The sequence below is a fragment of the Cimex lectularius genome, unplaced genomic scaffold (genome assembly GCF_000648675.2).
Source record: "Cimex lectularius strain Harlan isolate CLEC.00 unplaced genomic scaffold, Clec_2.1 scaffold211, whole genome shotgun sequence".
NCBI lineage: Eukaryota > Metazoa > Arthropoda > Insecta > Hemiptera > Cimicidae > Cimex > Cimex lectularius.
In genome coordinates, this window is record NW_019392909.1 from 456,811 (window position 1) to 528,899 (window position 72,089).

At 34.1% G+C, this 72,089-nt stretch overlaps 1 protein-coding gene across 1 annotated transcript; it reads right to left on the bottom strand.

Moving 5' to 3' along the window:
* Positions 1–16,263: 16,263 nt before the first annotated feature.
* LOC112127813 lies at positions 16,264–42,511 on the bottom strand. Its single transcript, XM_024229264.1, has 3 exons — positions 42,296–42,511; positions 37,403–37,602; positions 16,264–16,423 (listed from the first exon to the last, which is right to left on the bottom strand). Exons 1-3 carry the CDS (start codon positions 42,425–42,427, stop codon positions 16,264–16,266), a joined length of 492 nt encoding a protein of 163 aa, XP_024085032.1. The 5' UTR covers positions 42,428–42,511.
* Between the last annotated feature and the right edge of the window lie 29,578 nt (positions 42,512–72,089).

Consider the following 72,089-nt stretch of genomic DNA (forward strand, 5'->3'; position numbering starts at 1 on the left):
TGTAGGTGTATTTAACTGGACCATGCAAGGGTACGAGTAGCCTACGTTTTTAATCGGACACCAACCACTGCATCGCTAAGGGCCGCTGTAATTTCCACCGGGGGCTGGACAATGAAATATTACAGCTGTAAAAAGAAAGGGTGGTAATGAGGAGGCACCGCCTTTAATTACAGAACAACCACTTGGAATTTTACCAGCGGATCGACAAATTATCAAGGGAGGACCGCGCCCAAGGTATAAAGAACCCCTGTCGAGAGTTGTGGTGGGCCTTTTTTAAAAAGGGTTTGTTTGGGCAATTTTCATTCCACTCCTCCTCCTTAGCACTCTCCTTTTAGAAAAATCAATATTTCTATGCAAACCAATGTTCTACATGGAGGGTTTGTTTTAAAATGAGCTAATGATTACAGCTCATTACTATAAAATAAAATTACAGTTATTTTTAAAATTAATAACCAAAAATAGCAAGCTTTGATTCCTAATGTTATCAGTTGCTAAATTAAAAATTTATGTCATATATGAACAGTATGTTAATAAAATCACAGCTTATTACATTCGAACACAATAAATAGTGCTGAATAAAAATGTTTACTTTATATAAATCAAATCTGTACATTATCAATGTCATTATGATGATAAGCTTGAAAAGAAACCGTGTATTTTTCTTTTTTTTATGTGGCTATTCTTTTTCAAAAGGCAATCATCTAAACAACTCCAGTCGAGCGCGATGGATGAAGGATCGACAATGACAATAAGCGGCCTCACAGTTAGTAAAGATCTTTGTTGACTTTGTTAAAACGAATTTTTTCCTCGTTCGACTCATTTCCACTCTATCTCTCTCTTCTCTCCTCCTTCTCCATTTCTAAATCGTCTTTACATATACGTTCGTCGTTAATGGTGTGTCGAAATAATATTGTTAAAAGTGCTTATACTAAACCTGTAATAATCTTTTGCCTTGCTGAAGTGTTCTACCTCCGCCGTGGAATTTGGTGAATATTTTGCTTTCGAATACAATCAGCTACCATTCTCTCTCTCTCTCTCTCTCACTTTCTCTCTCTCTCTCTCTCTCTCTCACTAACTCAAACGCTCTCTTTCTCTATCCATTTTACTTTATATTAATCTTTCTCCCGCACTCCCACTGTTGCTATCCATCTCTCTCTCCCTCTCTCTCACTCACACACACACACACACACACACACACACACACACACTATTTGTCTCGCTATCTTCTTTTTAGTTTTTCTATCACTATTCTACAATTTCTATTTCTCTTATTTTTGTAATATCTTTTTCCTTATCTATTTCAATCTTTTCTTCAATCAGTTTATAATTCTCTTCCTCTTTTCAGGTGTTTCCCTCCCGTTCTTTCTTCTCCTCCTCTTTCTGCTCTCTCTCACTTTCTCCCTCTCTCTCTCTCCATCTATCTATCTATCTATCTATATTTCTCTTACTATAATTCTTCTCCCTCTCGTGTTTTGTTTCAATCTTTCTTGCTGTTTTTCTCGTTAAATTTCACTCTTCTTTCTCCTCCTATTTCTAAAACTCATCCTCATATACACCCTCGCTTCGCTCTTTTCTTCACTTCCTCTTCATCTTTTTCACCCTCTCTCTTTGAGTCACATTCTCCCTTTTTACCTATTCTTCACTTTAGTTTTCTTTTTCTAACTTGCTCTCAATGTTACCATTTTTTACTCGCTCTCATTCTTTCTCTGTCTGTACCTCCCTTTTCTGTTAAGACTTTTCTCTACCTGTCTCGCAAAGCATCCACTTTAAAATATGTACAAACACATACAATGAGCAACATCAAAAATGTTTTTAGTTGAGCTAAACAAGTCAGGGTCACGAGCGGGATTCGAACCAACGATCTTCGGCCGCTGCTCTACCACTTGAGCTATCGTGACCTCGATCCACTCGGACACTAACTTCCCATCTCAACCCTACATTTTTAATTTTCCCTCCTTTTTGCCATTTTCATAATCTATCTCAACTAAAAATCTTAATTAATTGAAAGATATTAATTGGTCAAGCAGACCACGAAAACTGATCTTTATATATATTATATTTAACGCTTAGTGAATGTTCTACCATTCATGTTGATCTTTATTGCTACGGTTGTGATGGGTTATGGTTTTGAACGTGCCAGTTAGATATTGTAAAAAGTGTGCAAGTACGTTGAGATTGAAATGATTTAAGGCCTAAATTTGGGGTTGAACCGTTGAGAACTGGTTTCAAGCCACGTGACATCCTTAGCAGGCACAAATCACATCCCAATGGGTGGCTTTGCCATGTCGTGATGAACGAGGGGCCGCATTGTTTTTAACGTCAACCCCTTTGGAGACAGATGTGCGAATACAATGCACTTCATTTTTGCAAGGTTGTTTTTTGAATCGACTGTTTGTTTTTATCTTTCAGCCACACCCGCAAGTCATTTCCTGAAAGTGGCCGTTTCCATGGGGGAGGAAACACGTTCGACGGCATCGATAAAAGATGCTGCCGTGCAGTTTCCACAGGTAGCAACTCTCGGGAGATCGATCCTGTTATGCGGCGAGATAAATAATAATCAGCTCACGCAATCCGCCCCCTGGCACCGGCCGAAACTTGTGATTTAGCACCGGTGAAAAAACCGGTTCTCCTCCACCATTTTCCGCATCAAAAAACTACCACCCCGTCTTAAATTAAAACCAGGCCTAGCATAATCGATCAGTCCGAAATCACCAAGTCAGGCAACTAATTTACGTGTATAAAGGCCGTCGAAAACTACTATCAACACCTCCATACACCTCGACTCTGGTTAGTAAACAAAATATACGACAAAATCTTGTAAACACTTTTTTTGCACGATTAATGTTTCATTGTTATCAAGTCAAAAAGTAATTGGCATACATTAAAAAAAGTGTGTCAGTTTTCTTGCCTATTTTAAAATTTCAGACATTCGGAAATTATAAATAACGTGAACTACTAATTTACGCTTTGAATGCAAATATTAATAATTCTGAAGTTTTCTAAAAGAAAAGTGAATAAAAAGGCAGGTTTTACATCACTAAGAAAAATTTTTTTTGTGATGTTCCCTAGGAAAAGCTGTTATTTACATTAAATTCTTAAATTTCAATTTCAATTCTTCTCACGCACGCACCCCTAAAATACAGGTCAATACAAGGATCCACTACTCGTATGACGAAAATCGTCAATTGCTACTACAACAAAATATACGAAAAATCTTCGTTCTTCGGAAGCATGCAAATGAGAGACGGAAAATTTAAGCACTACACCTCAAATGAAAAAAAAGATTTCTATGAACTATGGTCCGATTCTCATCTTTTCGTAGGCATTCATTTTTTTCCAACTATCTATGGTTTTCGCCATAAATCTACTCGTAGCTTTGAACTTTTTCCTTTAAGAAGGCACTTTCAATTTAATTTTTCGTAAAAAAACACAAAATCTATCAAAACTTTACAATTTGTAAAAAGAACTTAATTTCTTTCAGTGTGAAACGGTAAACCTCAAAATTTGAAAACTGAAAATAAAAATCTCGAGCAAAGCTAATGTTAAAAAAAAGTACAGTTTTCTAATTTGGAGGTTTAACATTTACAACTGAATTGTCAAGTAGGCAAATGATAAATCTGCTACTAACTCACAAGTGTTACAGTTCTTGACAGTGTTAGTACTGAGTCGACTTCAAAGAAATTTGAAACCATCTATTAAAAAACTTAGTTGTATCGATTTGTACACATCTTTAAGATTGTTTTGTTAACAGGTAAATTTGGGACGATACAGAAAATGTTTGGCCATGAGAAAGAATTCATTTTTATTGTTAATCTTCTGTTAATTTAATCGGGATTCTTTGTGGGTTACCAATGACTAGATTTTAATCACATATTTTTTTTAATATTTTTGAAATTATGTAATGTCTTTCAATTAATTAAGGTTTTTAGTTGAGATAAAAAAGCAAGTGTCACGAGCGGGATTCGAACCCACGACCTTCGGCTAGATACGCCGCTACTCTACCACTTGAGCTATCGTGACTTCGAAAGGTGTGGTTGAGATGGGAAGTTGGAGTCCGAGTGGATCGAAGTCACGATAGCTCAAGTGGTAGAGTAGGAGCGTATTTAGCCGAAGGTCGTGGGTTCGAATCCCGCTCGTGACACTTGCTTTTTTATCTCAACTAAAAACTTTAATTAACTGAAAGATATTAACTGGACAAGTGGACCACGAAAACTGGTGAATTATTTGATGTGTTGTACCATTTTTTTGGAAGGCATATTGTTGCCTGTTGTCGACCAATCCAGTTATTTTTAATTTATTCGTTTGTATCGCGGCATGAATACCAAATTCGAATCTCTGTTTGGCATAAGTACTATAAACCAAGGTACTAGATGTTTGTACATTTTCTCGAGTACTTTCGCTTCTCGGTTTATTTTTGGGTCCTTTGCTTACTTCCGTTGAGTGAATTGTGTCGCTGCGTTATTTCGGCAAGACTATGTACATATTATTATTATTTTCAAGAAAATTCAAGGTATTTTTGTTGTCTATCGTTTCCTGTTTTGCATGCTTTAAACTGAATTGTCAATTTCAATTAGGCTTGTTTTGTTTGTGGTTAGTTTTTGGGTTTGATGTGCTGACGGCTTTACTACTTTTACAGTAGTCCCTCTGTTGTGAACAATCTTGGTTTGATAAAGAGTTCTGATTTTGTCTATTATGTTGGGAAATGACGTGGATTAGTTTGTCTGTTTTATGTCGATTCAAAAATTATGTGAAGGCGTCGTCGCGTAACTTTTAGTGGAAACTTCCAAACGTTCCACTTGCTGTACTAAATCGTCAAGTTCACCTATGTTGTTTGGCGTTCCAAACATTGAAATATGGACCTACTGCCCAGATTGACGCCTGAAAGAATAATCTCCAATATTTAGTCCTCGTTATATTCATTTTACTGTTTTTACCAGTTTTGGTGATTTTGGGTGGATTCACTGACTGATATGGTTGTGATTTTTTAAAATGCTTAATAGCTGATTTACTGTACTATCGTATAAGGATTTTTACCAGTGTAAACTCTTTTAAGAATTGCTAGAGCACAAGCACGATGGCATATATTTCAGCCTGAACTTGACCCTACTGAGTACTTCCTTAATGAGTTTGATTGCTTATGTTTTGGGATTGCACAAAAAACGCCACCACCCCATTTAAAACACATGAAACCAGTTAATTAGTTTGATTAAAAATGGTAAGTCACTACATTAATTTTTTTACGAAGTATTTAGGTTATCTAACCTGGCAGAGAAGGGAAGTTACTTGTTGAAGATTGATCATTTTAAATCAATTTGGGTATTATCCCACACAATTTCTCTCAGTGAGTGATTGCGTTTCTACTGATATGACCGCCATAGAAATGAATTTGAAAAATTTTTCTTCCGTGTTAAAGACAGCGGCAGTGCTTTTGCTCCGTATAATAGCAAGTGAAAAGAAGCTCTCTTTGATGGTGAGGCCATTGTCTCGCCTTCATACAGCACACGGGCTCACGAGGGATTGAAAAGAGATCCCATTGTTCTTGGAATGAAGTCAGCGGCGTGTGTACTTCCCCGGTAAAGAATTATTTTTGCTGAGGGACGACAAAAGGGCGCAAGGGATCCACGTTTCAGACGCACGTCAGACCCATTCGCTCGGCGCATTATCGTCGGTGAACCGTTGAAAGGGTAATTTTTCTGTATACAAATGCTTTCTAAAACAATTGTTAATTGTAAAATACGACCATTTTTCCATGTTGATTCAGTTAAAGTAATACAGCAATACTGTCCAATCCCAGGACCCAATTACGCCAATTACAAAAGTAAATCAACAGCGTCCAAAAATTATATTATTAACTTTTTTCTCAACCTTTTCTAAACTCTTGTTGAATTATGAGGAACGCTGATTTATTTTCTAATAGTAATTATTCCAATAATAGTATCACTGTAATTGTTCCACCCAATTAAATGCGTAGACTAATAATTCTCTTTATGTGGGAGTTTCCTCGAAATTTACCAATAATCAAGTTTATCAGTTTTCTGATATAATATGAAATAAATATAAACTTAAATTAAAATCTCCACGGGTACTGTTATTCACGTCTGTGTTCTTTTAATAATATAACATAATTGATGAAATATGTAAACCAATAGTTACGATATAAAAAGAAACGTAGAGATAGAAGATGGACGTGTCTGTTGATAAATAAATAGACAGATAAATGGGTCGCTAGACAAAGAAAAAATGAAGAAATAGATAGACAGATAAATGGATAGAAAAATAGATAGAGATAGAAAGAGAGATAGGGATAGAGATAGATAGATAGATAAATAGAGAGAGAAAAAGAAAGAGAGATAAAGAGGTGAGAGGAAAAGAGAGCGAGTGGGAGAGAGAGATAAAGAGAAAGAGATAAGATAAAGAAGGAATGAATTTGAGAAAGAAAAAAAGAACGATAGAGAAAGAGAATGAGAAAGAGAGAGAGAGAGAGAGAGAGAGAGAGAGAGAGAGACAAAGGAAAAGAAAGCTAGAGATAGAGATTGAAAGTTAGTTAGGTATATATAGAGAGAGAAAAAAGAGAGAGAGAGAGAGAGAGAGAGAGAGAGAGAATTATGCGGAAGTGAATAATAGAAATAAAATGCTGGGATAAATAGTGAGAAATAAGAAGGAAAGAAATAAAGAGTGACAGAGGAAGAGAGAGAGAGAGAGAGAGAGAGAAAAGGAAGTAAGAAGAGGGAGAGAGAGAGGAGAAAGGAGGGACGGAGAGAAAGCGAGAGAGAAAGAGAGAAAATCATGTTGAATGCAATTTTTGAGAAAAAGAGGTATATGAAGAAGGAATGAATTTGAGAAAGAAAAAAAAGAACGATAGAGAAAGAGAATGAGAAAGAGAGATAGATAGATAGATAGATAGATAGATAGATAGATAGAGAGAGAGAGAGAGAGAGAGAGAGAGATAGAGATTGATAGTTAGTTATATATATATTGAGAGATGGAAAGAGAGAGAGAGAGCAAGAGAGAGAGTGAAAAATAGAGAAATAGAGAGAGTGAGAGAGAGAGAATTATTCAGAATAAAAGTTTTGTGAATAATGGAAATAAAATGCTGGGATAAATTGTGGGAAATAAGAAGGAAAGAATTAAAGAGTGAGAGAGAAAAAGAGAGAGCCAGAGTGAGAAAAAAGGGAGTGAGAGGAGGGAGAGAGAAAGAGGAGAAAGGAGAAAAGGAGAGAGAGTGAGAGAGAGACAGAGAGAGAGAGAGAGAGAGAGAGAGAGTCAAATAGTATAAAAGTATTATGAAAATGAGGGATAAATACAAGTTATAAAGTTATGTGATCAAGTAAGAACAAAAAGATGAGCAAAAAGAGAGTAGGAGTGAGAAAGATTGACTGAATGAGAGACAGTGAGAGAGAGAGAGTGAGAGAGAGAGAGAGAAAGAGAAAGAGAGAGAGAGAGAGAGAGAGAGAGAGAGAGATATTATCAAAGAGTCATTCAGTTTATATTTACAAGTATATCTGTGTTTATAATATAATCCGATTCAGCTGTTGGATTATAACAAAACATAAACATAATCTTTTTTATATAAACGACCCTCTATTAAAATAACATTAATTTTGATTATCTAATAATCCTGGGACCAACATTTATCTTATTATTGATAAACAGCCAGCTGTTTTTTTTCCTACGAAAGTGTAATACACGCATTAACGAGTGTTCACCGAATTAAACTTTTTGTCTAACAATAACATTAAGTTTTTTGATCGCACAACACGGATAAGCCGGTGGAAGCGGAGACGTGTGAGTTCTGAACTCAACGTGCAGTAGGGGGTTATATTCGTCCAAGAATTATCACCACTACGAGAGGGAGACCATAAATCAATGTATTATCTCACAAAGCTATTTACTCACGTAGGTCGTAGGGGTTAAGGAGCAATAAAACTTAATAAAGTGACAACCCTTTCAAACGTTGACACCGAATGAGAATTGTGGCCACTTTTCTCCTGGGCGTTAATGAAAAACTCTCCGGCTCCCGCTGACTGACAAGTCCAGTCGATTTTTATATTATTAATTTGACGTTAGGAAAATATTTAGGTTTGACATCCGATGCGTTGTTTTTCCCGTTCCTCCCTAAGAAAAAGGCATTATCGACGAAAGAAAGCGTCCAAGGGTAACCGACTATTGATATTTCTTGAACTTGTGCCGTGTTATGATGCCATTAGACATGTTTTACACCCCGCGATCAAAACGAACATATCGAAAGAAAAAACTTCATGACCCGGCATGAATGTTTCAAATAAATTTCATATCATTGTGTTAATTTATTTGAATCAACATGGAAAACATAATTAATCGAATCATTAACAATAATTAGATTCACTACTTTTTTTAGCTAGGCTTTAACGTTAACACAACTTATAATGTAAATAATGTAAAATCATATTAATACCATAGATAATAAAAACAACAAATATTTTTTCTAAGCTAAAAACCCAAAGGAAGACCCTTATTTTGTTTTCATCTGAACTATATTATCTACAGTTATTTCTTATGCCAAAAACTAAACTATTCAAAATATTGCTTTGCTACACAAATTTTCTATTGAACAAACCACTTGATTGGATGAAAACGTATAATAAATTAACTTAAATTAAAATTAAATTAATTAAGGTTTTAAGTTGAGATAAAAAAGTCAGTGTCACGAGCGGGATTCGAACCCACGACCTTCTGCTTGATACGCCGCTCTCTACCACTTGAGCCATCGTGACTTCGACCCACTCGGGCACTAACTTCCCATCTCAACCCCACCTTTTGAATATTCAGTGATCAGCGCTGACATTTTTATCTCAACTTAAAACTTTAATTAATTTAATGCGGACCAGGAAAAATAGTGAATTAAATGAATTGAAATGAAGTACACTTCACTAAAGCTTTCCGTGGCCATTTCATTTGTCGCCGAGAATCCAATCCGATTACACGATATTTTAAAAATGGCAAATAGGAGGGAAAATTCAAAAGGTGGGGTTGGGATGGGAAGTTAGTGCCCGAGGGGATCGAAGTCACGATAGCTCAAGTGGTAGAGTAGCGGCGTATCAAGCCAAAGGTCGTGGGTTCGAATCCCGCTCGTGACACTGACTTTTTTATCTCAACTTAAAACCATAATTAATTTAATGTTATTAATTGGTCAGCCGGACCACGACAAATTGGGAATTAAATTAAAATCTTAAAATTCATATTATTATAATTCGTAGTATAATTAAATCATAAAATTCATTCAAAATATTGATCACAAATGACTATTTATGTTGATAATCGTTGCTCAAATGTATCATTAAATCCATTACATTTCGTGGTCCGATTGACTAAATAATTTCTTTCAATTAATTAATCTTTATGTGGTTGAAATAAAAAAGCTAATGTCACGAGCGGGATTCGGCTCATTATTATCATTAAATTCACTAGTTTTCGTGGTCCGCTTGACCAATTAATATCTTTCAATTAATTAAGGTTTTTAGTTGAGATAAAAATTCCTCACTATAATGATCAATGCATTTTATTAAAAAATGTTCATAAACAAATAGAAAAATGTAGATTTGCATTTCACCGTGTAATTAATTGAAAGGTGTAAGCTTGAAAGAAGTTTGTAAAATAGGATTTTTTTTTCAATTCATTCATAATCTTTGAGTTCAGTCCACCCTTAGAAAAGGTTAATGGAGCTTCATTAGGCTTTCCCCATGATCAGTATCGGACTCTATTTTGATAGAAGATTCATTTTTCACCGCTCTTAAATAATATACAACAAAAATAAACAGCACATTAAAATTATAAATATAAATAAATAAGCTTAAAATCTTTATTAAAATATTGTTCATATTTTTGGGTCTATTTCAAAAGCAATGCTACAGAAACAGGATATTCCAATAAATTATAAATTGTATACGGTAAATGGAATTTGTCTTAAGCGTTCTTCGCGTTCCAGGGGAAAAACTGTCTTCTCTCAACGAAGAAAACCACCCACTAACGGTATTTTACTAACATACTGCAGATTGTTTAGCATTGAAAATAAATAAATCCTCTTTGTTCAAACTTTTACCGGAAGAAAAGAAACATATACAAATTAATTAAGTCCAAGTTCTTGATGTCAAAAGACGACAAACGTCTGAGATAAATTCATTCTCATTACTATTTTATGATAAAACCCATTTATAATAAATACCGTGATTTTAAATATAATTTATCCACCATACCGTTATGGTGGAAATTATGCTTTATTTTAGTGTATCTATAAAACTTGTGAAAGAGTTGAAACCCTGACAAAAAAAACACCTATAATCTAAGAAATTATACTGAATGTATTTTTCATCCCCTGTGGTATATTTAAAAAAATAGTTTTTTTTAAATTGTTGTTGAGGTTATTTTTGTATATGGCTTATAATTTAAACTGTCACGACGCTCGTGAAAAGTATGGATGCTGTTTCCCATCTTATTGGCGCTTTTTTTAAGCAACCGCTTAAAACATCTTAACATTTAGATTTTAAAAGCATTTAATATTTTTATGATGACAGCGCGCAACAGATTGTTTTTGAGAGTATCCAATAGAAAATATGTAAATGATAAATTGTTGATTTATTGGCGATTTGGTGGTCACCGAAACATCCTCCATGCCAATTCTTATCGTCATAACAATAGTATCATCAAAATAGACAAAATGGTCAAAACATTTATTATTTTGAAGAAAAAAAATAATTTTGAGCTTTCTGAAATTTGGGTAGTAGGCACACATTTGATCGGAACGAATCGGCCAATATTTGAACTTTTCCCACTAAGCTTCATGAAAACTAAGCTAAAATTTTTGTAACCTCTCAAATCAACCAACGCTAGGAGGAAATCATAATCTTTTTTTTAGGGATATTTTTTTGTTCTAACACTAGTACGTTAGAATTCTGCCCTCAAGCCAGCAAAATCCATGTCTTTTAATTCTTTAGTTTGGGTTGTGTCTCTCCACTGTGTAGGTATTTTTTAGAAGAAGACCGAAAATTTTTCCGGTTTAAACTTTATTTACAAATCATTTTCTAGCCTACAATGATGAGAACAGATTGTTTAAGAGTATAAATTTTAGTTAACTTGAATACAAACCTTAATTAACATAAATAAACTTTACTTTTATGTTAATTTTTGAAAAAAAAAGTCTTTTATATTCTTGTATACACATGGATCTGGAGAGGCTCTGTTTTTAATTTTGACGGCAGATGGCAATCCACACAACCAAAAACCGGGAATAAATCCATCGTCCAAAGAAAAAGACAAACACGCACTGCCACAAACAAACCCAAACGAACACACGGAAACAAAGATATTCTGACAGATAAAAACAGCAAGGATTGGAAGACAGTAATGATCAGAAACTACCAAGCTACAAAATATTTTCAACGCACCGGCCATTTTGTGAGATTTGCCTAATTTTTTTTAAATTGCTTTATGATCATTTTAATATTTTAATTAATAAATTTCAATTAATTAAGGCTTTGGTTGAGATAAAAAAGTCAGTGTCACAAGCGGGATTCGAACCCACGACCTTCGGCTAAATACGCCTCTGCTCTATCACTGGAGCTCTCGCGACTTCGATCCACTCGGACACCAACATCCCGTCTCAACCCCACCTTTTGAATTTTCTCTCCTTTTTGGCATTTTTCAATTAATTAATTAATTTATAAGCATTATTAAAATTCCACAATCGTATATTTCATTGTCACTGGGAGAATAGATATGGGTTTTTCGTTATCAACGGTCTAGATTCTTTGATAAATTGTTATCTAAAATGTTGTAAAAGGCTCTTACACGAATTGAAGATATATTCTGAGAGATGTTCCCGAAGAAGTGCTGATTCTTCAGGTCATTGTGTTGCCGTGACAGTAGTTAACAGGGGGGTGAATCAGCCGCCCCCCTGGCAATTAGCCGCCTTACAAGCGTGCCGACTAACAATACCTTCAACCTGGCAAAAGACGGCTTTATCACTTCATCTTCCTATCTCGGTATCTGTACACCTGTAAATCATAGCGCAGGGTTTTCAGTTCCGTTTCGCTACAGGCTGGAACAAAAGCGTCATTCAATCAATTGGGCCTTTTGTCCGCAGAATTAACACGGCTACTTTTCCGAACGGAGAGAGAAAAATAATAGAGCGAATCTGGAATTTCCAATTAATCACAACAGCACGCTAAGGTAAACGCAAATCGGCAATAAATTCTGATCAGATGGTTAGAAAAAAGACAAAACGGCGAATGTTTCAATAATTCCGTCGCTCATACCCAAAGCTCGGATTTTTGTGTTATTGCACAGTTTGTTTGCTTGAGTTTGGCGCCTTCTAAACCCAGTATCTTTTCTATTCATGACCTTAGAACGCGGAAAGCGGACTCCAGAGACCTGGAGAGATGTATCAGGAGGGCGAAGAGTGGCTGGAGCAGAGAGCATCTGATGGGCAAACTGGGTGAAGTGTCAAGTTTCTAACAGATGTAAGACAAAATTCAAAATTAAGCGGAAAAGTTGGTCGCGGATTGATGAGGATATGAAACCTACCGGAACCTCACCAATAATTATGTAAAGAGCTTTACTAGAATCCCCACCACAGTGTTTTGGCAGTCCGAATCGGGCTTAGAAATTTATGCTCCAGGGGCTGTCAACATCTAGTAATTTAACCCCTCACCGCATGCTGTGTTTAAACCTTTGAACAATCATACTTTCATCCATTCTTAGAAACATTCTTTCCACTTTACATATCATTTAGTCAAGAAGGATGGTAGGGATTAGGGATAAGAGAGGCGGCCAAAAGGCCTACTGCACCTCGAACTAAACAAATCCTCTGTTAATTATAACTCATTGGCCAGCTTCAGGCTATTAACCAGCCTTCACAGCTTTGCCAGCGGTTCCTTGGTGTAGGATCTTGCTTGTGGTTTTTCTTGTTCTAGTTTTAAGAATCTGCAACCACATAGACCTTCACAGAAGCATAAAACGTGTTCTGCGGTCTCCTCCTCTTCCTGGCAGTATCTGCACAGTGTTTCTTCTGTCTTTACTCCTATCCAGTGCATGTGCTTTCTTAACTTGCAGTGCCCCGTCGGGAGTCCAACCAGAATCCTGGTTCGGTTGCGGTTGCCTTCCTGTAATTCTTTTGTAAGTTTTGCGGATGTTCCTTCTATGAATCTCTTCGCGTGCCTCATACCTGTGGTTTTGATCCACCAGTTTTTCGACATATTAAGCATCTATTTTAAGATGTATCCTCTTCTGTGTCAGGCTGTTAGGCCGCAGTAAGGTACTGGCCCTATAGTGTCCATGTTGGCTCCCTTTTCGGCTAACATGTCAACCTTTTCGTTGCATCTATGCCCCGAATGTCCAGGGACCCATGCCAGGGTAAGAAGAATGATGGAGTACTCGATATGTGTTTATAACTTTTTACACATACTATCTATAATGAATGTAATCGTGGGTCGAGGGGGTATTCAATGATCCACCATAAGCCATCTCACACTAAATATTCACACCAATACATTCATGTTCAATATTCACCAAATGAAATACCAATGGAGATATCACAAGTGATATACGTCGAAAAATAATAAAATCTGGATTATTTATTTATTAATTTTTTATTTTAATATTCTGGTGTGTGATGCTACAGGCAAAATGTCACAACTGTAGATGGACTTTTAGCTTCCAGGCCGCTATGTGTGACTTTTGAATTGGCGGGAACAAACTGTTACCATTCACGAAAAGTTTCACATCTTGGTTCTGAGTCGAGCTTTAAAGCATCGGTGTATGAAATATTTGTAAAAATGACTTTTACATCACGTGGACTAACTGAATCTCAATTTGTTGACAGCCAACAAGAAGGCAACATTCATCAATAATGGTAATGAAGTCTGTCAGTCAAATTCCACCTCTTTGGCAATCACTTTGGGGCAAAGTGTTATGAATATTGGATCTTCTCGTTGCTCTTTGATAACGGTTAATGATAAGAACAGTATGATCTATAATGCTGGCAGTTCTGGCTCTTCGGATTTTACTTTTAAATCTGGGAAGCATGAATGCTTAGCTTCAAATTTGCAGGAGAAAAAGTTACATAAAGTCAAAATAGTGTAAATACTGAATCACCACAATTATATTTTATCCGAAAATAGATTACATGACCATAATTTCAATTAATTGATTAAGGTGCCTATACTGATTAATTTAGGTGAAATTAATACTGGCCGTGATGATGACCTTAAAATAGGTCGAAAGCTTGGCAGTAACAACTGAAATTTCTTCATTCTTCAAGACCATACATTGATTTAGAGTAGAAATGATGAATGATGGAGTGAGTGTGGTGGTCAATCCTTTTTAAAAAAAAGATAGTTCCTACTCACAGTATGTTGTTTTCCAACGATCCGGATTTCGAGCCCTTAGCTCATCATCAGATTGAAGGATTTCTACAACGGTTTTACAAATCCTTCGACCTGATGATGAGCTAAGGGCTCGAAATCCGGACGTTGGAAAACACCTTACTGTTAGTAGGAATTAACTTAAAAAAAAAAGGATTGATTTAGAGTGTTCGTCTATTATTTCTGTTTCATTTCTTTTATTTTAATAACATTCTTAATTATAGTATTGTTTTTCTAATTTTTTAACTATGTTGTCTTTTAACTTTTACATTATTTTATAGTTTCAATTTTTAATTTTTATTTGTAATAATCAATAAAACCTATATTTTTATAATTAATTTTGTATTTTAAATAAATAATTAACCTTGACTCTAGGGTGAAAGCAAATTTGAGTCAAAAATAATCTTAGCAAAATTGCTATATGGATATTTATGCTCATTTGATGGGTTTGTATGTTGTCTGTTACTGTTACAAAAAATTAATATCCTTAGTCATTCATTGACCGCCATTATCTTTGGCTCAGTAACTTAAGTTAGTAATCTCAGTAATTTAAGTTAGTTTGTCAGCCAATATCTGCAAGAAAAATTGTTACACAAAAAAGGTACAGTTTTTTAAGGGTAGTACAGCTGGATTGTTAAAGTTTTGTATTTTCATTTAAGTCTTGGAGAAACGAAGCACAATATTGATTGATCATGACAGTTTTTATTGCCAACAACCGTAATTGCGTGTACTTAATACATAAGTTAAAAAAGTAAACTTCCATTTGTCTCTTCTGTGAAATTTTTTTTAGTTGTGTCACTATTCTTGTGAGTTTGCAATATGTGCCAAGCTCAACAATAAAACATCCCTGAATTCTCCAAAAATGTCGGTTTTTGATGTATTTTTTTATTTTCTACTAATAAAATTTAAATTTTTTCTGAACAATTTGAAACTGTGTACTTAAACAATTTCTAAAACGCAAAACGAAGAAAGTTGACAATTAAAAATCTCATAAAATTCTAAACATTAATTAATTAGTGTTAGCAAAGTTTATTAAACAAAATTACGGATTTTTCGATGTTTATATCGCCGTCGGTAGGGTTTAAAAATGTTCAATTAAAATATTAAATTTATTATTTAATTAAATTTCTTTGTTTTGATTAAGAATTGCAAAAATGATACAAATTTTCTTTACTGTTTATGTTAAAACAGAACACAATGAGGATGTGGATGGTTCACCAATGTTTCATTTTTACACAGCGACTGAATTTTTTATAAACTTGTGTAATCCTTAAGCAACACATTACTCCTCATCAAAAATCACCGGTTGTTTTGTTTGGGTCTTCGAAGAGGGTACAGGAACTTTTTTCTCTACTTTATCACCACGGTTATAGTAAACATTTACCCTTGAGATCAATGGAACCGTATTTATAAAAGAAGAAAAAACTCTTTGAAGTTAAAATAAATAAAATAAACGGAATATTTTAAGGGAAAATATGAAATATTTTCTAGCCGGACAGGAAAAAAGAAAACTGGAATCATGACAGGTTTTATTCATGTGAATTATTTACAAAAATAATAATCTTTGGTAAAATTGGAAAAAGGTAGTTTATTTTAATACATTTATTATTTATTTGGGACGTTTTGGTTAATGTTAGTTATAAATAGAGAATTTTCTTCTAAAATTGAGAGACATACTCTTGTGTTATGCTGGATGATGAACGTGGTTTGGACGTTTCTAATAATTTTGGTTTACCTATTCTCGATGTTGATCTAGCACTGAACATGGCGAGAAGCCGAAATGCTTCTCTCAGACCAAAAGAGGGAGATTAGAGATTAAAATTTGTTGAAATGCGTAGTATATAAAAGCATTATCTGTTTTTAATAGTTATCTTGTTGGCTTAAGATTCATAAGAAGGCCGACCAAGGAAATAGGGCAACTCGGATAAAGGTCGGGGCAGTTGTAGTTGAGTATGCCAGATTTGTACGCCCCTGCATACACCCACTGATCTTTTGGTTCGTCCTCCTGCGGCCTGTTTTCCGGAAACCTGAAAAAAAAACTACCAATCAATTAAAGTGGTCTCGCCCCTTCATCTGAATTCGTGGTTCGTCTAAAAATGAATGCGCTCGGGAAGATGGTGTTGGAGATAAACAGCCGGAAAACGGCAGCAGTTCCTGATCGCCGACCTGGCTCACGTCAGCCCCCAATCGTTTATTTTCCGAACGATCTCCCTGACTGATGGAGCCTTGATGCATATTTACAAACTTCATAACACTTAAGTTTATTAGAAAACTGGTCAAAGCGCCCCCGTCGGGCTTATAAACTTAAGAATTCCTGTCTGAAAACTCGTAAACCTTTTGGCTATGGAAGTTTAACAAGGAGTACCATATTTATCTTCTTTTGGTCGCGAATCCTGACCAACATCACTTTTTAAATGAGATCTAAAGAAAAAACCTCTAGAAATTAAATTTATATTGTTCATTTTCTTTAATTTGGCAATTTTTTTAACGAACTAATTTTGGTGCGTAAATAGAACACAGTTATATTTTCACAGGTTTAGTATTATTTACAAAAACAATATTGTCTGTACTTATCGGTTTTTTTTATTATCCCATTTATTTTTTCTCCACCAAGATGAAAAGTTTCGACTATCGGAATAGATAACAAGCAGTACCATATTTATCTTATTTTGAACGCGAAATCTGACCGACACCACTTTTTAAATGAGATCCAAAGAAAAAACCTCTAGAAATTAAATTTATATTGTTCATTTTCTTTAATTTGGCAATTTTTTTTTAACGAACTATGTCGAATTTTGGTCCGTAAATAGATCACAGTTATAATTTTTTCGCAGGTTTAGTATTATTTACAAAAACAATAATGACCGTACTTATCGTTTTTTTTTATTAACCCATTTATTTTTTCTTCACAAAGATAAAAAGTTTCGACTACCAGAATAGATAACAAGCAGTACCATATTTATATTTTTTGGACGCGAATTCTGACCGAAAACACTTTTTAAAAGAGATCTTGAGAAAAAACAGTCTGGAAATTAAATTGATATTGTTCATTTTCTCTAATTAGGCAATATTTTTAACGAACTTGGAATTTTGGTTCGTAAATAGAACACAGTTATAATAATTTCTCAGGTTTTGTATTATTTACAAAAGCAATAATGACCGTACTTTCGTTGTTTTATTATCCCATTTATTTTTTTCATAAAGCCAAAATGTTTCGACTATCAGAATAGATAATAAGCAGTACCAAATTTATCTTTTTTTTGGGCGCGAAATCTGACCGACGCCACTTTTTAAATGAGATCTTGAGAAAAAAACATGTGGAAATTAAATTGATATTTTTTCTTTTTTCTTTCTTTCATTCTTTTCTTCTTTCAAAATTTTCTTTAATTTGGCAAATTCTGTTAGAGAACTATGTTGAATTTTGGTCCGTAAATCGATCACAGTTATAATATTTTGGCGGGTTTAGTATTATTTATAAAAACAATAATGACTGTTCTTCTTCGTTTTTTTATTATTCCATTTATTTTTCTCCATAAAGATGAAAAGTTTCGACTATCGGAAAAAAAAGGCAGTACTATATTTATCTTCTTTTGGGTACGAAATCTGACTGACACCACTTTTTAAACGAGATCTTGAGAAAAAACCTCTAGAAATTAAAAATTAAATTAATATTTCCATTTTCTTTAATTTGGCAAGTTTTCTTTTTACAGTTGAACTTTTAGGGCCAACAATTATCTCATTCAATATTTTAACAATATTTAAAATTGTATTTATGTCAAATTAAATATACTTTTTAAGCCAAAAGACATCGAAAAGTTAATACTGTCCTACAGGAAGGCTTTAATCCTAAGTTGGTGTCGCGAAAAAGAAGTCGAACGACATTACAATACTATTGAATATTGAAGGTGATTCAACTGTTAATTGGCTGAAATCAATTGGATTTTGTTTAGGAAAATCGAAGCTATTGCCGAGTTTAACTTTTAGGCTACTTTAATGAGACGAAAACCAATTAAGGAAATTTCCCTTAATGGACAAACGAAGTGAGAGGGTGGAGCTTTGTACCTGATTCCCACAACAGGGCTAAGTAGGTAAACATTCAACAAGTGCAAAGGCAAAGAGGAAACGTTTTACGTGCAAACACATACGATGATGTAAATACAGTTATCACCCTAATTCCGTCATCCTAAACAGGAGTAATATGATCAAAAATACCACATGGGATCCTTTAACAAACGAACTGTGAAAAATTTCAAAGGTTGACAGGGTTTTTAAGCTGAAAAATATAATAGCAAAATTTTTTTTTAATCTTCTCTTTCAGAGATAGAAAGATTTTTAATGTTTATAATAAAAACATTTCAATTAGTTATTCTTTCTATCTAAGTTCTTGATTGAAGTGAATAGTATCACGAGCGGGATTCGAACCCACGACCTTCGGCTTCTAATCTTCGGGTTGGAATCCCGCTCATGACACTAACTTTTTCATCTCAAAGATAAAAAGAATAATTAATTGAAATAATTAATAAGGCTAATTATGACCGCTAAACATATATGAATTATTATAATTACAATTATACATCAAAATAAATTGATGAAGGATTTATCTTTATTCATTTTTTAATAAATCAATCATTAGTCAAGTCAATAAAAGAAGATTTATTTATTTTCTTTGTTTTCCACATGGAAATACATTTAATTTTTTATTGATTTATTTCTCTTTACCAATTTAGATTTTAAATCTCCGTAGGATGAATTTTTCTTTGTTGTACTAATTTGGATTACAATTGACAATTTATTCCTCCGGTCCAACAGAACGACAAATCTAGAACTACCTCAGTTGGTTAATACATATGAATTAATGTGTGGTGATTAGTGACCGTTAGTCTATGATTATTCGGAAATCTGGTGTGACGTAGGTTTCAGAAAAACAACAAACACTCAATTGCGCAGAAAACAAACAGTTTGAGCCCTGAAGATGATCTCAATAAAGATCGAAACGTTGGCACGATAAAGAAAATGTTTTTCTGAAACCTATGTCACACCAGACCGCATCTCACGTTTTCCGAATAATCATATGAATTAATGTGAAATTGTAATAAAATAATGTTTTCCTCTGTTCAATTAAATAATAACATGTGTTGCTAATAATAAAATTGTAAAAATTATAAAACAATTGTTTGAATTTAAATCTCTCATGTATGAAGAGCACTGTCGATGAGTGGCCCTCGGAGGATCTAACGCGGAGTGTGGAACGAACGGGATACCACCCGATAAAGGACGGCTATCCAACCGCGAGGTTGACACATGGATACTTACTTTGGGCCAATATATATCTGGCATGGATAAGAAGGTTGCCTGATGAGTCCCACCTAATTGCAGGGTGCAATTCTCTGGATCCATACAGAGAGCGTGTAAGAATGCCACCCGATTCAAGAATCGTGTTCGAGCACAGCAGCGAGAATCTGGGCCCTTTTGTCGATTTTTGGAGAAAACAGGGATGATTTATTTTATGTAGTGCTGATATTGTTGTATAACATAGTGTGAGGTATTTATTAGCGTGAGTGTCTTTTTTTACGAGGGTTTGCAATAGCAGAAGTCATATAAACCCTCAGGGTACCAGTGTTTTTCAAAACAAAGCCCATTTGTAAGTATGCCGGGTTCGAATATAGGGCAGCTGGATTCGAACCCGCGACCTTTACCTTACGAGCGCCGTGTTAATGCCTACCGTTGCGGCACCGACGCCCCTCGTGAGTGTGTTGTATGAGAGGGTCCATGGTGGAATATTGACCTCCAATTACGTTAGATGTAGATATTGACGTATTAATCGGGGTGTATGGTATACTGCGTCCTTTACACCCTCCGTTCTGTGCTTATAGCACAGTGAGTACTGGTTCATCAAGGAACTTGAATAGGTCTCAGAGGTTGAATTTCTTCTAGGTTACGTTGTACATCCCAAAACCCTTCCTCCTGCGGGGAAATGTGACCCCACAGATTGTTAGTAAGTATGTTGGAATTTTCTCTGTTGTGTGTGTACTGTCGAATGGTGTTATACCAGTCCTCCTCACATACGCATTCAGTCTGCAATGTTGGGTTAAAATTTCTGTTAGGATTGGACTTTTTTTCTGCCTATTTTGATAGATTCTGTTGTTACTTTTTTTCCCAAGTTTGCTAGTAGGTTCTTGGATTAAAGATGAGATGATGGATCGACATGCTGTTGAACAACTTGGAAAAAGGATCTTCGGTGAGGTCACAGTTGAGTGCGTTATGACCTCATCGAAGATCCTTTTTTCAAGTGGTTCTTGGATTGTTTATGTCCAATTTTATTATTTTTTTAAATGAAATTTATTTATTAAAACTGGTCTTATTATACCAACCATTAATTTTCCAATAATATTATAGAATAAATAAATGTTTACATTCTTATAAACCCATTGGTACAATAAGATTTACATTTCACTATTCACTATTCACTTATAACGGCACAAGTTCATATGGCTTTGTTCTTTTTAATCTTCTGACAGTGTTTCGGTTATGTAGGAGTATGGTTGCTTCCACATTCTTGTGCTGGCTGAGGCGAGCATGGTGTTTGGCGGCAAATCTTTGTATTTCCGCCGTGACCTCAGGGATCTTAAGATCCCTATGTAAGTCCTTATTCCTTACGTACCAAGGTGCATTGACCATGTTACGTAAGATTTTATTTTGGAATGTTTGTATTATTTTGATATTGCTGTGTTTGGTACAACCCCATAGTTGAATACCATATGTCCACATAGGCTTTATGACTTGTTTATATAATAATATTTTGTTTTGTATAGCCAGTTTGGAGCCACGTCCAATCAACAGTATAGTTGTCTACACCTTAAACCTATTTCTGTCCTTTTTTTCTTCACGTGTTCTTTCCATCTCAGCTAGGCATCTAAGGTCATTCCCAGATATTTAGTTGTATCGTTGTATGTTATAGTAGTTCCATCGATTGTGAGCGACGGTACATGATCCATTTTTTGTTTGTAAAGATTAGATGAACTGTTTTATGCTGATTTAGCTTGATTTTCCATTTTTTTTGTCCATTCGTTTATCTTATTACAAGTATTTTGGAGAATTTTGGTTGAATGGGTGATAGTCGGTCCTAATGATATCATCGCTGTGTCATCTGCAAACGTTGCAATTTTTACTCCATCTATTTTCGTAAAATCACTGGTGTATAACAAGTAAAGAAGTGGACCTAATATGCTACCTCGTGGCACCCCTGCATTTATTGTTTTTAATTTTCAATATTGATCTTCTTGTTTGACGTAGGTCTGTCATTTACGTAGGAACTGATGATATCGACATATTGTTTTGGTGTTCAAATAGTAAATTCCATTGTCGTGGAGTGGTGATGACAGAATACGAGTACCCCATCGCCCCCTATGTAGGAATACCGAATACTCTACCACCCTAATTGAGTGAATGGCATGCAAATAGGAAATAATTTATTCAAGATTGAGTGAGAGTGTGAATGTGATTGGACCTTGGAACTGAATGCGTTGGGTGCTGAATTGTCACCGACCTCGGTCGGAGGACGGATAAAAGCGAAGTCTACCCCCGGACTACCAACATCCGACATGGATGATTCTGGAGACCTGCAAGCAATTTATTGCAAATTACAAAAGCTGGGAATTTTGCCTTTGGACTTGGAAAAGTGATGGGCTTAACTCTGAACATGTGTGAAACTATACATATAACGATTTGAGCATTTTTGAATCGGTAATTGGTAATCAGTTTAATTCAAAATTATTATTTGGAGGACAACCTTGATGTTTTGGCTCACTAAAACTTTAATGCGACATTTTTAAATAAATGAATAATGAATCAATGAAAATGAAATTTAAAAAACATATATATATATATATATATAAGTGTTAATTCCTATTAATAATGCATAATTTTTACGTCTGAACCAATCTTGCCAACAGATTTTGCACGATTGTTGGGTAATGTTTGATAAAATGATGATAAAACTTGTTGATAAAAAAACAAGATTTTTATTTGTAATCTTTGCTTTAAGTAAACAAATTTTGAACGTGTACGTTTTGTTGCTCGTCTGCAATGCTATTGAACAGTTCTGCTCCAAAGCTGTCACGTTCGGTTAAAACGATTGTTTATGTCACATTGTGTATACATCACAATCAAAATCAATGACCAACCTTCGATAACCGGTACGATTTGACGCTGAAAGTTCGTTCTGATAACAATTCCAAGCTAAATGAAGAGTAAAAGACCTTATGATAGTTAGGACAGTTCAACACCTAATTTAAACAGTAATCTTGATTCAAACTACAAACAAATTAGGAATATAAAGAAAAAAGGCAAAGTTTAAAATATTTAAAATAAAATAGAATATGTACAATAATTGCTGAGGAATTTGAACAGTCTTTAGTTGTCGCTGTTCTTTCTTTCTGGAGGGAGTTGTTACTATTGAACCATTAAGATTTAAAACAATTTATTCTTACTGAAGACCTTTCGAAGCTTTGACCAACATGCAGCCTTTAACCGATCTCCCAAAAGTTGCTGGTGTAAGGCGTGAAAGCATAACAAAAAAAAATTTTAAATTGGTTTTCTGCCTTTGCTTTATGTACGTCAATATTGTAAATGTATTACACATTCAAAGGAAAAACCTGACATTCGTATTTTGTTGTTTATTTCAAAATATTTTTATCGTAATATACATTATAACATGCTTATTTTCATGTAAATCAAATGAAACAAGATAAAAAATTGATGAGTTATAATAAAAAAAATTATGATGGGTTGAACGAAAATTCTGCAAAACGCCTGAAAATTATTTGACGATAAATTAAAATGTAATCATTTATTTTTGGCCATATTAACGCGTATTATCTCTTCTGGCCTCGCGAGGGGTCTTAAATAGCCTAGGCATCGTATAAATAAGCTACCCGAACTTCAAATTTCAAAGTCCTGATGTGTTTTGTCTTTCTTTCAAAATATCTTTGATTTCTATAAGCAATTCAAAAATTAACATTGATATCAGTTACATCAATAAGCCTGTGTAATAATCATTCATATAAGCCTTGGATAATATGCTACCGTTTTTAAAGCGGAAACTGTGGCTATTGAACATTGTGCCAGGAAAGTTAACCTAAAAGGTTGGGAATTAACAATAGAAGAATAGCCATCTACTCGTACAGCCAGGCAACATTGAAAGCAATTGCCGCATCGAAGGCAAAGTCCAGAGACGTTTAGGACTACATTCGAGCCCTATCAGACATTGGAGAAAATAACAAAATTATCTTTGTCTGGGTGCCCGGGCACACAGGGCAGAGGAGCAATGAAGAAGCCGATAAATTTGCTAAGGAATGAGGACACCTGTTGGCCCTGAATCCTTTTGTGACTTACCAAACTGCCAACAACGCGGATCCATTAGACAATGGATGGATAATAAGTCCTCCGCTCAATGGGAATGTAGCCAAGGATAGAGGAATGCGAAAAAAATTATCATATGACCATCATAGAAACTAACAACAGAACAAGTAAATCTAGGACGTGCTGGACTAGAATAATAGTTGTACTGCTAACTGGACACTGCAGAATGCGGACGCTAGAGTTATATGTATGGGAGTGGCAGAAACAAGCCTGTGCAGGTTTTGTCAGGTAGAAGAATAAACAGCGGAACACGTCCTCTGTTGGTGCGAAGGCATATGTAGACGGAGATTCCTAATCCTGGGAGAGGAAAAACCGGGTCCTGAAGGATATACACGGGAGCCCTTGAAAAAGCCTCAAGCTTAACGAGGAGCTGGAAATAAAAAAAAATATAAACACATAAACCAATACTGGTCACGGTGCACAGGTCGTAAAAAGGCCTGCTCCTACATAATCTACAATCTATCTATTTACATCAAGGTTATTTAAATGACATAAAAAATAATTTTCGTCTCCTCCGACCAAAAGGCAAGAAGATTCAGACACGTGAGTAACTAGTATCACCAAAAAATGTTTCATTAATATCGTTGATCTCACATCCTTAGCCTCTCCTTGTAGACATTCATTAAAAATATTTCTGATCCAGCTGATTTTTTAATAGTACTCATCATTGAAATGTTCTGTTAATTTATATTTTATTTCTGTAATAAATTTCTTGTAATTTTACTAATTTTTAACTAAATATGACTTTTAAATTATACTAATTTTTAAACAATACTTGTAGTTGAAACTATATGCATATTTTGTCTGATTTTTGTCTGCCTAATTTCCAGGCAGATTCTTTCTTATATAAGTACTAGATTTTTACTGTTTGATGATAGGTAGATAAGAAAGATTTGACCATATTCCACATTAAATACTTCAAAGCTGAATATAGATATATTTGACTTTTAAATTATACTCATTTTTGAACAATACTTGTAGTTGAAACTATATGCATATTTTTGTCTGCCTAATTTCCAGGCAGATTATTTTTTAGGTAAGTATCAAATTTTTACTCTTTCAAGATAGATAGATAAGAAAAAAATTCCACATAAAATACTTTGGTGAATTTCGATATTATTTATACATTCTTTAATATGCCTGCAAATACAACAAAAAATTTCCATCTTTTCTTTTACTTTCCGTTTCCAAAAACAATAGGTGAACAATGAACAGCTAGATGGTTGTGAGCATTCTATTTTACTTTCAAAATGTTTTCGACTATTTTACTTGAGCCCTCTCCAGTGCACACTGGCACTGAGGGACCCATGGGGTAAACAATATTACACCATCCTCTTACTTACTTAATGGAACAAACAAATAACTACACACAGTATAGCTACACAATAATTGTATATAATATTTAAAATATTTACAAATAAAAGACATTACCCATTTACGTCAATGAGGAGGATACTATGGAGCGGGGCTTGTGTTACCCAGGTACTTGTGATTTGTTTTTCCAAGGACCGTCTTTATGTCTGATGCCATGTCTACTCACACCGTGTATGAGACCAAGGCGTGGCATTCTTCCACCAAGAATGGTCAGTCGTCCTTTACAAGCTGGACACCTACGTGGGGTTCGCCCCTAAAGCAGGTGTCCTGTGCTAGTCGGTAAGGTCTGTCCTCAAACCGGTGAGCAATATTATTTCTTTTAGTCCATCGGCAGTCCATAACTCAGTCCATTGATCCAGAAGAAACAGTTCAAGAATTATACATTATGACAATAATGTACTATAATAAAACAGTAAATTAATTTTTAGCTGGTATACACACAGAACATCTCCAATAATAAATTAAAATAGTCATTCTAAACGTCTCACTGGTAAATGAATAAAGCCCGATGCTAAATGGTAGAAGCCACTTACTTAAGTATGATCCTAAATATCTCCGTGAGCATGTTCTCATTAGGCTGAAGTTGTTGAGCTCCCTCACAAATTGCACGGAGAACACAGGCCTTCCCGGATATCCCGAGTCTGAAACAGGGATCGGGTTGCATTATGGCAATTCTCCAATTGTCAACTGTTGCTAATGTAACGTAATATGAGTTAAGTAAAATTCAATATTAGTATCTCTCCTTCCCGACGCCCTGCGAGTTATAGTTCAATTCAATTTTAATCTTATTGTGATGATCTGATAACAGTTAGCTAGTCATCTACTTTAAAAAACCATAAATAAACTATAAAGTAGAAAGTGGGATGTGCTCTAGAAGGTTTTCAGCATAAACAGAAAAAAATTTAATAAAAAAATAACAGATATGGTAAGAAGACAAGTTGATTGGCCTAAACATTTTTAAGGAGAATGTGTGGTGTTTAGTGACCGTTACTTAATGACAATCTCAACACGAAGACAAGAATAACACATCTGCACGGAAAACAAACACTTTGAGCTGTTAAGATGATCTCAATAAAGGTCGAAACGTTGGCACGATGAAGAAAATATTTGTCTGAAATCCACGTCACACCATACCGCATCTCACGATCTCCAAGTAATCTTTAAGGAGAATTGAGTGGTGTTACCGTTAGTCAATGATTATTCGAAGATCGTGAGATGCGATCTGGTGTGACGTATGTTTTAGAAAAACATTTTCTTTATCGTATTAACGTTTCGATCTTTATTGAAATCATCTTCAGGGCTCCTTGCTTGGTGTCCATATGTAGATGAAATCTGCGGTCCGGTGTGACGTAGGTTTTAGAAAAACATTTTCTTTATCGTGCCAACGTTTCGATCTTTATTGAGATCATCTTCACGGCCTGGGACTTACAAACATTGTTTAAATTTAACAAATACATGTAGGATGTGAAAAAAAGTGTATTTATAGAATGCAAAAAATATTTTTTAAATTCAATCAAAGTATTTGTACTCAAACTACTCTCTGCTTTTCTACTCTACTTCTCCCGTGTTTGTTTTCTGCGTAATTGTGCCATTCTTGTGGGTCTTGTTGAGAGTACCGGTGAGATATTGATGTTTTATGTTTACATACGTTGGATTTTGAAGGGGTGGGGAAGGAAGTCGAGATAGAAATATAGAATAACATTTTTATGTGAGGAGTCAGCTTCTTTGAGGTGAAAGGAGCCGACAATGGGAAAAAAAACGTAAGTAATGAATGGTTCGGTCAGATTATGCTTTCAGGATTACATAGACGGGGATAATTAGGGAAAGGAAAGCCAGATTGTTGAAGATTTAGACTATGTAGAAATATCGATCGAATATCGATATTTTCACATCCTGCATGTATTTGTAAAATTTAAACAATCTTTATAAATCCCAGGCCCTGAAGATGATCTCAATAATGATCGAAACGTTGGTACGATAAAAAAAATGTTTTTCTAAAACCAGACCGCATCTCATGATTTCCAAATAATCATTAATTAACGGTCACTAAACACTACACAAATATGTGTAGAGATTAGTGACCCTTAATCGATAGTTATTCAGATATCGTGAGATGCGGTCGGGTGTGATGTAGGTTTCAGAAAAACATTTTCTTTATCGTGCCAACGTTTCGATCTTTTATTGAGNCCCTGAAGATGATCTCAATAAAAGATCGAAACGTTGGCACGATAAAGAAAATGTTTTTCTGAAACCTACATCACACCCGACCGCATCTCACGATATTTGAATAACTACACAAATATATTATATGATATAGCGTAGCTGCGACTGAGTTTATATGTGTCTATTCCATAATCTATGCTATGTTTATCCCTGTTGATGTAAACCATTTCTAAAAAGTTACGTTTATGTTTGTTTTGTTCTGTGTGTAATATTTTTGGATTGATGTAGTGCTGTAAGATTTTGCTTGGGTTTTTTGCAATCATAGATATGTTGCATTGCCCTATTATCCAGATATTGGGATGTAATACCGATTTAAGTTGCTGGACAATTTAAACAATTGATTTTGTAAATTACGTCAGATTTATTTGTTACTGGTGTGGGATCTTTAATTTTGGAAAAAAAGTGTGAGAATTGTTTTATTGTTTTTGAAAGCTATTTTAAAGTTATCGGAAGAGAGAAATGTTTTAATTTACGTGACAGACCGTGAATGAATGGCATGGAAATGTTCGTTTGACTGTATTTGATAGATATGATGTAGTATTATTAATAATAGTGGATAATGTTAGTGTTGAGTTGTAGTCGTTGATTACTCTGTTGAGTATGTTTTTAGGGTAGTGATTGTTATGGAGGATCTGTTTGTATATCTTTATTCTTGTAGTGAAATGATTCATGGCTTAGGGTAATAATTCCGTGGAGTAGCCCTTTGGCCGTGTTTATTATTGTATGAAGAAGATGATGAGATGTAAAGTTGAGGTCTGTTTTAGGATAATAATAACCGGCCCTAATTTGCGACCATTTCGTCTTCCGTACGAAAATATAATTGCAAATGTTTAGATGTTCATAAAATATCTACTATTTTTGTTTTAGGGTCGGCAAACTATATCGGTCATTGCCGGCCTTCTCTTTCTCTGTTTTTTTTCTTTTCTTTATCGCCTCCTTCTTTTTGAACTGCTAATGTCTTCCTCTCGAGCAAAATGGTGATGTATGATATAACGGTAACTAACTCTTTCTTTTCTTCATCCTATTGCTAGCCTTTCTGTATCCCAGGGCGTCGTCAATTGTGGATAAAATATCATAAATAAGAAACACAAATACATAGAAACAAAACAAAAAATGATATTCTGGTTAGCATTCACCTTAACCCTGATTACTCGATATTCCTCAGAGTAATTAAGAAATCCCTTCGTTCACACTAATAAATCACTTTCCAACATTCGTTACACTACCATAGAGTACTCGATATTCCTCGGGGTAATTGGGAATAAACCCCTCCAGTCTCACAAATAAATACCTCCAATATTAAGATATACATATCTCTTAAATGAAAGTGCAAAGGTACAATTATATATAATACAGTTAAAATTAATTATAGCTCTGATATATTAAGTAGCGATTTGTGCCCGCTGCCATGCACCAAGGTCGCACATAGGTCATTCAGGATGTAGTATTTTTTTATTTGCAGTTTGTTATTATTTGCTCTACCGGAATAAGTGTTCTACACAACGGGCACCTACGCGGTCTCACCCCCATTAATAGGTGTCTGCGTGTGATCTTGGTGTGACCTATGCGCAGCCTGGTACTTATGACCTTTTCCCTTATAGACCAAGACTCCGCCAGTGATCGATGTCTCTTATACATTTCTTGGGTTTCTTTTCAAGAATTAGATAAACATCAAATTCATTTTCTTTTTATTGATATCGATTTCGAGGAGATCAGCCTCCCCCTCACCAATCTCGTTCTCTTTTTGGAATCGTATTTTTAAAATTGTATAATTTGAGTTAAGGTGTTGTTTTGATTGTTTTACATTGGGTGGGTTAAGGTCCTAAGTGTGTGAGGATCCTTCTTTTGGTGGTATCCCAGTTTAATCGTTACCTTCATTCCTCTCGTGAACCAGAACCCACATCACAGTTGTTTCATTCTGTTTCCCAGAAGTCGGACATACGTTAATTATTCTTAGATTTTGATGCGAATGTGGACGAGTCTAATACTTCAGTGCTGCTTGACTGTCTGAAAATATGTATATCTGTTCATCTTTTGAGTATATCTTATGCATAGAATTCTATTGAATGGATCTCTCTGATAGTGAGAGATCGAAAGGTTTCCTTAATACCAAAAAATAAGTACTTCGAAAAGCATAAATAGTCAAGTAAACAAAACATACAGCCAAATCAAGGATAACTCTCAGAGTAAAATTAAAGAAGCTGACATCAATAATTTTTTTAACTCCTTAAATCCAAAGGGCTGGCTCTGTATGGGGAGCTTGATTTATTTTTTTTTATTTGCGAATTTGACTCATAAAGAAAAATTCCTTTTTGTATTTTATATTGTTTGACGATGTGTTGTGTGTTTCTGCTTTTTAATTTCTTTGTCCTCATGTACAAAGTTGATTAATGAAGGGTAAAACAAAGTTAAACCTGGTTTATGTTTGGTTTAACGTCGTATAATTATGAATTTGCCTTAGGATTAAACATACATAAGGCGGTTTACCATACCAGTGTATGTTTTGTTAGTCGTGGTAGTATTTAAAGTATTTCTTGTATAACTAATGATACAATTCATAACTGAAATAGAATTATATCTACTTAAATTGACATATGATGAAGAAAAAAACAAGGTTTTATATGAAAAAATTATCCCTGACTAGAGGTGAAGGTAAACCAGACATGGGTTCAATTTTTGATAATTTGTACAACTATGTGTCTGACTTAGTATTGACTGTATCTTTGAAAATTGTCAATGTCAGATAAAACCTGTTTATGTCTCAAAGAATTTATATGAGTACAAATGTGTGGTGATTAGTGACCGTTAGTCGATGATTATTCAGAAATCGTGAGATGCGGTCTGCTGTGACGTAGTTTTCAGAAAAACATTTTCTTTATCGTGCCAACGTTTCGATCTTTATTGAGCCCTGAAGATGATATTAAAAAAGATCGAAACGCTGGCACGATAAAGAAAATGTTTTTCTGAAACCTACATCACAACAAACCGCATCTCAGGATTTCTGAATAATTATATGAATACAGTGAAGATTAGCCAAAACAGGTTTCAATTTGTGATAACTTACATAAATATGTGTATGACATAATTATAAAGAACACTTATCGGAACTGTGGTCTCTTGTAGGTTTATAATTAAGGAAATGTAACTCGCATCTAATTTTGAAAAACAAGCGAGGTAACGGAACGGAAGAGATTTAAGAACTGTGATTTGTTACAGAAGGGTTGACTAATATTGAGATCGTTGTATAACAAAAACCTAGAGAGAATTCGCGCTTAACATAGACATCTCTCTATGTAAAATATACGGATATTGTTAATTAATTTCGAATGCAAAATTGGCCATTCTTTACTATTGCCCAGGGAAAAATTGACATTGATCTGTCTAGATGCAGGAAGAGAACCATGATATTTTGAACTTAATGATCTCTAGCGCAGTAATTCTGCGTCGTTAGGAAGGTTTAGGATTCAGAAGACATAAGAGGTGTGTAATGTTAATGTAAACTTAAACCTGAGGTCAGCTGAGGTATCAATGTAGATCATATAACTAGGGATGAAAGAAGGGAGGTGATAATGATTACGGATAAAATAGCGTTGTTGCGATTCAATTATGCAAGATCGAGCGGTAAACCCAAAAACAGCTTGCATTTACTACAAACTGGGACGAGAAGATATGAAATTAATGGTTTCTTGATAGGAATGATTAATATTTTTTAGGCTTTGATTATTGAAATAGCAGTAATGGACTATCTTGACAGAAAATTGACAAGATCCACAGAAGTTGAATTACTTGACGGCCATTTCTAACGGTACGTTCACTTAAAGTATAATATCGTTTGTTGTATTAAATATAACCCGAATTATATAAACAATTCGCTGCCCAGTGTTGAAAAAAAGAACAAAGGACCATCTCGACGTCTGTGTATAATCGGAACACCTGTTCACCGGAAGCTTAATATTATAAACACTAGTATAACGAGGTCTATTAATAGGAGGGCCCGTTGTGGCTGTACGTTCGCATTAGAGGTCCTGGGGGAACCGGCTAATGTACGCCCGGATAATATATCCGGCTGCTTCGCCAGGGAATACAAAATGGTCTGCGTTCACTCTCATCTTGTCACTCTGGAGAAACCCCTCTTCCTCAACTTGTTGTGAGCCAGTTATCATTGTCAGAGGGCGAACACCTTCACTCCGGCACGATTGTGGATGAGATTGAATTTTTATTTTGTAAAATCGCAGCGATCATAACGCCAAAAATGCCAAAAACAAAGTTTTCATAAAAAATAAACACCAAACAAACCGCAATTGTACAGTACAATTATTATTTTGTAATTTGTTCTCGAAAAATTTCACAACATATATGCTTGTATACATGTTGTATATGCGTTCTTTACGAATTACGAAGAGCATAAACAATAATTTATTTTTTCACCAATCATTAAGATTTGCACAACAGGTAAAGGGGTAGTGCTAAAACGGTTATGGTTTTAATAAGACGATTTTAATGTTATTCATTTAGTATTTTGGACGAAGTGGGAGCTGAAAACAAGGAAATCACCCCAGTTTTTTTTAACAAAATAAATTAGAATAGTACTTTATTTTTTAATTATAAATAAGTTCATAACGCGACTGAAATGCAGCTCAATAGAGTCACATTTGTGTGATCTGTTCAACTGAACATCTTTTCAATTAGCTGTAATTTATACCTATGCTAAAAATTTACTTTTTTAAAAATCAATACAGAATAAACAAGTTACACAGACAGAGATAGATTGAAACAAGATAGATAGTGACAAAGGAAGGGAGAGAGAGTGATAGAGAAACAAATAAAGACAAAGAAAAAGAAAAAATAGATAGTGACAAAGGAAGGGAGAGAGAGAGAGAGAGAGAGAGAGAGAGAGAGAGAGAGAGAGCGAGAACGAGAGAGAGTGGGTGTGTGGGTATGAGAGAGAGAGAGAGAGAGAGAGAGAGAGAGACAAATAAAAACAAAGAAAATGAAACAAGATATATAGTGACAAAGGAAGGGAGAGAGAGAAACAAATAAAGTCAAAGAAAAAGAAACAAGATAGATAGTGACAAAGGAAGGGGGAGAGAGAGAGAGAGAGAGAAAGAGAGAGAGAGAGAGAGAGAGGGGGAGAGAGATTGAGAGTGAGTGAGAGAAGTGAGAGAGAGAGAGAGAGAGAGGGAGAGAGAGAGAGAGTGAGAGAGAGAGTGTTAGAAGATAGATAGACAGACTGATAGATAGATAAATAGACTGATAGATAGATAGATAGATAGATTGATAGATAGATAGAGAGAGAGAGAGAGAGAGAGAGAGAGAGAGGAGAGAGAAAGAGAGAAGAGAGAGAGGGAGATATAGAAGATAGATAGACAGACTGATAGATAGATAGATAGATAGAGGGAGAGAGATTGAGAGTGAGTGAGAGAAGTGAGAAAGAGAGAGGAGGAGCCAGAGCGGGAGAGAGATTGAGAGTGAGTGAGAGAAGTGAGAAAGAGAGAAAGAGAGAGGAGGATAGAGAGAGAGAGAGAGAGGGTGATATAAAGTGAGTGTATATGTGATGTTGTATTGGAACTTCTTGAGGTCATTGTATAAGTGAATAAAGAACATCACTAATTGGGATTCACAAAGCTTTCGGCGATTGTTCCGTCATCTTCAGAGCCTAATTTATTAAAAACAAAATTTACATGAACAGAGTTACATAACACATCTTATATAAATACATTACAAAATACAATTACCTACTTAACCCAGTTGTTAAGAAAATTAAATTTATTGCACATGTTTGTTGTTTTTTTTGAAGTGAAGGTGAATATAAATCTATATACTAAAAACAAAAACAGTCTTGCTTAAAGTCTAATGACACTCATCGGTCCATCCTTTGGTTTCATTTTTCATAAGTTAACACTCAATCTCAGGTACATGTATTTCTTTATCAAAGATACGTTATATATATATATATATATATATATATATATATATACAACTTTTTAACTTAAAATTATAATTTAACTAGCTACAACTATGTACAAGGATTCGAAGAAATTGAGACACACATCGGACGGTTATAACACGGTAAGGGACCCATCCCTGCTATCAATCCCGGTGTAATTAGACACACCAACGGGACTTTGCGCTTTATTTCGATTCATGAGTGTATATGTAGTCAAGTAGAGTGCCATGTAGTCTGAAGGAAAAAGATGTTTAATTACATGTTGTAAAGTTTTTGATTTGTATTTTAGGACGAATGTGACCTACTGCTTACCGAAAAATGTTTTTATTAACCATCAAAGCTTTGGCAACATTTCAATTATTTTGTATGCACGTTGATCAAAATATACACGATAAAATAAAAGTTTACAATTATAAGAACACCCAACTTGAACCAGCTCTAAATCGATAAATATTTTAAAATATTAAACAACCAAGAAAGTGGTATTTCTTCTTGTACGAGGACACATCTAACCCTTTGAAAAATAAGAATGTTACAATAAACAGTTTGAAGGTGCAACTGTCGTACTTCCTGACGAAGTTATGCTTGCTTTGCAGTTCCTTTTGAAACTTCTTCACCTCAAATTTCCCTAACTCGTAAATTGACCAAACAGAAGTTAGTGTATCCATTTGAATGTTACAAACCTATCTCTTATGACAGTGAGGAGTAATTTCTTAGAGTGAACCTAAACAGCGCCCAAAGAGCTCCGCTGTTCATCTTTGGCTATCTTGAAGATTTCTTTGTTTTCCACTTACCGATTTTTCAACCTACATTAGTTATTGATAAAAGATGGTACTTAAATTCCCGGTTCAATATAATTTACGCTTTTGTTTTTAACATTTTATAGAACAATTTATTTAGTCTAGCCTAGAAGTGTTTTTATTTTTACAATATGAGAAAAGTTTTATCTTTAAATCAGTTTACGCCGAGAATAATTATTTCCTAATGGAAGTGGGGGGAATTTTGGCCAAGTCACCGCGAAATAAAAGGCAGTTTCCATTAAGATTCTTCTCAAATCCCACCACAAGCATAGCAAGATCTACTTAGGGTGAAGCCCACCCTTAGAAATGGGGGGTTATTTCGGCTTTTCCCTTGATCTCAGTCAAACTATTGTTGTACAGGGCCACTTTTCGTCAACACTCACTAATCTTTTGAATAATGGAACGTAATCTTGGCTTTTTGGCAGTGATCAGGAAAAAATAATGCAAAACTAAATTGCCTTCTATCTAATTATAGCAAAATGCAATTCCTGAATTACCACACAGCTTTAAAGGTATTGAAACTTTGTATATCATTTGTTTATTGCGTAATCTGTGTTATTTTAACCCGTAATGGAAAATCTTTTACTAGCTACATTTGATTAACATAAAAAATAAATTTTTCAATAAATATAATCAGATTAATGAATAACAATAAAAGGAGGGAAAATTTAAAAAGGTGGGGTTGAGATGGGAAGTTAGTGTCCGAGTGGATCGAAGTCACGATAGCTCAAGTGGTAGAGCTTCGGCGTATCAAGCCGAAGGTCGTGGGTTCGAATCAACAATAAAGTTGATATTGGTTTTTTACATCCTCAAACCCTTTTCAAATAAATGCCTCCAATTTTTTTTTTAAATTACAAAAATATTGCCAACGATAAAAGGAATCCACAGATTCACAGGAAACTATACACTGGTTTAGATACTTATACGTTACACGTATACGTTAATAACCTCGCATACGTTAATAAAAAAACAATATAATAAAATATTTGATGGTTTTATTTTTTAAAGAAGCAGATAATATAACAATCAGCTTGGGAACTAAACGATTCGGGCACGCAACATAATTTAAAACATCGGACACTCTTACTTAGAAATGGGGACTGACTACATGATCCCGGAAACAATCTTAGCAATATCCTATCCTCAACAGACTATAAAATAGAGGAAGAACTCAGGAGGACATCAATTGCAATGATATGGTATAGAGATGGCTCCAAAACAAACAAAGAAATCGTATCGCGTGTTTCTGTACAAGCCCAAAATTTGAGCAATCAAACTCGTTAGAGAATTACACTTCGGTCTTTCAAGCAGAAATACACGCCATCAATTCATGTGCCTTGGAAAATCTTAAAAGATGTTACACTGGCAAAAATCATCATAAGAGCGGATTGCCAAGCAGCTATTAAAGCATTAGCGTGCAAAAAAATCATATCAACATAAATCAAAATAATCAGAAAATGCATCCAAAAACTACAAAACCTGGGAAACACAACAACCTAACGATATCTTGGGTGCCAGAGCATAAAGGAATTTTGGGTTCTAACCTAAACTTGGGATAAGAAAAACAAATACAGAATCCTCCATCACAGAATGAATCCAAACAAAACAAAAGGAGACGTGGATAATTCTAGCGGTGCTAGACACGGTAAACTTATGATGAAACAACCCTCACCAAGATCGGCAAACTCACTGCTGCAGTTGGAGAGGGCCAGACTCAGAGGAGTGATAGGACTAGTAACAGGTAACTGGTATCTGAGAAAAAACTACATAACACGTGTACATACAATGATGACCCCATTTGCAGATTATGTAATGAGGAGGAAGAAACAACAGCCCATATTATCTTGAAATGCGAAGCAACGGCTCAATGGAGACATAACCTACATACGGAAAAACCTAGGGAATGAAATTGTACCAGCAACAAGTCGATGACCTAATACTTCTGAGAAGAAGGATTGAGTCGTTTGCACTGAACTAGGTAACCGGTTGAGGGCACTGTTGCGCGTTGGAGAATGGATGTATTTGACTAGTTCAACTAGATCTAAGCCTATCGGTTCGGAAATGGTACTCAATATGTAAAAATACTTTCTCAATCTAATGAAATACCTAAAATACAAAAAGACTTTGAAAAAGCATGTGTTTTTATCTGTTTTTAGATTTTCACTTACCGGTTGAGCGGCGAGTTGCGAAATGGGGAATTGATGTATTCGACTAGTTCAATATGATCTCATGTACCTATCGGTAACCACACAATTGATATGATTGATGTTTGGAGTGGCTCCTTTTCCGAGAACGTCCACAAATTTTCCTGGAATCGAGTATGTTCGTCGGAAAATTAAATAACCATAAGCCAGAAAACTGCAATGCCTGGAGTCACAAACCCCGCTTCCTAGCATCCTCATCATCACCATCATAACAATCAGCTTTTTAACGGTTTTAATAACGTTGAATTTAGATAAAATCCAGAGGAGGTATGATTTTGGAAATAGAACAAAAGGTACTGGAGAAAAAATCTCCTCAGAATAATCCGGCCAAACATGGTTCTTTTGTGTTGTTAAGAGCTTCAAATTACGATTAAAATAAATCTGAATTTATTTTTAAAAATTCCTTTCCGTGCTTTAATGGAGGCGTCTTTTCGCTTTTGTAAACTGTCTTTTTTAATACAATGTTACTATTATTTTATCCTATGCAACGAAACAAATCGTCGGATAAAAATATATGTTTAAAAAATTAATTAATATAGCTAAACTCTATTTTTCTTGATCCTTACGGCCAATTGGCAAGAAAGCTTTGACACTCTAATATTTTTCGACCTAGTATCACCAAAAAATTTGAATTAAAACCCTGATCCCACGTTCATAATGTCCTCTTGTGAGTGTACATTTTAAGAAACCACTGGAAATGTTCTAGTCTATAAAAATTTGGTCTGATATGATGATTCTTTTTTCCAAAGATAGTTGTGATTTTGTTGGTGGAGTGAACAATGTGTCGTTAAAATTGCCATCCAACTTTTTATAGACATTTTTGGTCAAATTCAAATTTTCATAACATTTTGAAATTATTCTTTTGCATATTAAGATGGTTATGATTACAAATTTATTAGCAGGCCTTTTAACGACATGCACACCCCGACCTGTTTTGGTCTATTTTGCATTAAACAGTTATGACACAATAAAAGTTTCAGGTCCTACTGGGGACTAAATTGTATAAAAGAAATATTGTTATATTTACAAAATACTCACTTTTCAAGCACTAATTCTGCCCTGGAGTAAACGTATCTTCTGTGTCTCCTAGACAAGCCGAAAATGGCGTGTTCCGGGTAGGTGATGCCCAGGGTCATGGAATTGTTGGGTAGATCGTAGGACGTGGCGACTGCGACCGCCTCTGAGAAAATGTCCGTGTCGTCCGGGGTGACGGCCTTTATCGTCATGCAGAAAGCAAACTGCGAATAAAAAATAAAAGAAAAAAAAACTACTACTCCGCCTCAAAAAGAGGATCAATCGGGAAGACAACGTGTAACCCTGGCTGCGAACGGCCGATATTTTATTCGGGATTACACAGCCTTCTATTTTGTATAGGAATACCTGGATGAATATCAAGTGGTAAAGTTTTCGAACGAAATGAACTCGAACAAAAACTAAACGTTAATGGCCCAGCTGGAGGATAACGAAGAGCCACTCCGACTTGTCATACACTGGCTGAAATAATTACTGAGGTCTTATTCTAAAACACTACTTCCATTTTAGCACAATTGCCGTTTTATTCTCTGGCACTTCATAAACTATAATTCTTGCTACCGTAGAAAAATTCATGCAGTTTAAAGCAATTAATTATACTTTTAATTAAGTTAAAAGAGTCCATCTGGCCAACAACCAAACAGGAAAAAATTGAGCACATGCTACAAAGTAAACGTAATACGCTATATTTTAGTTTATATAAGGATTATTTATAATTGTTGCAACTGAGGCATTTCTTTCTCCCTTTTAAAAGAACATTAATGACCGAATTTCGTTAAATAAAAATCACTAAAAGGAAAACGTTAAATGTTATTTATTCGTGTTATTTCATCTCACTCTCTCTATCTCAGTTCCTCGCTCTCTCCTCACTTTCTCTCTCTTACGTTCTCTCTCTTACCTCAATAAACACTTAAGGAACTGAACGAATATAGTCTCTCTCTCTCTCTCTCTCTCTCTCTCTCTCTCTCTCTCTCTCTCTCTCTTCTCCTCTCTCATCTTTTCTCTCTCTTTCTCACTCACTCTCTCTCTCTCTATCCCTATGACTCTTTCTCTTTCTTCTCTCTCTCTTTCTCTCTCTCACTCGCTATCTTTTTCTCATTCACGCTCTCTCCCTCATCTCAATTACAACTAAGGAGCTAAAGGATTGTAGTCTCTCTCTCTCTCTCTCTCTCTCTCTCTCACTCACACTCACTCTCTCCCATTCTCTCTTTCTTCTTTCTCTTTCTTTTTTTGTCTCTCTCTTTCTTCTTTCTCTTTCTCTCTATCTACTTATCTATCAATGTAGCCATCTCTATCTATCTATTTTTATTTATCTCTATCTATATNCTCTCTCTCTCTCTCTCTCTCTCACTCACACTCACTCTCTCCCATTCTCTCTTTCTTCTTTCTCTTTCTTTTTTGTCTCTCTCTTTCTTCTTTCTCTTTCTCTCTATCTACTTATCTATCAATCTCTACCTATGTAGCCATCTCTATCTATCTATTTTTATTTATCTCTATCCATATCACTCTTCTCCATTTCTCTCTCACTCTCCTCTCTCTCTTTTTCTCTCTCTCTCTCTTTTTCTCTCTCTCTCTCTTTTTCTTACGCACGTTTTCTCCTTCCTCTCTGAAAATATTTAAGGAGCTAACCAAATGCAGTCTCTCTCTCTCTTTACTTACCTATTCCTGCATCTCTCTCTCTCTTCATACTTCATCTCCCGCTCCCTCTCCCTCTCTCTCTCTCTCTCCCTCTTCCTTTCTCCCTCTTTCTTTATCTCACTCTCTTTATTTCACTTACATATCACACTCTTTCTTCCCCCCACTATCTATTTAATTCTACATATGTATCTCCCCAACAATGCTTCTTTTTTACTATGAAAAAAATTATAAACTATTACATCAAATCTCTATTTATTGTTCGTGATTGGTCTTATTCTTTTAAGCAATGTTATTTCTCTTTAATGAAGTAAAAGATTTATATACTATTTTGTAAGTTTTAATCTGATATGTACTAATAGTTTATGCTACCACTTAACAATTTATACGCTTTTCTATTTATGTCTTTCCTTGTATACTTTTATTTAAATTTACTTAACATTTTAATGCAGTATAACGTTCATCGAAAAATAAAATTGGAATAGCTTTGATTTCAATTTTGTACAATGAATTACAGAATGGCCTTCTTTTTAACTGTAAACTATTATTATATCTTTCGCCTGTCTTGTATTGATACAATATCTTAGGTGGATTCAGAATCGTGTGATTTTGCCCAGTGTTTCCGGGTGTAGAGTTCTCCTTTCTCCGTGTTGCTCTGATCAGGTGAAGGGTAAAGGGGCAAAGTTGCCAAAGTCGCCATTTCGCCACCCGATAATAGTTCGGATCACAACTTTAAACGGCTTGGGTATTAGCCTTGTTCCAAGTGACGTCAACTAATAACTATCCGAGTTTAAGAGTTGCCGGGAAACAGCTGGGGTAACTCTGCCCTGTCTGTTTGGCTCAAAAAGAAAGGGAAAAACGGTTTTGTAACCATTATTTTTAAAACGATACCATCGACGAAGTGGAAGCTATTTGAAATTTTTTGTCTGTGATTTCCTAAACAATTCTGGATTGATGAGTTCAATCAAATAAAAACAAAGATAAAAAATTCTGAACTTTTTATTTTCTGCGCTTAGTTGTGGACCAGCAATTAACTGAATGTAAAATTCGGATTATCACGTTAGGAATTACTCAGACCACACCTATTTCTGATGTATTTATGCAATTTTCTATTTATTTAAATATAATTATTTATTAAAAGACATATCTAATTAGGATTGTGAAAATGTAAAAGATTGTCATTTTAAAGCTTCAATTGTATTGAATTATGAAATTATTTTGGTTTATGTATCCAATTAATAAGATTTATGTTAACCAAGTTTATATTTCATAATTAAAAACTTTCTTTCAAAAAAGCACAAATTTTAAGTCTGTTTTCTTTTTTTTTTCAGGTATTATTTTTGGAATTATGTCAGGTTTCCAACCATTATGGTAAACTGACGTGTAATATTATGCTAGTGAGAATAGTTATTATGTAAGTAAACTACCAATTAATTTAATTTGCTTAATGTGCTAACGTGTTCTGTTAGGTAAGGTTTTCACATTTTTTAAAAAGGTTTTTCTTAATTAATAAAGAATTAATAAAATATAATTTTATTTAATTACTTGGAGATGGATTAACTTTTCGATTTTATTATTAGAAAAGCTGTTTTGAAATCGTTTGGCGAAATTAAATCTTAGTCTGCTCTGTTTACTATTTTATCCTCCGTTTCTTAATCTCATCGTTTTTTACACATTTGTGAATCATTTGTTTAATGATGTTTAATATATCCCATATCGTGGCAAGGATGGAGTGTGCTGTAAGTTTTAAATAAAACACTTTTATCAAAAAACTTTTCGATTTTAACAAGACAAATATTGTAATGGTTTTAATTTGTTAATCTCTAAGTAAGGTTTAAGTTGAGATAAAAAAGTCAGTGTTACGAGCGGGATTCGAACCCACGACTTTCGGTTCAGTACACAGCGACTCCAACCGCTTGAGCTATCGTGACTTCGCTCCACTCGGACACCAACTCCCCATCTCAACCTACCTTTCGAATTTTCCCTTCTTTTTTGCCATTTTTCATCCGTGGGTTCGAATCCCGCTTATAACACCAACTTTTTCATTTCAACCAAGACCTTATATACTAAGAATAATTAATTGAAAGAAGTAATCTGATCAATCAGACCACTAAACATAATGTATTTAGAGATTTACATTCGCGCATTTTTGTATATTAAATATAAAAATTTCAATTTTTTTCGGGGCTTTTATATATTTGATAGTTACGAGATTAGGTAGTAATGTGATAATATGAGCTTTCATATAATCACAGCTTATAGTATTATTATAAAAAATGAAGATATGGTTATAATTTAGAAATTTTCACTATTTAAAAAACAAAAAATCAATCTGTGTGCATAAACGGTTTACCTTTATTCCACGCACATCATGATTTTTTTTAAACGGACAAAAGATGAGATACATTACACATTTATGCATGCATATAACTTTATTCGCCATATAAATCATAATTTCTTTACTGTTTGTTTTTTAAAATTAAATTTTCATAGCTATATTCAATCAATCAAAATGTACAGTTTTTCCTTTTGATAGAAAATAATATACAGAGAGGGGTCCATTTTTTAATCATCTTTTTCAAAACGTCTTTTGAACTTTAATTTTTCTTATAAAGTTCATAATAATTTAACAATATATGTATGAGTAATAAAAAAATGTGTTTTTTTCTCTTTGTTAACTATTTATTTCCATAGTTAAAGCAATCTACTACATTTTAAAATTTGAGCAAAGTTAAGTCTTTTGGCTTTTATTTTTAAAACACCATTTGTAAAGGTTTTTCAAATGTCGTGTAATCTATTTGATTTTCGGCGACAAACGAAATGGCCACGGAGAGCTTCAGTGAAGTATACTTCATTCGGACCACGAAACCTAATAGATTTAATAAGCAGAATGAAGTATACTTCACTAAAGCTATCCGTGGCCATTTCATCATCAAGAATATAAGATCATATTTTGTGACAATTGACTATCATAGGGATCATAAATGTATAAGTTTTCCCTGCCTGCTTATTCAAGTGTACTGGCCTGGATGAACAGAGGTGTTTTACTCAGGTCTATATTTATTCTTTGTTGATTCCTTGTGTAATTTGCTGCTTTGTGCAAGAAAAACAGTTAAATTTACTAAACAATTTTTTTAAGAGGGTTTCTTTATGTCCAAAAGACTGCATTTTAACTCGATTTTTAACTTTAAAAAAATTGATAATCGTAAAAAAATTAAATAAAATTGGAGAGGAGAGAAAAAATTTGCTATTAAAACAACTTACGGAAAAAGCGCTCCCCTCGGGAAACGTAATATATCTTTTGACCCTCTTCAAACTTTTCCCTTCCTCCACTCCACACAATGCGGAATTGGTGAAACAAACAATTATAGCGAGAAGGACTCTGAACCATTCCATCTCCGGAAACCAATTGAGACGGGATACTAATTCAAAACGACGCTACGCCTTTTCACGGCTGATCACTAATTGTCTTCAAGTTGACACAACAACGGTTTTAATTATAAGAAAAACATCTAATTATGGCAATGACCGCAAGGTTTAAAAGAAACAGTAACAAGATGAGAAAGAAATAGAGAAAGGGGTGAAACAATGGTTTTGCTCAAAAAATGATAAACTAAAAATATCTAAAATGACCAAGCATGATGATTATCCGCCATATTCTAACTGATTTTAACCTTCGGTTAACAACGTGAAACGCCCGGACATGTACTACAACGTCGGGTCATTTTGAACCAACTCTGTTTTTGAGTGGAATGAGTCATATTTTTCAATATTTTTGGGAAATATTAATAACATTTTTTTTAAAGTTCTTACTTTTATTAACCTTGTAGAATAAAAAATCAATTTTTTTTCAAAATAAGTGGTACAAAACACATTTTAATTACAATAAAGTACAGTCTAGCAAGGAAAAACTCGAAGATATTGGGAAATCTTTCTTTGTAAAAGTTTAACTTCGAGTTTTTGATAGTATCTACAAAACTACAGTCAAACATCTTCGTAAAGTGCACATTAAATTCTTATAAAATGAAAATGAAAAAAATAACTTCACAAAATTGGAACACATTATTACAAGCAACAAAAATGGCATACATACTCCGAAGAACGGAAAGCAATGAAGGAGGATAAATCGGTTTTTGGACATCACTGTTCGAAAAATCAATGGTCTAAATAAACGACAAAATATGTCTGAGACATTCAGGTTCAAATCCATCATAACGCCGCTGAAAAATAAAAGGCCCAGCAAAGCGTTCACTTCATGACCATCTGTGGGTCTAATATAGCACTGGTCAGGACTGTATTGAGTTTTTATTTATCAGTCTCTTCATTGGTATATTTTACAATGACATCAATCATGGCTTGGTTGATGAATAAGGAATACAATGGTTCCTTATCTATAAGGTTCCGAGCATTTCCTTTGGCACCAGGCAAATGGGTAATCATATTCCTTGAAACTAATCTGACGTCTCTGGACGGTAAAAGATCGGTATCAGTCCAGATAGTTTCGCCACCTTTGCCCAACCCAACACAAGTTTCTGCTTTGTTCTGTATCTTCGGAACCTAAATTTGAAATATTTTCTAGGCTAAAGTGGTTCTCTGAGAGCGCATCGTCTTCAGGAAGAACGTCGAAAGCGTCAGATTTAGCATTGTCGTTTGGCAACAAATCATTTTCATCTTCACAGTAAGTTACTTCATGAGAAAAGTATTCCTCGTTTTCATTATCACTGATATTCGTATTTCACGTCGAATTTCTTCGTCAGTAACAAAATGAGAACTATTTGCCATGGCTGAAACAATCCAAAAAGATTACAAAGAAAAGCTTCGAGAAAAGAAATTAAATTTGAACTAAAACTAAAAGAACATGACGTACAACGTGGGGTCATATTGACACATACCATGATTTTTCTTACTTTATTCTAACATTACGAGGTCACTTACCTGTGAAAATAGTTCCAGTGGCGTCCACGTCTACAGGAAGATCAGAAGGAAAGCTACTCAAAGCCTCAACCTCTTCCGATCACTACCCTCTGACACACGCGCGTTTTTGAAATTTTTGGGTCATTTTGACCCGTAGGTTGTAGAACAAAGGTTAAGGATTGAAGCATCTTTAGCAGCAATAGATAATGTATTTATCCTAAAGTATGTCCAGCAGATGATCAGGGATGATGTAGGATTAGGATTTTTAGGATGACTATAGGCTCTGAAGGTTTTCGCATTTTTGCTGAAAAATAAATAAGAATGCATTACTTTGAAAAGAGGATTATTTTCAAGAGTTTTCATTATATTCCATTTACTTTTAATACATTTAGTTTTTTTTAATTATATTTACTCGGCCGGCATTGTAAAATAAAAACTAGACCAAAATTGTTTATTCTTAGCTTGGAAATTCGAAAAATTCTTCACCTCGAACACGATCACCATTTACGATCGTTACAATAATAAATTAGGAGTTTAAAACCTAAGGCGAGGAATATTAGACATTTATGATGTGAGCTTCTCCGCTGGAATAACAAATTTTGGGTCTCGCTTGAGCCTCATATTTACATAAAACGCTGCATTACGGTTGTTTGGTTTGCGGAGCCATCCATAACCTTAACTCCTACATAAACATAATGTGTAAACCGAAGGAAAAAAAAAGTAAGGAAGCAAATAAAGAAAACCTTTCGAAGTCGACTGGAGAGATAGGTACGTTGTCAAAATGTGTCATTTTTATTTACCCGTAAGTATAAAAGACCATAAATTTATGGGTAACCGTCTAAAAAAACAAATTACATTATTAATGTAATAAGAAAGATTGATTAATTTTAAACATACTAATTTTAATAATTATTAATTTCTGGCTTATTTTAAGAGGTGTTTGATTTTAAATAAAAATGTTATTTATTGAGATTTTTCAAACTATTTGTTTAAATATTGACTTGGTTTTTATTCTCCTTGACACATTCAGTTTTTGGCATTTTTTAACAGAAATCTTTTTTTTTATGGTTTTGCTTGATTTTATTATACTTTGGTTTTATTTGGATAAATCCATCAATACAAAATTCAACAACGAAAAACAACTTGTTCCGGTTAATATTCATAAAATCGGCTCTTATAATCATAAAAAAAAGATCGATCGAGGTTTTAATTTCGTGTGAATAATTAAATTTTTTGATCCAGTATGCACAGAAAAAACAAAAATCACAAACACATTACATAAATAATAGGACTAAAAAATACAAAGAGATAGAGATAACAAGAACGGTGAGATACTTAGAAAAGCATTATTAGACCAATTTATCACACTTTATGTATTCAAAAATAATGTATATTTTTTAAATCAATAAGGACAAATAACAATTTTTTAGATAATAAAGACAATCATAAACATTTGATAGATAAAGATTCAAATTAATAGTTAGTTCATAAGTAATCAATTTTTAGACATGAATTTAAACTTAATAATTTACCAAGAAAAACGTAATTTTGGGAACAAGAGTAATTACTTGCAGTAGTAAATATATAGAAAAAGAGAGCAAGAAAGTAGAGAGATAAATAGAGACAGAGAGAAAGACGGAGTAATTATGCCTTGCCAACAAATCTATGGAAACACGACTCTCGGAGAGAGAGAGAGAGAGAGAGAGAGAGAGAGAGAGAGAGAGAGAGAGAGAGAGTGAGTGAGTGAGGGAGAGAAGAGAAGGGAAAGTAAGATAAAAGGTTTTCTTTTCGCGCTTGCGTGTTTGTTTGTCTGTGTGTGATAATTATATAATTCACAAAATTATTTCACAAAAACATTTCATGAATATCCATGGTTTATTCTTTATCATAAACCATGTAAATATCAAATAATTAAACTATGTATATGAAGGAACTTGCGGAATTACTGTAGACCATTTTTCATTCATTGAAACTTTATAAAAAGTGCCCTGAATTCCATATCTAATAGTGCTAGATATGCAATAGCAACGTTACATGGCAATGTATGCAGCAAGGAAAGCAATTTTTGTGTTGATAATTTAAATAAAAGCTTTTTAATTTTAAAGCCCTATTTACCAATACAAATTTCTTTATGCACACGAATTGACATTTTTAAAAGTTTACAATCATCGATTCGAATAGTGAACAACTAATAGTAAAGGCAAATATTGCTTATCCCATTAGTATTTAAATTCAGTAAACCAATTCTTTATATATTTAATGGTTATACTACAAAATAAAATTGTACGACTAAAATTTTACTGTTTTTGACACTCCTGCTTCTGACTGAAACTAAAGATGTAAAAATAATTTGAAAAAGCTTCATTGTAATTGGTTTGTCATTCGATCTCTTCAATTTCAACAAAGACACCTTTTTCAACCGTTATGATAATTTAGTTTTTTCAGGGTGCGCTCATTGTCTTTTCCTCCACTCTTTTAATACAATATTTTATAATTATTTAGAAATCATGAGATGCAGTCTGGTGATGTAGGTTTCAGAAAAACATTTTCATTGTCGTGTCTAGGTTTCGATCTTTATTGAGATCATCATCAGGGCCTTGTGTTGTCAGAATTTCAACAAAAAGGGTTCTCTGACTGATAGTCGATGCGAGTTTTTTCTCATTGTTGGCGATGTACTTCAGAATACATTTTGCTTAATAATCAATCAGAACGTTGGGGCGATAAAGAAAATGTTTTTCTTAAACCTACATCACACCAGACCGCATCTCACGATTTCAGAATAATCATCGACTAACTGTCACTAATCACCATACAATATTTTATATTACATAGCCAAACACATATACATAATTGTAATATTAATTTAAATGGAAGTGAAGGAATGTGCAAATTACTAAAAAAATTAAAATTTAATAGCACAGTTTTACGATTGGGATAATGGCCACGGTATTAACGGGTATTAAGTAAATGAAAGTAAGGAAGTTTTACTCGGAGTCGAGCCTAGGGGCTACCGCAGCGAAGCTTCTGCAGGTTAATGCCGGCTCACTGCAGGTTTCTATATTTTTTATAGAGATTTAATTGAATGAAATGAGGGTGTGGATGGCGTGATGTGGTTTGCGGGCCTCGGGGCAATAAATTGTTAACTCTACTTTAATACGCGGGGCAACAAATTGTGAAGGGGTCGCGGACTCGGTGTTTAGCGCTTGTAGCACAAGGTAAAGAAAGACGAAGGGGCCGACAATGTTTTGATATTCCCTACTGGCTTTATCGAGAGAGAAATTTCTTTACTCCGGTTACAGTTCGCCGTAGAAAAAAGAAAAAAAAAAGATTATCTTTTCACTGTAGAAACGGTTTTCTGGTTTAATTTACAATATACAATTCACATCTTTATTACATTTGTAAGAACTGACCTTTCCATTTTATTTGAAGATAACACATTTTTTTTACAACAGACAAAATTCATATTATTATATGAAAAAAAATAAAGTAAATACTACGTGAAAAAAAGTGTTTTCAATTTTGTTCCTAAATTGTACAATACTTCTAACTGCTATGTTTTCCCACAAAAAACAGGCCTTGATGATGACGATATAATCGTAGAAAGCTCGGCAAAAACCGAAAGAATTTTCATTCTTTTGTGACCTCACCGAAGATCCTTTTTCCACGTAGTTTTAGCAGCAGATCGATCGATCATCTCATCTTTAAGGTAAATAGTAATAGTAAATGTCGACAGAAGAATATCGGGTACTCCACCGATTAATCAGAATGAATGAAGTGTGCATAGGTGAATGCATTTACTTGATGATTATTTGGAGGCGTGAAACGCGGTCTAGTGTGACGTAGGGTTTAGAAAATCATTTTCTTTATTGTGTCAACGTTTCGATCTTTATTGAGATCATCTTCAGGGCCTGGGATTTCTAAATATTGTTTAAATTTTACAAAAACATGCCGGTTGTGAAAAAATTGAATTTATACAATGCTTGAATGTTTTCGATTAAAAATTAAAAATAATGAATTTATAAATGTTAGAAAATTTTAGATTTAACAAAATGAATTTATACAATACTAGAAAATTTTAGATTAAAAAAGCTTTAAAATTTTCTAGCATTGTATAAATTCTTTTTTTTTCACATCCTACATGTATTTGTACAATGTAAACAATGTTTATAAATCCGATGCCCTGAAGATGATCTCAATAAAGATCGAAACGTTGGCACGATAAAGAAAATGTTTTTCTAAAACCTACGCCACACTAGACCGCATCTCACGACCTCCAAATAATCATCTAGTAACGGTCACTAAACACCACATACACACTTAATTATTTTGCAACGGTATTTTAGAAGTTAGTTAGTTTTAGGTTAGATTATAGTTTGAATGAGTGGGGGCTGTAATGACCTAACTGTCGACAGCCCCACTTGGTTGGGAAGCCATCTTCTGGGCACCTGGTTCAATGGAGATCGAAGGGCCCCAGCCACATAACAAAGTAGGTGAATTCCCCTGATTTAAAGAAACTAGAGTCAGCACTTTGGGGCGTGTTAACACTTCGGGTTGAAAGTCTAAAAAATTTACTATTAACCGAAAAATAAAGTAGGTAAAATATACTAAAGTAGATTAGTTCACAAAATAGTATGAATGCGATACATAATATACATTTACAGGCAAAAAATTCCACCGACTTGCAATATAACTTGATTTGTATATATTTTTATACATTAATCAGTTTCGCGTTGTGTAATGTTTCAAGATTGGATCTTTGTCTAAAAAGTTTAAAAAAATGTAAATTGCTAAGGAAAAATAATGATGAAAAACAACAAATAAATAATAATAATAGAAAAAGGATGACAGATAAAATTTGTTTTAATTTTCTTTTAGATTTTAATTAACATTTCAATATCGCGTATTTCCTCCTCTAGCCTTAATTACAATTCGAAGCGGCCTTGGCATACTTTCTACCAGCCTAGAAATGTTTCTTTGCTGCAGGTTGTCTTTGAGGAGCCCATTCTTTACGAAGAGTCCTTTTAATATCGTGGAGTATATCAGGAAGTGATGGACGTGATCTTATTCGTCTTTTGAAGTTAAATCTTGAGAACGGGCTAAGACCTGATGTTATGTTGTTGAAGGTACGTTTGTACTACGCGAGCGACATGCGGACGTGCATTAGTATAGGATTGTCGCTGATTTCATTGAGTATAGGCAACGCATGATGTTCCAAAATTTCATCATTTTCATAGAGATTAGTCGTCAAACACCATTCACTGACTACAGCCAACTCCTTGCGACTTTCCATTGAGATTCCTGCCCACACCATGACTGAGCTACCTTGGAAAGGTTGGCTCTGGGTAAAATTACAGATTTTGTACCTTTCATTTCACTTTCTCAACACTCTTTCACGCCCATCTGAAGATCGTAGAGCAAATCTGTAAAAAGTAAAGCAGACCAATTTGCAAAGCCCAATTGCTGTGTTCTCGAGCAAATGCGAGTCCTCCAAGTCAGTGTGTTCTGGTCAATTCTGGTCTTCATACGGGGCGAAAAGATATCAGTCCATCCTGATTTAATCTTTTTTTAGTAGGGCGTTCTGAAATTTGGACACCTCAAACTTCCTGGAGATTACGAATCGCTTGAACAACAGTAAGGTGCCGGATTCGCAAAACTCTCAAAGTCAAAAATAGCCATTCTGTGGTTCTCTTACCCTAGCCCGTCCAGAACCGGGCCATCTATGGTAGGACCCAGTTTCTCGAAAAGTCTAACAGCGTCTCGCAGAGTTTCATAGGGAATTCCGATGCCAATAGCCGCATAACTGATGAAACGTCCATCATCAATAAGTGCCACACCACGCGCAACATCCTCAGTATTAAGTAGCAATTTTAGGTTTAAAAATTGAAAAAAAAAAGGTGAAAACAAAACAGTTAACAATTAATTAAGGTTTTTAGTTGAGATGAAAAAAAGTTAATGGCACGAGAGGGATTCGAACCCACGACCTTCGGCTAGATACGCAGCTGCTCTATCACCTGAGCTATCTTGACCTCGATCCACTCGGACATCAACTTCCTATCTCAACCCCACCTTATGAGTTTTCATTCCTTTTGCCATTTTTCAATTGAATTGAACAAAACAGTTAGTTGCTTCAGGTAAAATGAGACTGAATAAACATTTTAAAATTCCGTAAAAAGTACATATTTGAATAATCCTTTATCCTTGTTCTGGATAAAGGATTAAGGGTATTTACCTATATTTAATTGATATTTCACATTTAAAACATAGCACAAAGAAATATTTATTGGTAAAAACAATGAGTCAAATTAAGGGCAGAATTTTCTTTTAACGAGGAAATGGAAATTGAAAATGAATTAGTGTAGTAGCTAAGAAGTAAAGCTTTGGAAAGACAATTCAAAATTATCAATACAAAAATGATATTAAGAAGAAGAAATAGAAGAAGGATATTAAAGAAAAAAGTACAACTGGTTTTAGCATAACATGTAATTGGAACTAAACAGACAGTAGATTTCGAACATGCGAAAGTAATAAAACATACCTTAAAAATGATAAATCGAACTTGTTTAAATTTATTTATAAATCAATCCATGTATGTTTAGCGGTCATAATTGGCGTATTTAATTTTCAATTAATTATACTTTTTTTAATCTAAATTCTTGTTTGTGATTAAAAAGTTAGTGCTATTTGAATCCACGACCTTCGGATGAATACCCTTTGAAAGCTTTTTGAAAAATTGCAAAAAGTGGGAAAATTTGAAAGGTTGTAGGTTAAGATGAGTAGTTGTGGAGAACATGTAGTGCCATTTGCCTTCCACATCGGCGACAGATTGTTCAGGCCCCTTAGGGCACGTATTGAGGATGACTAAATTAAATTATGTTGGACTGAATGTTGGTGTGGCCAGCATATAGTCTCGATTTGAACCCAATCGAAAACATTTGCGACAAAGTTAAGCGACGAATACGGCGAAACCCAGTTCCTCTAGAAAATTAGAAAGCGACTATTCTTGATGAATGGGACAGAAGTCCTCAGGATGTTATCAGAAATCTTTTCCAAGGTATGCTACGTTCATGCCAGAGGTATTAAAGGTGACATTTTTTAAAGTATCAAGTAAGAAACATTTTCTTTTTAAACCTCATATTTTTACAACGAAACTTATTTTCGGTATTCAAAATATGAATAAACCTAAACACATTAAAATTTATGGGAGATGTTTATTTGGTCCATCAGTGTAAAAACACTGTTCCTAAGTACAACTTTTGTTTAAAATTAGAGCCAAATTGTTTGGAAATTATCTTACATATTTTTTCATTAAAGGAGTATAATTTTTGCTTTGAAATGTGGTTTCATTTTTTCTAAATAAACGCCAATTTTTGTAAGAAATCGTTAACTCGTAACGCAGATGGAAAGAAGTTTGAAACGTTCGAGTTTATATTATTAATTGTTTAAAATGCCAGAATTTTGATTGCTATAATTAATTTCCCGTTTACGTGTTTCCCCTATCAGATTAATACAGTGCACGGCCGCGGCTTCTGTAGTTAATGGTTCGGCAATTATACTATAATGTCACCACTTATGATTTATTAATTCGTTAGAATCGCATTAAACCGAAAGTACTTAGTCGTAAAATCGAAACGGTGCGGAATGACTGGGATAGCGGGAAAGGACGGACCAGGATTGATAAAACTTACTGGGCTCTTCGACCGCTAGTTATTGCAGTTTACATTCAGTCAGATGCGTCCCAACAATTCTACAACCGAACAATAGGCGAATGATGATTACAAAATATCAAACTGCTGAGAAATACTGTCAATAGGATTTATCCTTCTTTTCAAACTTGGAAAACCGTCGGCAAGAAGTTTTTCAATAAACTGTAGCCCGAATTGCCGAAATATTCAGAAACTTGGAAAATAAGGTCCGGATTTTCTGATATTATTTCAATCTTTATAAAATTCCAAATTAATATTGCACTCAAGCCGAAAAAATTATTAAAAAATGAATTAATGCTTTTCTACGAGATTTTTTAAATTAAATTAGTAAGCTTTAAATATTCAACAAGTTATTTTTGATCGGAAAATCGATCGTATCTTGATTATACTTGCGTCTTTCACGATGGAAGAACTGAAACAAAAGTGATAAAACTGCTGTAACTGGGACAGGAAATGCTTTTTCATTTGACTCAACCCCGTTCCACGGATTCAAGGGGTGCGTTTCTAAAATCAAGTCACGCAAATCTTGTTATTAAGCAAAAAATATAGATATGTTACGCCTTTTCACAATTAATATTGTATTCCATTACATCATTGCTATCGTGTTTATCCGAAAATCGACAAATTTCTATAAAAAGACGACATTCTGGAAAAGTGGTGTTTAGTGACAGTTAATAATAATTTTGATATCGTGAGGTGCGATCTGGTTGGCGTAGGTTTTAGAAAAACATTTTCTTTATCGTGCCAAAGTTTCGATCTTTATTGGGATCATCTTCAGGGCTCAAAGTTTGTTTTCTGTGACTCTCAACACATCTCACAGTAATGACTCATCTACACACAAAACAAACACTTTGTGCCCTGAAGATGATCTCAACAAAGATTGAAACGTTGGCACGATATAGAAAATGATTTTTTAAAACCAGACCGCATCCCACGATCTACAAATTATCCTTCTGGAATAGTATAGAAAACGTAGGAATTTACACGTACTTTTCGAATAAAAAGATGCACTGTACAACAAAATATTGCTCTGGATCAAGGTCTTCAAGTAGAAAGCAAATTTTGTTGGTACTATCAAGCTTTCGACCAATTTTAAGGTCATGATGAGAGCAACGATATGTTACCGTACTTGGTAATGTTGGGACTGAGTCGGTCTTCAAGGAAATTTGAGATCGCCTGTAAAAAAACTTAAATATGTCAATCTGCAGACATATTTGAGGTTGTATTGCCCTGATGATAACTTTAAAATAGTTCGAAATCTTGGCAGTAACAATTGAATTTGCTTTCTTCTTCAAGACCATACTAGATCTAGAGTGTTTTACGTGAAAAATTAATCCATACTTCTAAAACTTAAATCACACTGCTGCAAAGGACATCATATTAAAAAATTGTTTTCCTAGTTCAACACAGAAACGTACGATAAGCGAAATTATGCAGACCAGGCGTTTTAAAGTTGTCCCAGGGCCAACTGTTTGCGAACGATTACACCCTGGAAGGATCGTACACAAAATCTATTGATCTTTGTTGCGAATTCTCCTCGCCAAGTATAAATATGCCGACAAAGTGAGCAATTACCCGATAATCGTGAAAACCCATTCAAAACAGTAAAATGGATTTAACGTCTGTAAGAACGAATATTGTTGGTTTTATTATCATAGTATGTATGGTATATTTATGAATAACTGATTGTAAGTCTTACTGAGTAGGCTGTTAACACTGTTTCGACGACAAATTATACTCGGCACGTATTTGTAGTGATTTTTGTCGAATATTGTATTTTTGTATGGGGAGAATTTCAGGACCACGCATTTTTTCTCAAAGTTATTCAAAGATCGCAAGAAACAAATATTTTCTCATTAGGGTATAATATAATAAGTTCCTTAAATGACTTAGATCAATTTGTATTAGTTACGAATTAATACTGTTTTGCAGAAACCTTTTCGTTGTAAACTGATTTTTAGCACTAGCTTCGGCCGTATGCAGGGTGTGCTTTTTAGATAGCCGGCTGTATTTTTTTTTAACAGATAACGTTATCGAAAAAACCAAAGCCTACGTATTTAATATATTTAGTCTAGTTTTAAATTGTTATCCCATTTTTAAATATTTGTTGTCAAGGCACGTTAGAGCCAGTACAACTTAGAAATGTTATAAGAGAACGTATACTTTGTTATCCAATATTATTAAGGGGTATTTACACTGAAAACGATGGTGAAACCAAATTTTAATTTGGACAAAAAATAACAAAGTTATGGCATAGAAAGGGAAAAGATATATCTTAATTTTTGTTTTGATGCTGGTGAGTTTTATGAATTTCTAAGGTTGGTGTTAATCGGTTTTGCTAGCAGTGGGTTCGCACGTTTTTAGTTAATACAAAACGTTATCGGTTGTATTTCGTAAAATACTGTTTTGAACTATTTAAAATATCAAAATGGTATTAACAAATATTTAAAAGTGGCGTCGGTGGCCGTAACGATTTAGGCGTAGACACGGCAGTCATCACAGTGAGGGAAAGGTCCCAGGTTCGAATCCAGCGGCCCTGCATTCGAACCCGACATACTTACAATTTTTTTTTTCAAAAACACCGGCACCCTGAGGGTTGATATGATGTCTGTTGTTGCGAACCGTCGTACAAAATATTTAAAGAAAACGGTAAAAATTTAGAACGAGACTAAAAAATATTAAATGCTTATTCTATGTTTTTTTCAAAAATGTTATCTGTTCGAGTAATATTCAGCCCGGCCATCTAAAAATTACACCCTGTGTATAATAAAATTGGATATATTTTCAAAACTGTAATATATTTATACAAATAAAAATTATCTTTAACTATTAATTACCTAATAGAGGAAAGAGAAATATCTCCTGAGGATTGAGATATAAACCTTTTCAATACTGTATATTAACGTCCATTCACTCTTCGTGCTATTTGGGAGGACTAAGAAAAGGCTAATTCCTCCGGGTTCACATTCCGGAAAACCGGGAAGGCACAGAAGCCCAAGTCCGAATAAATCGAAATACTGAACTATTAACCTAGGCACATAGGCTACGGTATTTCAGTCGGAAACGATAGCAATTTAACAACCAACCACATCAACTAGAAGACTTTGAACCTATTCAAAGAAGTACCATACTTGAGCAGAGTTGAAGTAAAAATTGTCTGGAGTTTCATGGAGTGTTTGGCAGAAGTCACTGACAATAATGCAATTTTATTGCCGATAAACACATGCTTGTGTCAGAAGTGCCAAAAAAATTAATCAATTTTTCAAACATAAATATAAACTTTGTAAAGACTTGCTAAAGTTATTTTTAGAAAACGTTATTCGTTTGACAAAGATGACTTAGTTTTAAATTTTGTTTCTACTAAGTCGTAAAGAGCAAACTGGAAAATATTGACTTCTTGCCCCTGCATAGTGTGGACAGACACAATTAGATGTAATAAATTTTTCGTCTCATGGGAATCATACAACGAGAATTCATGATTATGTGTGTTGTTTATTGACCGTTAATTAATGATTATTTGAAGATCGTGAGACGTGGTCTGGTGTGACGTAGGTTTAGAAAAATATTTACTTTATCGTGCCAACGTTTCGATTTTTATTAAGATCATCTTCAGGGCCTGGAATTTATAAACATTGTTGAAGTTTTACAAATGCATGTAAGATATGAAAAAATGAATGATAGAATGATGATATAGATGATAGAAATTTGAGGCTCAATCAAATTATTTGTACCCACTCAAAGTGTTCATTTTCTTTGTAAATGTGTCATTACTGTTTCTCGTTTTAAGAGTGAGATATTAGTGTTATTTGTTTATATACGTTGGATTTTGAAGGAGGCGGGAAGGAAGTCGGGATATAAATCCATATTTCTGTGAGGAGTCGGCTTCTTTGAGGTGAAAGGAGCCCACCATGGGAAAAAAGGGTAATGTTTCGTCCTGATTGAACTTTCAGGATGATATAGACGGGGATAAATAAGGAAATAATTATATAATTAATAATAATTCTTCAACAATTTGTCTATCCTTTCCTCCAAAATCAGTGTTAGTGAATCGAACTATGAATCACCTATTCCAGTGGCATGCTTCATCTACTTTTGCACCACCAACATCATACTCCATTTCCAAAATAAATAATAAAATTCGCTAATAAAATATTATTTTAATAAAACAATTTCCACTGCATTTGTGGAAGTATTTTCCATCAGCAAAAATAATGACAATATAAACTTAAATTGAAATAGCTAAAAGAAAATCAACTCTCTGTTACTCATAATAAATGTTCAATTAATCCTCCGAGTGCTAATTGGCTTTGCCCCAATCAATCACTAAAGGATCTGTGGACATTTTTCAAAAAGACAGTTTTTTGTTGAATTAGTTGCGATTGTTGTTGCAACTTGTACAAACATTTTTAATAGATAGAATCTCGGATTGGGTTTCAAATCCAGGGTTGTCATTGTACCAATTTGTTCATATTTTCTGCCTGGGGCAAGTATTGATTGTACAAATAAAAAAAATATTTAAAGGAATGTAAGCATCTGCCTTTTACTTGCGCTTCAAAATTGTCAAAACTCCCTGTCCGTAAATATTTTCTCCCTGGGATTTCATACTCTCGAATATATCGATCATAAAACTCCATTATTTAAAACAAACAGAACTGGCAGACAATGTTGGATTATCAGTCCAAATATTTAGTAAAATTTCAATTTTTTATTCCAAATATTGAAAATGAAGTAACACATGATACAAAAGTGCTCTGCAAAATATAATAATTTTTATTGATAAATTTTAAGAAACAATGTTATTTTTGTATATTTTTCTATTTACCAAACTTAACTACTGTTGATCAGGAAACAATTCTGTTGCGAGGTGATTAGCGCACATTTTAAACGGCGTTTTAAAGTTGTTCAACGCCGGTGTTTGCAAATATTTTCATCCGGTGGCGTCGTACACACCGATCTATTGATCTTAAAGTTAGTGTAAATAGGGGTATCCTTGGGCAAGACTTTAATGAACGTTTGAGCTTTCAAAGGACAAAGAACTCGCTCAAACGCACGAAACTTGCAACCCACATGTGGAAACTTGATTTACACCCAAGGTTGTTTTAAACGTGGAGAAAAGGTTTATCTGTAATGATTAATCAAGACTTGATTGTGTTTTATAAACAATTGTGTCATGCTGGTCTATGAGAACTGGTTTGGTGGTTTGAAGGTGAGCAACTAGCATAAAGCCCAAGCCGCAAAACGTGTCTAACATTCAACTTTGTTTGTATTTAATAACAAGCTTATTAATGTACCTATCAATTCGACAAACCTTCAAAATTTACTTATGATACGTAAGAATAAGTCTGCCTTATGTAGTGTTGCTTTCTTAAAGTTTGATAAAACTCAAAAATTTCGTCGTCTAGTTTTGGCCATTTATTCGTCCATCCCTAAAGCTAAAATAAAAAATATAAACTACATAGCTAGTATGTTAAAAAAAATACATATTTCCGACATTGTTTTAAGTAAAAAGACAAGAAGATTCCTTAAGCAAACTATTTTCTTGAATATTTGAAAGGTAAAACCTGCTGCTACGTCAAGAATGTGGAACCTCGACGAAAATGGTGTATCGTCGTTGTGCAAAAGTTGGTGCAAGCTCGTTTTGAAAATTTTAAAGATGTCCAATCAACGCATCAACATTTCTTCATTTACTATGTGAGTAATTTCTATATCCTTTGGCATCACAAAAGATTATGACGCGGTATTATTAATTAAGATGGATAAGTAAAAATTGAAGACTGGTATGGTATGGTAGAAAAGGATACTAGGAAGCGGGGTTTGTATTCCCCAGGCACTGCAGCCTTCTAGCTTATTGTACCCTCCTAGTTCCTTAGTTCAGTCAATAGACTCAATCTTTCTTCTTAGAAGGACCAGGTCATTGACTGTTGCTGCTGCAATTTGATTCCCTAAGTTTTTTCCGTACATTAGGTTAAACCTCCATTGAGCCGTTGCTTCGCATTCGAAGATGATATGAGTGGCTGTTTCCTCCTCCTCATTACATAATTTGCAAATGGGATCATCGCTGTATATACCCATGTTGTGAAGATATTTTCTCAGATGCCAATGACCGATTAGTAGTCCTACCACTTCTCTGAGTTTGGCCCTCTCCAATTGCAGCAGTGTTTTTGCCAGTCTCGGTGAGGGTTGTTTCATCATAAGTTTACTATGTTCTAGCAGCGGTAGAGATTATCCACTTCTTCTTTTGCTTTGTTTGAATTCATTCTGCGATGGAGGATTTGGTTTTGTTAACCCAAGAATAGGTTCGGGGCCTATGTATGGTCTTGCAGATCCTCCTCTGGCCAGTTTGTCTGCTTTCTCGTTACCCAAAATTTCCCTTTGCCCTGGCACCCAAAAAATCATCAGGTTGTTGTTTCCCCAGGTTTTGTAGATTTTGGATGCATTCACTGACTAATTTTGATGTGATTCTTTTACATGCTAATGCTTTAATAGCTGCTTCACTATCTGATCTTATGAGGATTTTTTTGTCTGTGTAAACTCTTTTAAGATTTTCCCGGGCACAAGCATTGATGGCGTGTATTTCTGCTTGAAAGACCGAAGTGTACTTCCCTGATTATTTCGATTGCTCATGTTTTGGGCTTGTACAAAAAAACCCTGATCCGGTCCCTTCGTTTGTTTTGGAGTCATCTGTGTATCATATCATTGTATCTTATGCTCTCCTGTGTTCTTCTTCTCCTTTATTGTTCATTGAGACTTTATAGGAAGTTGTGAAGATTGTTTCAGGGATCATGTAGTCCCCATTTCTAACAATGGGTGTCCGATTTTGTTGATTATGGTTGTATGCCCGCATTGTTTAGTTCCTTTCCAATTTAATTGTTTCTGGAGCCTAAGTGAGCTTTTCCTAATTGAAGACTGGAGTTTGTTTTACCTGGCGTAGTCTGCCCACATCATCAAATTTTGTTCATACATAGGCTAGTTTTATCTTTAAAGCCTGCTAGCATATGGCTCCACTGATGATCCAAGTCTTATTGACGTCCAATAAGATTTTCTATGCATATTTATTAAGTTAATTTGTTAAAAACTACCTAGAGGGGTTTAGGAAAAATGATATAGTGTAATTTGGCCAATATATTTTATGCACTCGTAGTGGACATATATATGTCAAAAAATATTCGCCTGTTAATGTCCAAACTGTCTTCGTTTCAAATCATCCATGAAAAATCTCTGCGTTCATTCTTTTCTTAGTATACATATTTCTGACACAACAGAATTTTTTCTTGTAAAATACGTGTTAAATCCATAACCATTAACAGTCGTAAAACGGTGAAAAAACGAAGGAGTCTGTCTTTGAGCCAACTGGTAATTTCATCTCATGGACAAGATATCATAAAACAGAATCCACATTTTATAAAATGAAACGATAATGTTACAGGAACGTTAAAATAGTCAAAGGTAAACCAGTAACGTTTGCAGGTCTTGCTGAATTGTATCTTTATGCGCCGTATCCGTAAATACTCTCGAATAAAAATTAAGAACAATTCTCACTCTTCTCTTCCTCATTTATTTACACACTTTCTAACTATATATGTAATCAACATATCTATCAGAGTTTTTTTTATCCCATTAACTGATTTTGGTCAATTTACTTATATGACAATTTTTCAATCATTAGAAATAAAGAATCATAAATAATATATGTGGTAGGGTTTTCTTCATCAACAAAATCCCGTCTTTTTTTTCTCTTGAAGAACTTAATCCAGCCAGTTAAAGGAAAAAAAATATAAAAAAATTATTTTAAAGCATAAATTAACCGTTGATCTCTAGTCCTATAAGTGAATTTATTCTTAAATAGTTATATAATTTTTTTCTATTTTTCTTTCGTTTTCTCTTTCTCTCTCTCTCCCTCTCTTTTTCTCTCTCTCTCTCTCTCTCTATTTCTATCTATCTATCTAATTTTTCTCTTTCTATTTTTCTCTTTTTAATTATTTTTCTTACTTTCTGCCTCTCTCTCTCACTCTCTCTCTCTCTCTCTCTCTCTCTCTCTTTATCTTTCTCTCTTTCTCTCTCTTTCTCTCTCACTCTCTCTCTCTATATATATATATTTATCTCAATCTCCCTGTATATCTATATATCTTACTCATTTGCTATTTCTACGACCTATCCACTTTCCTATTTACCTTGGTCAAGCTTTGTCTCTTTCTTCTATCTGACTGATTTCCGTTCATCAATCTGTCTGTGTTCGTCCTATTACTAATGTAATTCATACGTGTTTTAAGTAGTTATATCTCTCTCATACTTCATTTCTATCTATATATTTATCTTAATGATTTTATGTATATACCTATCTAATAACAATAATAACATGTCTATATATCTATCTCACTGAATTTTTCTCTATATTTAAACTTAACAGATCTATTTTCAGCAAATTATGTTTTTCCTCTTACTTATCTACACACCTGTTTCGGTGTACGCTAGCTACATCTATTAGTTTGATAGATATGCATATCAATCAAATTATATGTTTATCTTCTTATCTTATTACTGCGTTTATTTTAAAACAAGTTACTTTAGTAAATATTAATTTTAAGAGATATCAACTACCTATGTTTTTTAAATATCTACATGTGTATAATATTTATGTCAATGTTGGCCGTTTGCCCATTTAGTTTTCTGCCAATAATTTTGTCTTAATTATCAATCATCAGAATATCTACGAAGACAGTGCTTTTTTCCTCTTAACACTATCCTTGAAATGTTTTTAACTTAACTAGTTATATGTAATATATTATGTGTTGTTGTTGGTGGTGTATAGAAATTTGTGCTGGATATAAATATGAGTGCGGTTTTTTGTTTAATTGATTTTTTTTTTCAAATAATATTTCTAAAATTTCACCGATATAATACACACAACTCATAAGTCATTTTGGATTCAATTCTATTTTCGGGTAAAACGTTGTCAGCACTTGTCTATATTGAGAACAAAAAAACACGTACTAATCTTAAAAATTAATATCTGATTGAGGAAACATCGGGGTATAGAAAATTCGTGGTCGTAATAACCAACTTTCATGTTGTTATTTATTGCAAGCCTTAAGTCTAACGTGACCAAGGTGAATAACTTTATCCTGTTTTCGTACCTATTTATAAACTGCTGTGTATTTTAAGCGTAATTACGACGAAGTTGCGACTGAACACGGTGAAATACTTTTCTAACAGTTTATCTGCTCCTAGATGATCATTGAATGGCTTAGATTGGTAATTAATAGAGTGTTATGCACCCCGTCACTACGATGCAAAATTTCTGCATCGTTGCACTCTCCCATTAATAAACCTGTCAAGCTTCGTGGTCAGCGCGGCTTTAATTTAAGTTCTAACTTGTGACAGATTCAAACCGAACTTGGCTAATTCACATGCCACTGAAGAAAATGGTTGATTACAAAAACTGATAACTTATGTGATATTTTCACTTTGTTTTTCCTAATTAAATACTTTCAGTCTTATAGAGAAATTACTCTGACACAATCATTCATCTTGTAGATCAAACTGATCGACATCAGACTCGAATGTTTATCATAACAAGTTATTATTTATTGTATGATGAATAATATAAGGATAATATTTGACAACTTTTTCTAACCTAGCTATATTTTTGTATAAATTAGAATATAAATGCTTTATATATAATTAATCAATTCATCAATAATATATAGTGGTTATATTTTTTTTTCACCGAACGACTATAACTGCATGATCAGTTTGTCTCTTTTTTTTTTTTTTTCAACGGTGTCAATTATGGATAAGCTCTGACCTTTTTTTGGCAGTTTAGGTTTTGTTTATCTACCTAATTCACGACCCGCATATTAATTGATTATGATTTTCTACCCCTTGGGAGCGGCAGGTGATTTTTCTTATTCTCCTTCCACAGGCATCTCTCATCCTGAATTCCGGCTCATTTTTTTCAGGCGAAGACGCCTTTTTAATTTCCACCCTTTGCGGACAGGGTTTTTTTTATCCACTAGAAACAACAAAAAGTTTGCTCTCTAATCCCTCTCTCTTTTTTTTATTTTTAAACACAATCTCCCTTCAATTAAAGTTTAGTGGGGGATGACGTGGACGGAGTAACTTGTTTCCTGACTCAAAAACTAACTCTTAATCTTGTCTTAATTGGCGACCTCCCCTTCTGAAATATCGACCGTCTGTGCGATAAAGCTGAAATTATCTAATGAAATAAACAATTATCCGAATGTTATAAAAGAGAAGAAAAAAGGAACCATTCCGTCATAAAAACTGGACAATTTTGAGAAAACTGACTATACAACTAACTATTAATTTTAATAGTTAATTTTAATAAATGAAAGAGACCAAATATTAAAACAAATAATAATTTTTACAAATGATAAAATTATGAATAAGTTGGAAAAAATCCATTTAACATCCATCCAAGAAAACGCCAGAAAAAACTTTTATTTTATTTTCTTCCGTCTCCAGATAGTTTTGGTCTTACAGAACAAAAAAAGCAATGCCTAAAATTTGGAAAGGAAAATAAAAAGTGCCATATAATAAATAAACTTTTATCCTTATTTGAAAACAAATTATCCAAAAACTGCTTGACATAATTGTTTACTAATAAACTGTTTTTGGTTTAAATTATTATTTCATATAACTTTTTTAGGGTTTTTCTAGCAATTTGTTTTAAATTTGCATTATTTTGAGAATTATTATTAATAATAGCAAAAATTCACTTTAACAATTATAAACCATCAACTACATATAATAATTTACTTGCAAACAAATGATTGCAAATTTTAGAAAAAGTGCTAAAAATTCCTCAAAAAAATATATAAAATTATAATTTTTATTATGAATCAATAGCAACATTGGAATTTATGGTTTGTTGGAGGTTTAGAAAAAATTTTTTTTCTATTTTTAAAGACTTAAAGACATATAGTTTATCTTTACCTTTTTTTCTGGTTACCATTTTGTCTATTTTCCAGCTGGTCAGTATTATAAGCAGACAAGGATGTGGCGGGGAGCACATGATAAGGGACCGAGTGCTAAAGTTCTGTAGGAAAGCCTATGTAATTTCGTCATAATTAGTAAGGGTTGTTCTTCGCTCGAATCGAGGAGTGATTTTGAAAATCACCGCAATGTGGCCAAAAATCATCGCTGGAAGTATGTAAAAGCAAGCTATACTACCCAAACCTTTATAGATTTTTTTCACTTTACACGCCGCGCTTTCTTTCAAGTAATAATCCTCGGAGAGTTTGCCAGAGCCAGTATTTAGAAGGCTGTTAGGTTTATTCAGTTTTACAAAAGTCAAACCAACAACCAACTATGTTATAAAAGAATATTAGCCAACAATATCAAAGAGCAAAATTTCACTGATATGATTAAAAATTAAATCCTCAATTAATTAATTTCGGAACAATGGTGCATATTTTATGCATAGAGGCATATTGAAATCTCCTTGTGATTGTCAGAAAACCGGGTTGTAGTATACAATTAACATATAAGAATTATATTTTACAATATTATTGTAATATAAAAGAGAAAACACAAGACCAAAATAATGGTTATGTTTTACAGCCGTCTGCCGAAGAATCTGCAATAAGTTTTAATATAAAAAAATTACTTGTTTTTATTACTAAGTCCTGCGTTATTATATGATCAAGAATAATATAAAAAAATGAAATTTAATTGAAAATTCCGACAGAATTTCTTTTTCTTATGCTCATTTGAAGAGATAGGCGAAGTTGGAACGGCAGTAATGTGTGACCGACGTGAAGACTTCTGAGATGAGTTTATGTAATAGAAAAAAGATCAACCTTATTGATGTAGCAGATAGGTTCTCCAGAATCTTGAAAAGCCCTTAAATCTCACCCGACGCCAAGCTTTTGTTCAGACCAATTTGACAGAGCGCAGAAAACACTGCGACCTACCATATTCTATCCTGCCTATTTCGGCTCTTCCTCAAAGGAAGATGAATCTTCTCTATCTGAAGAGGGAAGAAGAATTTTCAAAACACCTCCACTTATTCAGGGGCTACGAAAAGTGACCAAAGGAACAACCTGAGAATTTCCGAGAAGTCCCTTGATAAAGTTCTGAGTCACAGCAGCCGGATCATCCTTTTTTTTACGGTCATTCTTCTAATAATTATATTATTTGGTGTCTAATTAAACAAACGTTATATTATTGAGTGAGTTTACAGCAAATCATATTTTCAAATTTGTTGGTATCGATCAATAAAAGATTTGCCAGGAACCTGTCAGACCACGGGGATGGAGGAAAGAAGCCGGCCATTGCTGGAACTCTCGGTGTTTAGCTAGTTGATTGGTTTGGGGGTGTATTAGAACTTCATGAGGCCATCGAATTATTAGGCGGCATGGAGGCTTGTTAAAGTGGAACGTTGGTGGGGGCTTCAGCTCGTGGATTTGAGTGGAAGAAGAGATTGGAATGAAAATTGTGGAATCTTGTTTGGCTCCGTCACAAAATTGGATGTTTAGGTCTTTGTGGATGGTTCGGTTAGTGCATTAAGGATGTAACGTAGGACTTTTGATTGAAAGGATTTTTGAATTCTTTGTATGTTTGATGGCTTGTCTGAACCTCAAAGTTCCACTCCGTAAATCCAATCTGTCTAAATAGTGTCTACTTAATCTGTCTTTTTACTAATTGTGGCTTTTGGGTATGTATGTGTTTCATGTTCTGCTGGAGGTAGCTGGTAATCCAAGGAAGCGGATTTGGTTGGATGGAGGGATTAATATTAAAATGTAAATACAATAATAAATAAATACGTGGCTGCAACGGTTTAGGCGTTGTTGACACGGTGTTCATCGCTGTAAGGTAAAGGTCGCGGGTTCGAATCCGGCGGCCCTGCATTCGAACCCGACATACTTACAAAAGGGCTTTTTTCAAAAGCACCGGTAACCTGAGGGTTTATACGACCTCTGCTGTTGCGAACTCTATTAAAAAATAAATAAATAAATAAATAAATAAATAAAATATATATATTGTTTTTTTGTGGAATTTATCGTTCAATGGGTGTTGAACTTCACAAACTTAGTTTTACTTTTTATTGCCTATACTTTTTCAGGACCAATGCCTTTACCCATTTTTACGTTGGTTGAAGCTCGGAACATACTGGAGTCCTTGAATTTATCCTTGAATGGATACAGACATTGGCTCTGAAATAGATATAGGCATAAAAAGTAAAACGAAAAGAAAAATTGTCAAGTTTAATAAATTCCGCTTAACATAATAAATACAAAAAAATTGTGTGGTCATTTATTCGTTTGTCCCTTATTTATACCGTTGATTCAGAGAAGGGATTTGTATAAAGAAATTATGTTGAAAACGTGTTAAATTTGTCTTTACTATTTAAAACACTAAATATAAGCTAAGTATAAGTCAGACTCAGACGTTTTTTAAAGGGGAGTTTTTTATTAGTTTTGTTTCATGGTACCGCATTGTACGCCATTAACCTGTCCCATATTAAGAATAATTGAGATGAGTTTAAGCATGTGTGTTTTTATGGATATTCCCTCTGCAGTAACCAGCTTGAAAAGCTGTCGTATAAATAACGTGTAAATTCTAAATTAATATGTTAAACCGGATTTTTTTCTCAGGCCATTAAGCGCGAGGCGTGTCTACAGGGAATTAAGTGCGACCTCAGTGAATCCGTTTTCTTTCCTCCTAGTGAAAAAATAAATATTTGGGTTAGAAGGGAGTCTCGAGGGTTAATGTGCTTTAAGGTCATTTAATAGAGGAGAATTAGTCTTCCGGTGGTTGAAGGTGTAATGAGCAAGAACGACCTTAAGACGCCGGCTTAAGTTCCCAGAAGGGGCTTAACTCGCCTGATGGGGGGAAAAAAGCATCCCAGGGGTTAGCGTTGTGAAAGGTCCTTCCCGGTCAAACCCTTCTAAATGATAAATGCATTGTAGGTCGCCTCTGTGAATTACTAACGTGTTGGGAAGAAATGATACGAAAATAATAAATGAACGCGTCACCTTGGACATCGCCATTCTTCCTAAGCATTTTTGTTTATTTAAACGGAAAAGTTCATCTCTCATCTGAGTTTTTAACCGAAGAGTTCAAAGTGTTTGTATCTCCAGAAGAAAAATCTCGTTTGACTTCGACATGACGGAATAAAAAATACACAATTTAACGAACAAACTCGATTGTACAACAACTCCAACTGCCTATACTAATTAATAATTTTCCCCTTTCAATTAAAAGGCTAAAACATCAATTGTTGAACTTTCATTCCTTCTCAAAGTGCTTTTTCCTTTTAAAATATTTTTACGAAGCAATTATTGCCTCGCACTTAAAGGGCGAATTGTAACTTTGGTTTAATTTAACTTCGAATCTCAATAAATCACTTCTTTCTCATAAAAACATACTAGACCATACGTTGAACAACTAAGTTAAGTTTGAAAACATAATTTATCTATATTTCAGACTGGGAATAACTCTTTCAGCACAAAAAAGGAAATTTGAAGTATTCAAGGCAGTTTTATCACCGTTTTACCAACTTTGTGAAGGAAATACGTGACATTTTTACAAGATGATAACACATATTAGCAAAAAGCCATTAAACATATTAACGTGGCGTCCTACAATTTCATTTACTGGCCAAATAACCTACCACCATGGTGAAAGATATAATCTGAGTGGAACAAGGTGAAACATGTCGAAAGAAATTAACTTGATCCCTTATTATTCGCGCTTTTCGTCCTGTTGACCAATATTTGTGGACCTACAAAAAGAAAAACATTACGTAATTAAACAATGAAAATAATTGAAAACCGAATATTGTTAATATTGTTAATTGTTTTAGTGGTCAATTGACAAAGTTACTTCTTTCAATTAATTATTCTTTTTATGTAAGGTCTTGGTTGAGATAAAAAAAGTCAGTGTCATGAGCGAGAGTCGAACGGTTGTAGGTTGAGATGGTGTCCGAGAGGATCAAACTCATGATAGATCAAGTGGTAGAATAGTGGCGTATTTAGCAGAAGGTCGTGGGTTCGAATCACGCTCGTGACACTGACTTTTTTATCTCAACCAAACCTTAAATGCCGATTACTTAATTGAAAGATATTATTTTAATCATTTCCAATAACATTTCTTCAGTTGTCTGTCTGTAAAATAAAGTGTGATGTCGACTTTCTCTGATAACTTTTTTCTGCTAAGTTATCGTTCATGATCATGTCTGTCCGCACATAAAAAGAATAATTAATTGATAGTATTGTTAAAAATTATTGTAGACAGCAATTCAGAAATGGATCTAGTACAACGTAGAAATTTAGGTTAATTTTTTTCATTAATCGCGAAGTTACAATATAATGACATATATTATGGGACTTTTTTATTCCCCCCGTGCTCGACCCAGGAGCTTAACTTCAACGTGTGTTACTGAATACTGAAGTCTGAGCCCGAGGAGGTTGATTCTCGAAGCCTGCCGGTATTTTATTGTAAATTACAAAAGCTGGACTTGCAGGTGGATTACGAAAAGTAAAAGGCTTAACTCTGAAGCTCTCTTCTATCTCTCTCAAACGTGCATCACGAACACTCTGGATCAAATTATGGTCTATTAAAGTTATGGATAAAAATACACGGCTCATCACTTTATGGTAAAGGTCCCTGCATTTGAACCGACGAATGGGCTTTTTTCCAAAAACACTGCCACCCGGAGGGTTGATGTAATCTCTGCTGTTGCGAACCCGCGTAGAAAAAAAAATTACATAAATAATTTTAGAACTAGGGTGCGTTTTTTTATTAACTGTTGAATACTGATTTATATAAGTTGAAATCTGCACATTTATGTTCATATAATTTCACAGTTGAGTATTAGAAATATCGATCACTTATTCACTCACCAACACTCTAGATCAAGGTATGGTCTTGAAGAAGAAAGCAAATTCAGTTGTTACTGCCAAGCTTTCGCCCTATTTTATGGTCATTGTCTGGGCAAAACAATCTTAAATATGTCGACAGATTGACATCTGTCAGTTTTTACAGTATTGTCATAATACAGTTACAATCCTTGGCAATGTTGGGACTGAGAAGGTCTTCATGGAATTCTGAGATGGCCTGTAAAATACTTAAAAATGTCATTCTGTAGACGTACATAAGTTAGTTTTGCCCAGATGATGACCTTTGAATAGGTCGAAAGCTAGGCAGTAACACTGAATTTCCTTTCTCCTTCAAGACCATACCTTGATCCAGAGTATTGGGGAGTGAATAAGTGATCGATATTTCTAACACTCAACTGTGAATGTATATGAACATAAATGTGCAGATTTGAACTTATATAAATCAGTATTCAACAGTTAATAAAAAAACTAACCCTAGTTCTAAAATTATTTATGTAACTTTTTTTCTACGCGGGTTCGCAACAGCAGAGATTACATCGACCCTCCGGGTGGCAGTGTTTTTGGAAAAAAGCCCATTCGTCGGTTCAAATGCAGGGACCTTTACCATAAAATGATGAGCCGTATATTTTTATCCATAACTTTAATACATTGTGGCTACAAACGTCCGTAATTAAGTTTAATTCAAAGAAGTTATTTATTACTTTGAATAAAGAGGAAAGTACATACATTTCAACACGATAAGATAATGTATCCAAATAACAATGAATTCACATAACCTGCCACTTGTTATTCGTACCTCTTGAAGATCACGACAAATCGGCAATTTTAGTAGGATTTAGAGCAGGTGAAATATTAATGTTTATCCCCTTTCTTATAACATTGTACATACTGTGAGGTGTTGAGCCTCAACTCTGAGCAAGGTTTACCATCATAATTTGGCAAAAATCAATTATCCGCATAACCTTTCGTCGGGTTAATAAGTGTTCTGAGTGTTACAAGCCGGAATTCTGTGCCGGATTAAGCGGTTTCATTAGAGAGGATGTTCTTCCTTCGGGAAATATAACTCAACCAGATAACGGAATTTACGGGAAAGCCGTACATCACGAATGCTTAACAGTCTCCTTAATCGTTTGTTTACCATCACATCTGATGCAATTTTGTAACAGCGTACCTATTTCTTTTAAATTCGACCATAGCGTTGCCACTTCCTACTTTGGGTTGCATTTGTCATTGCCATTTCATGCCAAACCTTGCAGAGTTCGCTCAGGAGTTTGGAGAAATAAGGAATGAAGGAAAAAACCAACACCAGGCGTACATCAAAACTCTCTGCAATATATTAATAGTAATAAAAAATACAACAAAAATTTTTCTTAATATCTTTTTCCCAGGGACAAACATTATCTGGGCGGACTTACGGAAAATTAATATAACGATCCGGTTCCAGCAAAGTCTGATCTAGCATTCCTGGTCCCCACTTATTTTTTTTTTATTATTTATTTTTTTAATTTTTTAATTTGTAATTTATTTCCCTCTCCTGTTCATCTTCATCATCCGGGAAAGACCCGTGACATCGTACCAATCATGTACATTGACATTCACGGAATCATGACAAATTGTTAACCTTCAAAGCCGCCGGTTGTAAGTTCTAAATCTATTAAGGTATTCACAGTTAATTATATTATCGTTATACAAAATTTAAGCAACATTTCGTACAAAGCACACAATACACTGTTATGCTTAGTAAAATTTAGTATAACAAAATCAACATTTATATATATCAGCAGTTGGATGATCACCCTAAGGGAGACAAGTTTTCAATTACAATTTTGAGAATTCTCTTTTTTTTAATATATGAATAAGGCAACGGAAGTGTTTTATCATATATTATGTTCGTTTTGTTCATTGTGGCCTTTTGTCTTTTATATTGAAACCGTAAAATTGTTATAAGAATAAAATGACACCGAAAAAAGGAGAAATCAGCCAATAGTGAGCTTCTTCTAGAAAAAAATAAACATGGCCACTTTTCACTTTTCTTCGTCACTTAGAGGGTCTCAGTGAACGGAGAGGATTATCAGGGGTGGTAGTGGAACTGAGCTGACGAACCAAGACATTGGGTTGGTTGGAAAAGGATTGATGGAATTTTGTAATGCTTTTCGCTATTTCTTAAACAACGGGAATATTAAGGTCTCGGTGTAGGGTGAGGTTTGGTACATAATAATGTACAATTTTTCTGGACTTTTGATTGGAATCTTTGAATGTGTACTTGGAAAGCATGGTTGAACCCGAGAGTTGAACAGCATAATTCCACATAGGTTTGAAAACCATGGTGTATATTAATCTTTTGTAATTAAGTGAAAGTTTTGATCGTCTGTCGAGTAGTGGTGATAACAGTTTTGTATATTCTGTTCGTTTCGTTTTAGTTTTGAGTGCAGATTCCAAATAAGTAGTTTGTCCAGGAAGAGTACGTTAAAAGTAGTATGTAGTGAAATCCCGTTAAAGTAAATAGGTGGTAGTGTTATACGTCTGGGTGAGAAGATAATGTATTATCTCTTCGATGGATTTATTTTAAATATCCACTTTATGGATCGAGGCGCTGGTTTTAAAGGTTGCTGTATGTGGTGGTTGGATCTTTAAATAGGTAAAGTATTGCTGTGTTGTCACAAAAAGTGGAGAGGATTGTTTCTGGAATGATAGAAATATCAGCAGCACATATCGTGTAAAGGAGAGGTCTAAGAATGATCCCTTGCGGGACGCCAGCTTGAATAGAATAGATGGAAAAAGAATATCAATGTGCCTGAATACAGACTATTACTATTACTAGTCGGAAGCTTAGGAACTAATTGATCCACCTAGGTTCGGATATTTTTTTTATTGTTGAAAACATGTTTGGATAAAACTGCGTTTATACATTAGACTATTTATTTACAATTAATCCAAATGGATTAAAATATTAATGTGTTTTCGTAGGTTTTTGAACGTTTGTGTTAACATTTAAATCATTATTTCTGATAAAACTAATTTCTTGGCTTACTTCGTGACAGATACTTGGGTTATGACTTTATGAAACACAGATACTCAATATTATTTTTCAAAGGGTCGATTTTGTTGGCGTAGACTCATTCCACTCCAACCTTCCCCGTGCCGTACCGTATCTCTATGTTTCTTTTGTTGCCTACGAGTACAAATCGCGAAACGACCACGGCGAAAAACAAACACCGAGAACATAGCTGACCCGAGATGTTGAACACCTGAACAAACGGGTTACAATTATGTACGATTTTACCACTGCCAATGCAATAAACAAACTCGCTAAAATTAACTTAACAGAGAGTTCAGTTATTACTTGTATGAGTTTAATATTTGAGGAGCACGTTCGCACAAAACATATCATAATAAATCACATTCATTGTGCAGGATTTATAAGAAAATAGTAAACCTTATCTAATTACTTTCATTACAATTAAATTACATCACCTTTAATCTTTATTTTGATAAAATTTATTATTCAGTTTATGACCTTACTTTAAATTATGTTAATGAACTTTTTTATTGTGAATTTTTATGCTACTATACGTTAGTCATTCTAACTCTCTCACTTTTTCTCCACTCTTTCTTTCTGTGTTGTTGGTACAATATAATACATAAATATAATAAGTAAATAATCATAGTTCGGTATATAATGTTTACCTTATAGAAATTAAAAAAGATTAAAAAATGAAAACAAAGTAGCATAAAAAGCTTCAGATTATCAACAAATATATATTTAAATAAATTTTTTAAAAACTAAATTGACAATAAAGTAGATTAAATCGAAATTTAACGTGTAAAGCAATACGTGGTAACTTTCAGAAATGTTAATTCTGTTTTGAAAGTTGTTTTCTTCCGAACCACAGAAATAAATTAAAAAGAGCGATACTTTAACTGTTTACTTGAGAGTTATTTCCATTATTTTTTCTTTTAATTGCCAAAGGAAAGAAATGTGAAGAAACTTTGTACCCATTTTATAAATAACCTGTTCAAATTATAAAAAATTGTATTAAGCGAGGAGACTTACTCGATTATTTATACATATTATTTTCATGTCTGCCTGCTTCTCTCTCTCTCTCTCTCTCTCTCTCTCTCTCTCTCTCTCTCTCACTTTCTCTCTCTCTTTTTCTCTCTTTCTCTCTCTTTTTTTTCTCTCTCTCTCACTCTCTCTTTCTCCTTCTGTTATTTCATGAGATTATTTTTGCAAATTAATTATTAAGTTGTACGATAAATTTTATTCAATATTATTTAAACCTATTTTAGCAGGTGAAGAAAACACTTCAAATTAAATGAAGTCATAAAAAGAATAATACTAAGAGTTATGCTGTCTGTAACAAATAAATTTGTAATTCTTTAATTTAAACACGAAGAGCATTCAAATTCATTTTCATATAGTAAATTGAAAACGAAAGGGTGCTTTTCAAATTAAATTAGCAGATTACAAATATTAATGAGTGCTTATTAATTAGAAAACTTTCTTCATTTTTCAAAACAATGAAAATAAAAATTCTTTTACTAATAATCGATAAAATTTATATTTATTTTTTT

Coding starts and splice junctions, on each gene's coding strand:
- LOC112127813 (XM_024229264.1), bottom strand. CDS start 42,427: ATGGAATGGTTCAGAGTCCTTCTCGCTATAATTGTTTGTTTCACCAAT. Junction 37,603..42,295: donor CCGAGGGGAGCGCTTTTTCC/GTAAGTTGTTTT, acceptor TTTTATTCGCAG/TTTGCTTTCTGCATGACGAT. Junction 16,424..37,402: donor GCAGAATTAGTGCTTGAAAA/GTGAGTATTTTG, acceptor TTTTTTTTTCAG/GTTTCCGGAAAACAGGCCGC.